Raw genomic sequence first — 68,254 nt, 5'->3', positions numbered from 1 at the left:
GAGAGAGTTTCAATTACAGTAAAGAAGACTTCAGGGTACCCAAGAAAGTCAAGCAAGCACCAGGACCGTCTCCTAAAGAGGATGCAGCTATGGGACCGGGTCACCACCAGTGCAGAGCTTTCTCAGGAATGGCAGAAGGCAGGTGTGAATGTACCTGCACGCACAGTGAGGCAAAGTCTGTCCTTGAAGTTTCTCTTGGAGAGAAGTGGATTCTTTGCTGCCCTTCTTGACACCAAGCCATCCTCCAAAAGCCATTGCCTCTCTGTGCATGCAGAAAATATGGACAATGCTTTTTCCAGCATGATGGAGCACCATGTCACAAGGCAATAGCAATAACCAAGTGGCTCAGTGAACAAAACATTGAAACTTTTGGTCCATGGCCAGGAATCTCACAAGATCTCAATCCCATTGAGAACTTGTGGTAAGTTATCAAAAAGAGGGTGGACAAACAAAAACACAGAAACTGCGATCAACTCCAAGCACTGATTAGGCAAGAATGGGTTGCCATCAGTCAAGATTTTGCCCAGAAGCTGATATCCAGCACGCCAAGGTAAATTGCAGAAGTCTTAAAAAATATGGGTCAACACTGTAAAACACTGTCTTTGCATAAACTAGATGCATTTGTGAGTAAAAAGTAAAAAAAAAAAAACCTTATGAAATGCTTATAATTGTACTATACCATATATTCATCTGACAAAAGGACTTTAAAAAACTGAGGCAGTAAACTTTGTGAAAACCAAAATTTGTGTCAGTCTCAAAACATTTGGCCACAACTGTATGATGCTTTGTGTTCATAATTAATCTGTAATATGAAGATTCACGTTCTGTGTGTGTATGTTTGTCTTTTAAAGGGAGTACATGCCGGTATGCTTGGCCTGACCTTCATCGCACTGGAACAGAAACAATGCAAGGACTGCTAGCCCCTGAAGAAATAGCAACCCACCTGTTTGAGACCAGGCAGAAATGTAATTGAAATATTGCATGTCTTTTTCTTTTTTTTTTGTGAGTTGGGCAAGTCTTCTTTGTCTCTGATGACCTATGAAGGGTGGCAACACCCATGTTAGGATCTTTTGTCTGAAGTGCCTTCTTTGGAGATTGTTTATGCTGAATTAATGCATGTGAGCGCTAAAACCTTCTAAGACTTTGTGTTTCTTGATCAAGGCTAAAGAACACTTGTATCTACCACAGAGGTCCTTCAGAAGCATCTGCAGCCCAATCTATGGATGAAGCAGTGGAGTACATGGGGGTGGATGCACATGCACAAGATGTAATCAACTTCAGAGATAATAAAAAAAATAAACCATTTATTAATACTGTGTGTATTTACGTAGACCCTTCAAGTTATTCTATAACATGTTTGAGCATTAGCTAGAATGTTTTAATTTGGATGTAAATAAATTCACTGTGGTTTGTTTCTGTTAGATTATGCTCCTTTTATGGCCTCTGTAAACACACCAAACACAACCACATCTCACATGGCTGCCTTTTTAACCTAACACATTTAAGAAGCAACATCTGCTGATATGCTCTGCACTCACCTACAGAGATCAGATTTGCAACAACATGTGATTTTAGCCATTAGGAATTGCTCCTTCAGCTTGTGTGTTCAAATTTCTCTGAAAATGTGCTGTTAGTAAAACTAGTCCAGTTTAGGTCTGATCTGAGCCCAGTATTCTTCAGAGTCTATTCTCTGAATATGACAGTCAGTAGTTGTCCATACTACAACTACTAATTACAACTACTTCCATTTGCATTTGTACTTGTGTGTAGTATGCATGATTCTTTATAAATGGATAATTTTGCTCCAGACAAAAGTCTGCATGTCTGGTAGCTTCACTTACTGTCATAAAATACCCTACATATTTTGCAAGGTATTTTATCTCAAGTACAGCTGGCGGACAGCACTTGCACTGCACTGCACCATCTGGGCTAAATTATCTCTTGGATTAACCACCAATCTTGTTTCCCTCCAGACTCTAATGTCAACTTTTATGATTTGATAAATACCTTTCTAGATACCTTTTCGTTCCCCCTACACCATAATAAAGCAGTTGAGTTTTTGCTGGATGTGTACCCCATGATTTTTGATGTCAGACTAGCTTGAGCTATCTTGCATTTTAGCACTTCTTCAAAGTGACTGGCAGTGATTTTACCCTGCCTTTGGTCAAGCCACAATTAACAGTTTGATTGGCCAATTGTATGTTATTTGAAGTTCATGATATTAAATGAAGAAGGAATGCCTTGCATTAATTTAAAGTTCAGTTTTTGAGAGGATGCTGTGTTTTCATCAGACAGGTGAGTAAAGGGCTTGGGGATCTTTGTGAGTTTGTGTTGTGGCATCTACAGCTAACTTACTGTGCTTTTCTGTAGTGGTATCAGACCATACTGTGTAAGGCCATCAAAATGTTCAGCTTCAGCCACCAGAATACTGCTCTGCCTGTCAGTGTGATTGTGACAGTATCACTGTTGCACCTCATTGTTGTAGAGTGCACACTCTGGGATGTCATCCTGTTGTGAAAAGGTGAACAAAATGAGATTTTGACAATACTACTATATTTATAACAACTCAGTGTAAGCTTAGCTCACCTTCAGATGCTTAAAAAGCTTATTTGGTGATACTACTGTCAGAGAAGGAATGCTGAGAAAGTTTGTTGCTCAGAGCTGCTTTGTGTTTGGTTTACAGAAGTCAGTATTGGACATTGGATTTGGATCAGTCTACAAGAATGATGCAGGTTTGCCAGTTTTATATTTTATTTAATAAAATGGGTAAGAGCACAGCAGTTTAATTCACAATGAGTACATTCAGAAAACAAAACTTTATTAGGTGGCATTGTATTTACCAACCTTTTGGAACTTTTTCAGCCGTTTTCCACAGCCACAAGAACTGTTGCAATATGTCTGCAAACTTCACTTAATCTGAGATTCATCAACTTAACTTGTTCCAACTTCACCATACACATTACTGATGCCCTCTGCACTGTAGAAACACACAGTCCCAACTTTTCCACTAAAAAAGTAAATGTATACGTCCAAACTGCGGTACGCTTTCACTCCCTCTATGGTGTAAAATTCTTCTCAAACGTATCTGGTAAAGATAATTGATCGTGTATGACTACGTTCTGTGTATATCCTATTTTCTCTGCGTTCGGGAGACTCGGAAAGTATGCGCTCGTCATTTTCATAGCCGGATATTTAAAAATGGCTGTACCGGAAACGCGAAAGAAACGGACATGCTTTGTTCTTGTTTCTTTCATTGAAACGGTCTGTAGTCAATGTATTGCTCGTACGAACAATTTCACATACATTTTTCTTTTAGCCTGTTGTCTTTATTCATTCTAAACACTTGCATTTTACACAGGTTGGTCCTTGGTATCTCTGAAAAATAACAAGGGGGTTTGTCATGCACATTATCTATTGTTTACATGTATTGATGTGGAAACCTAGACATGTTTACAACTTTAGTGCATTAATTAACCTGCCAAATAATACTGCCCTGCCTGATCTTTATGCATTTTTACTGTATATTTGAGGCCTACTTATGGTATTCAGTTCCTGTGGGGAGCCTGTCAGATGGGCCATCAAAGTTAATTTTCCACTTGGTACACTACAGAGCACAGGCCAGCTAGTTATCCGCAGAAGAGTTTAGCAAGAGCCTATTTTTATGTTCTATTCTGGCTTTCTGGTACAGGTTAGGTGCAGGTCAAGCATGGGTTGTTTGAGGTTTGCAAAATTGACAAAAAATAGACAAAGCCAGACAAACAGACTCCTGTGTGCCCTTCTAGATCAACTATCCGACCTAGGTGGACCAGTCAGCAGTCAGGAAGGACCGGTCAGCCACCAGAGGGCCAAAACCAGGAGCAACCAGCAAAAAATTCAGGGGACACATCCCCTTGAAAACCCTGGCTACCAGGACAGGGACAGCAGGAGGCTTGGTTCCAGAGCACGCCCCTTGCATCATTGGCAATGTTGTTGGCTGGGGGAGTCACAATCTTCCTCTCTGCTGCCTTATTGGGACAGGGGCCAGCACAACCATGGGGGTGGCCCCTAGCACACCACATGTAGAGGGGCATTGGGCAGGCGTGAGAGATCAGCGGGGGACACCTCCCACAGTCAGGTGTCATGGGGGAGTAGTAGTCTGGTTCCTCATCATCAGAGAAGTGAGGAGGTGATCCATCGGGGCTTTCAAATCTGCCTGGACTGGCATCAGGCAAGGACCAGTATAGAAAAACAGAAAAGGAACTTTATTGATAACAACAACTTATACAACAAAAAAGCCACCTCAAGAAAAAAAGAAAAATAAACTTTTTTCATCTGAAAACCTTAGGTTTGTGGTGTCCTTTTATTCGCATTCTTATCTCCTTATTGTAGTATGTATGAGTGTAATGGAGGTTTCTTGTTTATGTTACAGTCTTGTAACTAGTACTATGCAGAGCACACAGAAAGTTTACATGTGGAGTTATAGTCGGAGTAGAGTTAAGCAAGCCAGAACAGATGTGCTGAGATTGTCCTCTATTTGTTTCGATTAGATTAAACACAATAGCTGCACACTGACCTAGACATTGTATGAAAATGGAATGTATTACAGATGCAATATAAATAATTTCTATCATGCAGCTATTTGCTATTCGATTTTTTGTCAAAAATAAATTTGTCACGCTTGACACAATTTGTTTTCACTAACATACCTAATCTGGATCAGATTTTTAAAATGTATTTTGGCTGAAAAGTTCATTTGGCCGAAGCAGTATAGAGCTGTGTTATTTCTATCAGTTTTAACAGACTTTTTAACCATTTTTACATCTAGCACACATATGAGGCACATTGTAACGTTTGCACTCACTACTTTTGGCTAAATTGTTCAGAACTGGTAGTTGGAAACAAAGTTTACATGTACATTTGTAGCAAAGATGTAAAGCAAAGAAGATATAGGCTACGCTGTTCACTCCGAGCTCCCCTACATGTTATTTTTAAAATCTATTTTATGCATAAAATCTATCGTATGTATACATAAGTGCTTGCACAGCAGGTGAATGACCTCTGTCATAAATGATTACATGTCAATTAGGAATATATTTATATCAATTAAACTGGGAAATATATAAATTAGGAATGCAAATAGGACAGGAATAAACATTCAAAATAGCGATTATGGCAGCAATAAATATTAATCATAATTCTATTATTGCGCTTTTGGGGAAACTGAAAGTTGTGGGTTTATAAAAAGCCATTATTTTTCAAGTGATTTTACGCTTGTGTACGCTAACTAAAAATAAATTTCAAACCTTTTAGAACAATCAAATTTTTAGTAGGGTTAAATGACATTTCTCTCTTTACTACGCTCAACTTCTGTTTTAATGTTCCTCCTTTTTTAGATAAATACATGAAAAATACACCATCGAAATTTTCTGTATAGGAAACGTTTTACAAGTTTCCTTAATAACTCTTTTCAGGAAAGCGTCAGAGTTTCTGAGCCTCTTCTCTCGAACGAAAATTAGCGGAAGAATGGTTTAAAGTATGTTTTCCGTTTTCCGTTTGATCATTTTGTTGCATTTATTTTAATGTGAACTTGACGATTTAACATCCAGCGATACTGAATGTCAAGCGAATAAACTTTACCACAATAGTAATGACCGTTTTCCGCTGATAGTGTTTGTATAGTATGAGTGAGTATAATGCTTTGAATACTTAGTTGTATGGTAAGTCGTTTAGGGCGAAATGAGTGAAACAGATATGCGCGCACGCACATTGCTTGGGCATACATATGAAACATTCGCACATACATACAAAACACATCCTCATATGCACATACTGCTTATATATAGGTTAACTTAAACTTACACATATACACTACTTGCATTTGCGTACGATAACTTGCATATTCATACACTTAGACTATTTTTTGTACGTATGTAGACGCGCGTGTGTAAAAAAAAATGAGTGCGCAAGAAAGTCATTTCATTGTAACAGGAAGGCAGATATTTAACATGTATACTGCACGCTGAGACTAAAGTGTGGAGCGATCTAGCGTTTGTTTAATTGTGAGTTATGGAAATTTGAAAATTAATTTAAGATTGCGGGTTATTGATCGGATTTAGCTACAATTAGAAATGACAAGATTATCTGATATGTTATCTTAGTAAATCATTACAACGAATGTCATTGATATTGGAAGTGTATTCTAATAAGTGATGACGACATATAAGCTCTGAATATTTATTCACATACTGTAGGCCGATTGGAGGATATTGAGAAGCTAACATGTAGCCTAATGGTATGACATAGCCACGTCATTGCCAGCAGGTCTACAGGCTACACATCATATAATCTTATAATTTCTAATTCAAATAACGATGAAACGTTTGAACGTAAAATATCTGAACATAGTTCTCGCTAGCACTGGAAGTGTATTCCAAAATTTGTTTAAAATTCTCATTAGATAATAAAGTTTTTTCTAGTGGTGGGACATCAGTATGTTGTCTGTGTCAAACAATCCATAGATTATTTCCAAAAAGTGAAGTGATTCCGATATGATTAATATGATCCCCTGCCAAAGTGTACTATGGGCTAGTATGGGAGCACTAGTATGAGTTGAACAAAATGTTGGTGGAACTACAAGAATATTCCTTCCTTAGTGTCTTTGATCTTCAATCTATCAGAATTAGATGCGGACATAAAAATGTTTTTCTTTTTTTAGAGGCCTCTCTTCACATTACATTGACGATCATGCTGTATAGATGTTAAATATCTGACTTCCTGTTAAAATGAAATTACTTCTGGGCACACTAAAAATTGTTTTACACACACGTGACCACATACATACACACAAACATAGTTAAACTCTATGTTTATGCACCAGTGAATGAATGTGCAAGTGCGTGTATACATAAGTGTAAGTTATCCTACAAAAAAATGTAGTGAAAATGCTTCAAATGTATGTGCAAATATTTCCTATGAATGCACAAGTGTTTCATATATATGTGCAAGTAGTGTGCATGTGCGCAACTGTTTCACAGTTTTCACCCTAAACGGCCTTCCATATATATGACACTGTGGGATACACCTTCTAGAAAGACGTTGCTCTGACATTATGGTGTTTATCGCTGACTTACAGTTTCAGAAAAAGCAAGTCTATCAATTCCAAAAAAATAAAAAAATAAATATGAATGGCGTTAGTTAGACATGAGCATTTTTCCTAAAAGCTGAACTATTTTTAAACTGCAACTTCTGCAGCATGATTAGACAACAATGTCTAACTTACTGCAGCTGAATGTCTGTATATGAGTGTGGGTTTGCTTCACACGTCTCCTTCATTATTGTTCGGACACTCAGGTGAAATTTACCTTATGTGAACTCTTATTAGCAATGAACTAATATGTGTATCTTTCTCAAGAGGAGTTGTGCTTGACACTGAACGTTATTTATCAGTGCTTAGATCAGCACTGTGCAGGTGGCATTAAAGCTGTATATTCACAAGCGCTTCCTCTCTCCATTTTGGTGGTGTCTTTCTCACCACATTCTCATCAGTCAGAGACCTATAGAGACAGGAGGTGGAGTTCTATTCATCAGTGCTGACGTTCTTTTGATATATATGGAAATTTTTTAAAGAACCTTCTTTGATTTGTCATTGAAGCTGTTTGATGATTTCCCCTTCCATTTCCAATAAGGTAATAGTAAGTGTGATTGGCGACTATGAGGAGCTCTCGCTCTCTATAGGGGGTTGAGGGGACCCAGTTCCTTCAGTCTTTCTGGGGGAGTGGATGTGAAGTTTGTTTTGCCTGCTGAGTTGAACAGAATGTGTGCAGGGCAGAGGGAGATGGAAAGCTATCTGGCTCTCATTCTGCTGTCATCCACAGTCACATTCATCACAGCTGGTAAGTCCTTGGTATCAGAAAACACATTTGAGTATATATTATTATTATTATTATTATTATTATCATTTTTTGTCTAGATATTTTTGCTTTTAACAGAATATCATAATAAATTACAATGATCATGATACATTTATTAAAAATAGAAGAGAGGGAATAAACAGCTGTCTGCAGCATTACATAGCTATTCTGAACTCCTGTGCAGTTAACATGGTCTTTCTCTATTTGTTTCTCACTCTCTGTTTCTCTCTCTCTCTCTCTCTCTCTCTCTCTGTGTGTGTCTCTGGTATACAGATACTGTCAGGCTGATGAATGGTAGCAGTCACTGTGCAGGGAGGGTAGAGACTCTTTATGGAGGAAAGTGGGGAACGGCGTGTGAGGGTGACTGGGATATGAAAAATGCTGCAGTGGTGTGTAGAGAGCTGGGCTGTGGGGAGGCTGTAGATGTACTGGGTAATGCTCACTTTGGACAGGGATCAGGACTAATCTGGGCAAATCATAGGATCTGTACTGGATCAGAGTCCACATGGGAAAAATGTGGAGCTGCTACTACTTGGAAATTGCTTCAGGAATGTAGTCATGAGAACGATGCTGGAATAATCTGCTCAGGTAAACTGTTAATTCTTATTCTCAAATTGAGTTTTTGTGCATGGTCCATGCTAAGATTTTTACTTTTTACATTTCAACACTAGCTTGACTGGAGTCTCTCTTTGAGGCTGTATACTGTACAATAACTATATACTATATGCTATAGTAACAATAAATCTCTCATCTCTCACTCTCTCTCTCTCTCTCTCTCTCTCTCTCTCTCTTTTATATATATATATATATATGCACAAATACATACAATATAGAGTTAGATACAGAGAGAGGGAGTGGGAGAAAATAAATTTTAATTTTTCAGCTGAGTTCACTGAGTATGTACTTTGCATGCACGGGTGTACTATGTCTTGCATATGCATATTTTATGTCACATCACAACTTTTTCAGGCTGGAAAAGGGTAAAAAACCGGACTTAATCCCATTTTGTTTGCCTTCAGATCTGCTATAATTCTTCATGGTGTAGATTCAACAAGATCCTAGAAACATTCCTTAGAGATTTTGGTCCACATTGCCATGATAGCATCATGCAATTGCTGCAGACTTGTTGACTGCACATCTGTGTTGCAAATCTTCCATTCCACATCCAAAAGGTAGTCTATTGGATTGAGATCTGATGACTATGCAGGCTATTTGAGTACAGGCACCTCACTGTCATGTTAAAGAAACCAGAATTAGAAGAATTAGACAAACACACTGTTACACTGTGTTCTGAAGAGCACAGCATGTGAAAAAAATTTTAGTCATGCAGAAGTGAAAATGTAGGTGCACGTTCTTGATTACAAGAAAAGAAGTTTGTACAATATATTTGATATGTTCTCTCTATGTGGGGTTTGGTGCTTCCAATGGACTGTGTTATTACCAAGACAACAGGCACTAAATGCTTCACAGAAGGGGGATGGGCCAGTAGGTGGGTGTTTACCTGGCCAAAAAGTAAAGAAAACTTAAATGTCTGTTGGATTTTTTATTTTTACCTTGAAAATATATGTTTCTTATTTCTTTATTTTAATTAAAAGTCTTACAGGGAGAAAGACAGTTAAGGTAACTGTCCATTTACTGGAAAACTAGTTAAAATGAAAGCAAAAACATGCTGGGAGGTGAGACAGGATGCAGAAACGAGCCGTGTTCACACATGGTCATGTACCCCCCCGACACACACACACACACACACACACACACACACAATGACAAACACCAACAAGACATCACACAGACATGGTGAGGGGCCATGCTGTTACAAAACTCCCCCTTCCCCGATGGCGCGACTCCTGGCGCACCAGCCTATCGAGCCACGGCCCCCAGACCAACAGTAAATGATGAGGTCGGAGGAACAAGTGGACCGACATAGGCTAGCATGGACAGGACAGAGGGGAGGACAACAGAGACTAAGTCAATGACACATGGATGGGCACACTTACAGGAAGGGGGGCAGGAACAGGCAGGAACAGGCACATGTGAAACAGAACCATATAAAGGAGTGGGAAGAGTCTGGTGAGGCCGGGAGGAAAACCAGCCAGTCCTCCAGTCGCAGGTTAAGGCACGGTCCAGTGAGTCTAGGAGGAAGCGCTCACCTCTGGCTTGGGTGGTGATGGCATCTCTGTCTTCTTGCCAGATGACATAGCAAACCTACCATTGGGGTCCAGTGCTAGTGGTGCTTCCATCTCTCCCACTTTGGGGTCGTGTGCACTAGGTGAGAAAGTGTCTCTTAGCGACTTGGGCACTCGCGATGTAGCCTTTTTGGAGGGAACATATGGGCTCTTGAGTGGTGTGCTCTGGATGGAGCCTTGGGTGCTGGGGGCTTGTCATTATCATAGGCCCCTGACCTAATTTCTGATCCAAAAGTATGATCCTCAAGTATAGAAGTATGGAGGGCCTCCTTAACTTCCATGCAAAGGTCCTTAGAGTGATCAGACTTTGCTTTAGACTTGAAGCTTTCGAGGTCATCATAGTCCTCACATTTACATTTACGGCATTTAGCATATGCTCTTATCCAGAGCCACTTACAAAATTCAACCTTGCTATAGCCATCCCGATAGTCTAGGAGGGGCAGGGAAGATCCTTCAGAGTAATCATTCTAGTAGCCTGGGGGGCAGGTAGAATCCTGCAGAGTCTGACCCTGGACCACCAGGCCCACCAAGATGAAAGGTTCCTCCATGCAGGCTGGGGAAGCCTCATGAGGCTCCAATTCCTCAGGTTACCAATGGCTAGGTTAGAATCAGATGAGATATGAGCAACCTTTGTGCGAAACCTTAACTAGCACAAAAAGCATGTCCTTCATGGAAAAAGTACTCACCTTGTCCCTTTTTCTCACGCTCGGCATCAGCCAGCTGCCCAATTTTGAGTGCTAAATAAGTCACAAAAAGTCACAGTCATAAGTGAGGTGTAAACATGTTTATTCCAATATAATTGTTTTGCTTGGTAAATATGCCCACCATTTCACTCATATGATTATGGTAAAAATAGCATAATTTCATGGCCTCATAGATGAGTCAGGTCTCAGAGGGCAGGTGGAGTTTAGAGTAGATTTGCAGCCAGTGACCATCTCTGTTGAAATGTAAAAAGAGACATAGGTGAAATAATAAAGGTCTTTTTGCACATTAAAAAATTCTGTGAAGCAGGAGATTTAAACAAAAGCCTGAAATTTCTTTCAATCATAATTTTCTCATTATCTTTTCATATATGCTTGTTCAAGCACATAAAAGAATAATTAATCACCATCAAAGATCCATAATGAATTTGTGTGGTCTGGCCTTGTTTGTCATTGACTGGGTGAAGAAAGTTATTACACCATCAGAGTGATATAAAAGCACCATAGTTTACATTGTAATTTTAATGCAAGCAAAATGGCATTTTTTTATGCCATGATTGTCTCATCATGAATTAAATTTACAGTATTTAATGATTTTGCTACACCTTTTAAGCTTACAAATACCATGGCACAATTTACAAATAGATTTGGTTTGTGGACATTTATGACGCCATTGGTATACCAGTCTGTTGCATGTGGAATAGAAGTTTTATCATGCATGCTCTGCAGTGAGACCCCATGAAAAGGTTGACACTTACGGAAAGAAACAGCAAAGATCCAGTAAAAGAGGCACAGAGGAACACAGCAAAATAGAAAAAGAAAAAGCCATGAAGAATAATGAATTTAAACTAATAAAAACTTAAATTTAAACCAATAAAAACTAATAAAACTAAAAAGCTCCCATGGTTTTTCGTTTTGTCAGGAGTCAGACTGATTGGTGGATCCCATTGCTCTGGGAGAGTAGAGGTGCTTCATGGGAAGAACTGGACCACAGTGTGTGATGCTGACTTCGACCAGCAGGATGCAGAGGTTGTGTGTAGGGAGCTGGGCTGTGGGGCTCCTGTGAAGGTGCTGGGAGCAGCTGCTTTGGGCAGAGGGGAGGGCCAGGTGTGGACAAAGGAACTTCAGTGTAGAGGCAACGAATCTGATATTTACTCATGTCCAACATCATCTTCACTCAAAGACAGTTGCTCCCATGACAACGATGTGGGTCTGTTGTGTGCTGGTAAGAAATAAATTTATTTTAAATACATTTATATTTCTTTATCCCCATATGAATAAGTGAACCTCAACACTTTGTTTTGCATTTAGAAATGTATAAAAAATGCATTTTATGTATTTATTTATTTGGTTGTTTATTTCTATTTTATATATTAAGATAATAGATTTAAATTCGAAAAAAGGAAGGTCAGATGACAGTTAATATATAGTTTTTAAAATGTCTGCAACATTCGAATAAGCATTCTATTTGTCTCATTTGTATTTGATGTAAAATTGACAGAATTTCTGTTTCATTCTGTATCTCTGTTGTGCAGATAGTGTGAGGCTGGTGGGTGGTATCAGTCGCTGTGCTGGGAGAGTGGAGGTTCTTCATAGAGGACAGTGGGGAACAGTGTGTGATGATGACTGGGATATGAGAGATGCTGCAGTGGTGTGTAGTGAGCTGGGCTGTGGGGAGGCTGTAGATGTACTGGGTAATGCTCAGTTTGGACCAGGATCAGGACCAATCTGGATGGATGATGTGGACTGTAATGGATCTGAGTCTACACTGAAGAACTGTAGATCACCAGGTTGGGGTAAACATAACTGTAATCAAACTAGAAATGCTGGAGTCATCTGCTCAGGTAAGTCACACTACATCTGCATATGACATCTGTAATGAATTCACATTTGTTATATTAGTCACTGTAAGTACTTTAATCAGACTTTGGTCATTTTGATGTTTTTGATATGTACTGTCTTGTGACAATTCTTTAACTGTCCTAGAATATTAGTTTTAGTCATGTCTTGTATGGTTGCAGTATATATTTTAGTATATAAGGGTTTTCCTTTGTGCTGTCATGAATTACAAATGAAAGAAAAATGCTTTAACTAGTGCATTACTTTAACTTTAATTGGTGTAAGCATTTTCTTTTTATTTACAAAAGTTACATGTATCTCTATCCCCTGTGCAAATATTTAAGGAGTCAGACTGGTTGGTGGTCCTCGCTGCTCTGGGAGAGTGGAGGTGCTTCATGGGAAGAACTGGGGCACAGTGTGTGATGCTGACTTTGACCAGCAGGATGCAGAGGTTGTGTGTAGAGAGCTGGACTGTGGACCTCCTGTGGAGATGCTGGGAGCAGCTGCTTTTGGAAGAGGGGAGGGCCAGGCTTGGACAGAGGAGCTTCAGTGCAGAGGCAACGAATCTCAGATTCACCTCTGTCCAAAATCATCTACACTGAATCACAAGTGCTTTAATGACAGTGGTATTGGACTAGTGTGTGGTGGTAAGAACTGCATCTTGTATTCGACAGACTGTAATTTTTTATTTCTTGTAGGATTTTAACCTTCTCTCTGTATCTCCTCCACCATGGTCTCTTTTTCTACTTATTTGTGTCCATACCTCTCTGCCTGATACTTTCTTCCTAATTTTCATTCTGCACAGACAGTGTGAGGCTGGTGGATGGTGGCAGTCGCTGTGCTGGGAGAGTGGAGGTTCTTCATAGAGGACAGTGGGGAACAGTGTGTGATGATGACTGGGATATGAGAGATGCTGCAGTGGTGTGTAGTGAGCTGGGCTGTGGGGAGGCTGTAGATGTACTGGGTAATGCTCACTTTGGACCAGGATCCGGACCAATCTGGATGGATGATGTAGACTGTAGTGGATCAGAGTCTACACTTAAGAACTGTAGATCAGCAGGGTGGGGTAAACATAACTGTAATCAAACTAAAAATGCTGGAGTCATCTGCTCAGGTAAGATGCTCAAAAAGTTTACATAAAACCTAAAGAATACAGTTTACTGCACAAAATTCATTTCCTTTCCTTTGCCATTTATGAACGCAAGAACATCATTATTTGGAAATGCACATTATTACAGTTTTTCCCCACATGATTTTACAGGACATTTAAAGGTTGAAATTCACAAAGAAAATACATTTATTTCAACAATTGAATATTATTCATTAGTAAATACTAACATTTTTTTTTTCTCTTAAGTTAATATATTAGGAGTCAGACTGATTGGTGGTCTTCGCTGCTCTGGGAGAGTAGAACTGTTTCATGGGAAGACCTGGGCCACAGTGTGTGATGCTGACTTTGACCAGCAGGATGCAGAGGTTGTGTGTAGAGAGCTGGGCTGTGGGGCTCCTGTGGAAGTGCTGGGAGCAGCTGCTTTTGGAAGAGGGGGGGGCCAGGTGTGGACAAAGGAGCTTCTGTGTAGAGGCAATGAATCAGATATTCACTCCTGTGAAACATCATCTAAACTAAAACATGACTGCTCCCATGACAATGATGTAGGAGTAGTGTGTGCTGGTAAGAAAAGCATCATTCACATTTTATCTTGCATTTCCCTGACTCTATTTGTGTAAGTTGTTTAGTATTTATACAGTCTCTCTCAGTTATGAGTATATTATCTAAGACTGAATTATGTACACTTTTACAATATTAAAAAATGTTATATTATTATTATTATTATTATTATTATTATTATTATTATTATTATTATTATTAATAATTATTATAAACTATATGATTATAATCCTAATAGCTAAAGAACAAACAGCAAAAATCATAGTAGACTTAATCAGCATAGAGGCAGAAAACCAGGGAATTTGTCCAGATCAGGTAGCGTGACAAAAAGAGCAAGCTACATGAGAAACAGAGTAAACTACAGATGAATTGCTCAGAAATGCAGACAGAGAAAACTAGCAAGACTTCATAACAATGTTGACAATTAAGACTGTTTAAATAATACAGTTAAGGAGTACCAAACAGTTGACATGTCTACTGAATTAAGAACCATGGCAACCAGCCAGTATTCCAGAGCAGGTGAGCTTTGTTGGTGAATGCAAGAGGTGGCTGAACTCTCCATCTGGTGGCCTGTGTGTAACAAGAAGGGCACACATGAAAATTACACTTATGTATTTCCCACATCTCTCTTTCCATCTCTCTCTCTCTCTTTCTCTCTCTCTTTCTCTCTCTCTCTCTCTCGCTCTCTCTCACTCTCTCTCTCTCTCTCTCTCTCTCTCTCTCTCTCTCTCTCTCTCTCTCTCTCTGATGAGCAGACATTGTGAGACTGGTGGGTGGTAGCAGTCGCTGTGCTGGGAGAGTGGAGGTTCTTCATAGAGGACAATGGGGAACAGTGTGTGGTGATCATTGGGATATGAGAGATGCTGCAGTGGTGTGTAGAGAGCTGGGCTGCGGGGAGGCTGTAGATGCAGTGGGTAATGCTCACTTTGGACCAGGATCAGGACCAATCTGGTTGGATGATGTGACCTGTAGTGGATCAGAGTCTACACTGAAGAACTGTGGTTCAAGAGGACTGGGGGTTAATGACTGTGGTCATGGCAAAGATGCAGGAGTTATCTGCTCAGGTAAATTAAACTAATCTTTAGAATTAATTTAGGTACCTCTCATTAATTTTTTGTCTCATCATTTTTCAAGCTTCCAGACTGTTTTACCAGTTATGACTTTCTTACACATTTTATGCATCTCAATTGTTTTATTATTTTAATAATAGCAAAAATAGTATTGTCTTTAGAAGCCTCCATGAACATGGACATATGAACTTGACATGTTTTGACAGATCAGTTTTTAATCATTCTTGTTCTCTTGCTTTATTCAGATAGAACAGCACTGATGTCTTTCTTTAGCAATAAATGTAATTAAATTAAACTTTGCCAATTATTAGACCACCCATAGAAATGGGTTTGAGGATGAGAAAAATTACAAATTTTTAAAAGCATAATGAACTTTATTACATAGAATCAATCTGAGCGATAAAGGTTGGTTTTGAAAGCAAACACTGATTAGCTAATGGTGGTGCATAATTTTAAATACCCCACTGGATTCTTTAAGGGCAGGGAATTATAGTCTCTGATTGGCTTGCTTAAATTTTCACTTCTCCCTGTCTTTTCTGGTTGGCATGTTCGCTCTAACTTTAATTCTCTTTATTTGCCACTAGATGTCCCCCTATCCCTCTGTGCAAATACATTGCCGTGGCAGGACTTCAATAATATTGTTCACTGTCTAATGCAAAAAGAATGCAGCTACAGAAGATAGAACATGTGTATCGGGTTAGACTAACCTCAGAGATGTATCTCCTTCCTTGCCAGCATTGATTCATATGGCTCTTAGATAGCACTAAGTTTGGTACAGTTTGATACAAGTTAAACATATTAGACAATTTTACTGGCCTTTTCTTGGGCCTTGAATTGGCTTTACCAAATTTCTTCCTAATAGTAATGGGTACTGCTCAGCCCCAGGTCCTGGTACCCAAGGACACTTGAACTCACGCACCCACACATGGCTCGGTTTAGCGTTTCCCCTACAGTCGCATTTTACAACATAGAAATTGATAGTGTGCAGTATAAGTACATAATATTAAAGTAATATTATTGAAATTTTAAAGTGAAATGTCTATTTTCTAAAGAAATTAGAAAACAAATCAAGAACCATGTATTATCTAGTGTAATATTCTAAAATCAATCTGTGTTAGTATTCTTTCAGCTACTAGAAAATGTTGTCTGTATAAGCATCTAATCAGTAAAAAGTGTTCCATGCTCTATATTTCTTGTGTTAATATTTTAGGGGTCAGACTAGTTAGTGGGTCTCACTGCTCTGGAAGAGTGGAGGTGCTTCATGGAAAGAACTGGGCCACTGTGTGTGATGCTGACTTTGACCAGCAGGATGCAGAGGTTGTATGTAGAGAGCTGGGCTGTGGGCCTCCTGTGAAGGTGCTGTCAGCAGCTGCTTTTGGCAGAGGGGAGGGCCAGGTGTGGACAGAGGAGCTTCAGTGCAGAGGCAACGAATCTGATATTTACTCATGTCCAACATCATCTTCACTCAAAGACAGTTGCTCCCATGACAACGATGTGGGTCTGTTGTGTGCTGGTGAGAAATGCGTCATTAACAGTTTATCTTGCATTTCCCTGACTTTATTTGTGTGTTGTTTGAGATTATCTATCTCTGTCTGTCTCTCTTTGTTACTCTATCATTTTCTTCTTCTTGGTCATACACAGGCAGTGTGAGGCTGGCGGACGGTGGAAGTCGCTGTGCTGGGAGAGGGGAGGTTTTTCATAGAGGACAGTGGGGAACAGTGTGTGCTGAGGGTGGAAATCCATTAGCTGCAGTAGTGGTGTGTAGAGAGCTGGGCTGTGGAGAGTTAATGAGTATTACAGCAGGTAACATACCAGGATCAGGACCAATTTGGATGAGTCATGTGGACTGCACTGGATCTGAGTCTACAGTGAAACACTGTGGATCATTGGGTTGGGGTGAACATAAATGTAAACATAATGATGACGCCGAAGCAATCTGCTCAGGTATGTTTCATTCATGCTTAACACCAATAATCAGGTGGTTAATAACACTGAACATCAATATTTCTCATTTCTCTGTTTATAGAATTAACTTTATAGAAGTCTGTGATTTATTAACTTATATATTAATCTAAAAGTATGAATTTAATTATTTAGTTTAATTCTAGATAGATACACATCAGATACTCCTGAATTTAATTATCTTAGTCTGTTTTAAGTAACTGAATGTTTGTAGTCCATCCATTATTTTATGTGTAGTCCATGGTATTAATGATGTTACTTCACACATAGGCCACAAAATTCCCAGACTTATCGAAGGTCCTCACTTGTGCTCTGGGAGAGTAGAGGTGTTTCATAGGAAGACCTGGGCCACAGTGTGTGATACTGACTTTGACCAACAAGATGCAGAGGTTGTTTGTAGAGAGCTGGGATGTGGGCATCCTATGAAGGTGCTGGGAGCAGCTGCTTTTGGCAAAGGGGAGGGTCTGGTGTGGACAGATGAACTTCAGTGTAGAGGCAATGAATCTGAGGTTTCTCTCTGTCCAACATCTTCAGTCAAACAGAACTGCTCCCATTACAGTGATGTGGGACTAATATGTTCAGGTTAAGTCTTTGCCATTTTTTTGCCATAAATATATTGTAACTATGAAATACTAAGATAAGCTTTGTTCTTTTCATTTTACATATCTGTAATCAGTTCTATGTTTTACAGGTCACACAGCAGCACAACTGGTGAATGGCTGGGACTCCTGTTCTGGTCGAGTGGAGCTCCAGTACCTCAATGAATGGGGCTCAGTTTGTAGGGCTAGCTGGGATATGAAAGCTGCCAGTGTCCTCTGTGGACAGCTGAAGTGTGGGAGTGCTGTGGCATTGTTGGCAGCGGACTGGTTTGGGGAGGGGAGTGGCGACATCTGGGCTGATGTGTTTGATTGTCATGGCAACGAGACGCACCTATCAGAATGCCCCATCTCATCATGGAGTCGAGCAGAATGCTCTCATAAACAGGTTGCTGGAGTCATCTGCAATGGTGAGCTCTTCCATTCATGTTCACCACATTAGTGAAATTAGTGATGTTTTGCATGCTAAAATAAGCTTATTAATTTACATGTTTAATTATATTCCCATTCAGGTTCCTCTCAGGCCTTTCATGAGGGGCAAGTGCGGTTGTCTGGAGGGAGTGAGTGTGAAGGGCAGGTGGAGGTTTACTTCAGCCCGGGCTGGAGGAGAGTTCTCCTGGACTCCTGGAGTGTATCTGAAGCCTCTGTGGTGTGCAGACAGCTGGGCTGTGGCTCTGTGCTGAACTTCTCCAGCTCCTCTCCATCCAGTCCTGATCAACACAGCCACATGTGTGTGAGGGGTTTCAATTGTTCTGGGAGTGAAGCTCATCTGGGGAACTGCAGCAGTGCAAACCTCCTCAACCTCTCCTGCAGCTCCATGGAACAGCTGTCAATCACCTGCTCTGGTAAGTGTTACATTAACCTAAAAACTGGTAATTGTTAACAAAATTAATAACATGCTTGCCTATTCTACTCTAAAATCTACACCAGTTGTGTGAGGATTCATGACCTTTATGTCACATTAACAAAAATAATAACCTCATGTGCTTATTTTGGTGGAACAATTCTATGTAAATCAAAACCAGAGTTTAAACTGTCTGAAATGTTTTGGACAATTAAGGTGTGTGTGTGTGTGTGTGTGTGTGTGTGTGTGTGTGTGTTTCAGCCCATTCCTCCATCAGGCTGGTTGGCTCTGGGGTAGACTGTGCAGGAAGGCTGGAGGTTTTCCTCAGTGGATCGTGGGGGACAGTGTGTGATGACTCATGGGATATTGAGGATGCCCAGGTGGTGTGCAGGCAGCTGCAGTGTGGAGTGGCCCTCAGTGCCTACGTACCAGCCTGGTTTGGTCCAGGAACCGGGCCCATATGGCTGAATGAGGTGCAGTGTGAGGGAAACGAGACGTCCCTGTGGAACTGCAGGTATCAATCTGGGGGAAAGCATGACTGCAGACACAAGGAGGATATAGGGGTCGTGTGCTCAGGTGAAGTATGCTGACTGCAGCTGTTCTTGAATTTGATTTACTTGTATTTTGTTGTTTAAAGTGTATAGTGATAACATAAAATCTAACACATTTGCACAGTTCAAAGGCAAGTGTCAAATGTAAAACTCTATGACATTGAGCATACAATAATTATATCTAATAATTCTGATAGAAGAGAATCCCAAACTGCACCAAAGCAGTATCATATTTAATAATGCTCATTGTAATTTGCTTTTAGCTATTTAAGTTTTGTTTTGTTAAGAAGGCTAAGTTTCATATGGGTTTAAAGAAACATAAATAACGGTAATTAACAGACACTGATGGCAACTGTGCATTTATACTGTGGGTAGAGTGAGCTCTCATGTAGAAACATTTAAGAATCATAGAAAGATTGACAAAATAGTTGCCTGCATATTTTCTCTCACCAGAGTTTAAAGAGATTAGACTCACTGAGGGGTGTAAAGGGAATCTGGAAGTGTTCTACAATGGAACCTGGGGGAATGTGTGTGTGAATGGGATGAATGAGGAAACAGCAAGTTTGATCTGTCAAGAGCTGAACTGTGGGAAAACAGGCAGGGAGTCTGGGGCCAGAGCAAGAGTGCAATCATCTCCTAACTGGCTGGATCAGGTGAAATGTAGGAAACATGACTCCACTCTATGGCACTGCCCATCTGACCCCTGGGGGCACAATAAGTGTGATAATGACAAGGAGGTGGCTCACATTACCTGTTCAGGTAGGCAGATTCTCCCTGCATGTAAATATTCTTGCAGATATCAAGTAGCTGAGAAGTTAAGAATTAAATGCTCATGAATGTTAAATCTGCAATCATAATTTATATTCCCATACTCACAGGAGTGCAGAAACAATTACAAAAACATGTGAAATGCTCTTCATTTCCCCATCAAAGACAGTGCTCAGGTAAGGATGCATTAATTAATGAGAGCATGAATCAAAATTCTTCCAATATCTTACTCTAGTCATTATAAATTTTAATGGATTACTCAACATCAATACTTCACACAATCAAAGCTGACAAGAAATGTGGTATCTGTTGAACCCAGACAGTTATGTTACTACCCTAACTGTCCTGTGCAGTATTTTCTCCTCATGTCATATGTCTGTGGTATAGTTCCGCTGCCTCTCAGGCTGAGTGGACCAGAGGGAAGCTGCTCTGGGAGGCTGGAGGTTTACCATAACGCTGCGTGGGGCTCCATCTGTGATGATCAGTGGGACATCAGGGATGCTGAGGTGGTCTGCAGGCAGCTGGGCTGTGGGAAGGCACTGAGTGCTAATGGGAGTGCTGCCTTTGGTGCTGGTGAAGGGGTGATCTGGTTGAACAGAGTGGAGTGCAGAGGGGAAGAGATTCACCTGTGGGACTGCAGTTATTCACTGAAGAACCACACTGATTGCTCCCACAAAGAGGATGCTGGCGTCACTTGTGCAGGTCAGAGGATACCTCAGACAGGGTTTTGGATTCAATAAATAACTACTTTGACAAATTCAGTAGCTGAAAAATAGAAATTGTGCTTGCAATGTTTTGATGTTTTTTTAGTTTGTAGTCTAATTACACCTTGTTATGCATCTCTGGGTGTTGAACCTGGTGATGAGGGATAAACCTGTGCAGCACATCATCAGTTAGTCATGTTGCTTTAAACTTGTGCTTCAGTAAGCAAGGACTCTGGGTGGAAGTTTTGTCACTGATCCCTCTGTCCTCACATCTTATCCTTGCATCATTTTGTCATGTCCCCAGAGGGAGGAGCTAAGTCATGAGGAAGAGGTGAAAAGAAGTGAGATAACAGTTAAAGAAATGAGAAGAAACTAGTAATTAAGTTTTTCCCTCCTAACAAATGTATAGCCCTGAAAATACACGTCCTTATACACTGAGGTAGCATTAGTATACAGTCAAATCTGATCAAAAAATGAACAAATATAAATGTCATCCGCAGCTTCATTATTCATGAATTGCTTTTTGGCTTACCAGAACTGGCAACCTCAAAATTAAATATTGACATTCATGTACATCAGTGACAATGATAAATTTTTTTAATAACCTGAGAAATGCTGGATTTTTCAGGTAAATCGTTATCATCATTATGAGTGTCAACATCAATAACAACAACAATAATAATAATATCAAAAATGTCTAGAAAGAAATGTAAATTAAATTATATAACAGACATATACTTGCTAGGGTCAGTTAGAGAATAAAACTAATTATGGCTTTGATTTTGTATGTTTGTGTGAGTTCTGTGTCCACCTAACTGATTTGGTTCTCTATTTCTAGACATCTCCCTGACCCCTGTGATTACAAGCAAAGTAACCACCAACTCCATCTCAGGTCCTCTTTTTATTCCTCTGCCTCATTTTTTTTAAAATGTTCAAATAAAAAATACTGTTTATACATGTTCTATTTTGCAATTTCCTTTCCAGTTGGTAAATCTGAGATGATAACAACCAGTCGACCTCTACCTCAACCAGTTACCTCTTCAGTGGTCCTGCTGGTACTGGGAGTGCTGCTCTTCCTGGCCTTAGTGTTTCTCTCTGGGCTGGTTTACCAGAACAGAGTGCTCAGGAAAGGTCGGGCACATTCACATATAATCTACAGTTTTACACATCTTATATCATAGACATCTTTTAATCCTTCAGTCTGTCATTAATTTGCTGAAGCCATGTTTGCACATGTCTTCACACCCAGTGCTCTCTAAGAGGAGGTGTAAGACTTTGCCTGAAGTAATCTATGAGGAGATTGACCACAGAATCACCAATGAAAGAACTCCCATCTCAGCTCAAAAGGGTGAGTAATATGGAAGGGTAATATTGCAGGCAATCCTAGTGTGTATGACACAAAGATTTAAAAAAAAATAACCATTACAAAGTGAGAGAAAAATGAGAGAGCTTGTGTGTTATATTTGTTATTTTGAAGCTGTGTGACTGTATCGCACTCTTTTCATACCTTATGACATTTCACATCTTGCTGCTCACTACATTAAGAGATCTGAACAGTATCATGATAAATGTCTGCCTTATCACTATAAGGCAAGGCAAGTTTTAATATGTAGTACCTTTCATGCACAATAGGAATTCAAAGTACTTTGCTCAAATTTATAGAAACATTGAGTGGGAAAAAAAGTTTTAAATAATAAAGACTGAGATCTGTCACCTCAGAAAGGGCTTTTCAAAAAAATAGAAGTAGAGTTAAAATAAAGTCAAATTAGAAGATAAAAGATAAAGGCACAAGAAAACAAGAACATTGTCAATTTAGACTTAAAAACAGTGACATTTGGGGTATATCTAACATTAAGAAGGTTGTGATTGCTTTTAGCATCATACTGTCTAAAAGTTGCCTCACCATATTTGGTTCTGATTCTAGGCAGCACTAGCCTGACTGGTCTATTGGGTTTGTACTCTTCCAGTAGATCAGAGATGTATTTTGGTTCTAGGCCATTCAGTGATTTATATACAATTGTTTGTATATAATTATATATAGAAGTACCAAAAATGAAGAACTTTGAAATGAATTGGTAGTGGAAAGAATGTGAAAACTGGAATCAATGTGCTCAACTCTATTTGTTTTGGTAAGATTTCTGGCAGCTGCCTTTTGAATAATCTGTAATGGTTTCATTATAAACTTGGCCCGTATTAAGACTAGTGCAGTAATCTTGTCTGTAGGACAAGACATACTTCATTGGTATGTTAGACTCTATCCTACTGTACTGTACTAGGATATTCTATGACAAAGCACTTTTGTAAGTCGCTCTGGATAAGAGCGTCTGCTAAATGCCATAAATGTAAATGTATGAGAAAAAGGCATGTATTAGTTTCTCTATGCCCTGCTTAGACATGAAATCTTTACCCTTTGATATATTCTTTAGATAGTTAACAGTTGTTCTTTGTTAATGATTTGATGTAACTGCTGAAGTTCTGATAAGAATCAACATTCTGATTTCTGACTTTGTCTTTAGTCTTCAAGGCTCTGGTGTAAAGATGAGAACTGACCTCAAGTCAGTCATTGCTGTTAATGGGCAAATGTAATCCCCTCTGTCTTTTCTTTGTTTACTTGGGTGCCTTTCTAGTTGTTTATCTCTAGGCCCTTTTTTTTACATCCTGAATATGTAAATGTGATGTAAAGTAATATATTTAAAGAACTATATAGTTGAGAGGGCAAGTGGTAATTGTGGGAATACTGCTGAGAAGTGTCTGGTTAGGCAAAGTTGGAGTGTGTAATTCTTTTAAGTTTTGGAGAAATTTATGCTTACACCTTTTGCTTTTTGTCTCAAGTGTATGCTTGAGTGTGTTACTATGTGTGAGGGAGAGAGACAGAGAGTGAAATAAATAACAAGAAGGGGAAAGAGAGATAAGGTGAGTGTGTGCATGATTGTTTGAGTTGGCTTGAGTGTGTGAGAGAAGCAGAGATACATAGAAAGAGCAATAGGAAGAGGTAAGGGGTTAAGAACTTACATTTCATGTTAATACTATTTTCACATGTTCTCAGCAGTTAATCTTATGAAATGTTTCCTTTGAGAGATAAAACTACATGTGAATTGTGATTTTGTTTTTGCATCACCAGTTCATGCTAACTAAATAGCACAAATGTGCAAAATGAATAGTTTACTGGTTATATTTCTCATTTTATAAGTTTGTGTTATCTAGTTAGCAGTGCCCCCTTGTTAACTTAACCAGTGCCTTCATTTTAATGGTTCAATATGTGTTTTTTGGTAAGTGAAATGGTTATATGTGAGTAGATTTTAAATGATCATTACCTTGTCTTCTGGTCTTGCATCACTATTATTATTAGCTGCTCAAGCGTTTGGAAAGATACTGGGTCATTATGGGACATGTAGTCCCTGTAGTGAATTTATATGGTATAGTTCTACTCAACAAGGTTAAAATGTAAAGCATTATGGATTTTGTACTGACTTTTAGCTCAGTGGCTTTTACCAGTGATTATAGTGGGGCATGGAAACATTTCAGTGGGGCACATGCTCCATTAATTTTGGTCTAATGTCACCCCTGGATTATTGTATTTGTATTGTATGGAAGCATGGCAGTCAACTGGACAAATATTCTGTTTTTCTCACAACTCATTATTATCCCTGAAGGAAGATACTCATAAGTTCCTGTTTCAAGCATGTTTCATGATTGCTCTGTTCTCTTCTGACAGAATATATCAACTCAGAAGCTCAGCATTCTGGTTATGAAGATGTTGGTAAAGAGCTTCTCTCAGGTAAGGGTGGGATTACATCTCACAGAGAAATATTAGAAATGAAAGAAATCATAGTGTTCTTTAATAATCTTATACTTCCAATCAATGCTGTTTTGTCGTAAACATACAACTTTTTAAAAACTCCTTAGTTAGTGTGTTGTGGGTGCCAGATGTGGTACCTTGTGGATGTGTTACCTTGTAGAGTTTTGGTGATTGTTCTCATAGACAATTCTCTTTGGATGCAACATATATCTTAATATACTTTACAACAAATTCACTTTTCTTTCGGTTACAGCAAAATATGTCAATGAAGAAAAGACTGAGTATTATGATGATGCTGTTACCAGTAGTGGTCTGACAAGTAAGTTGGTTTAATCATTCATCTTTTCACTAAAATTATAGAGATGATGACTGAAATTACAATCTCAGCTCATTTTATTTGATTTAGGTGACACAGAGACAAAAAAGACACGGGAGAATTATGATGACGTCAGACCTGCGCAGACTCCTGATAGTGCAGCAAGTATGTTTGAATATAACCACCTCTCTTCTGGAAAATATAGCTCTGCTCATAACTTCAGTGACACTCCTGTCCAAATAGGTAACTGCAATATGCAGTCAACTTTTGTTTGACTTCACCTGTGACCCTGTGAGAATTTTGCATCAACTATTTTTGTTAAACTTTACTTGATTTTAATATTATTTTGCACTCAGTTTTAAACACATTAATGACACTCAATGTCACTGATGTGTGATGGCATTTATTGCTACATTTTGATAGAGGGTATGGTAGAGATTTATGATGATGCTCTAAGTCTTCAACCAAACTCTCATGTTACAACAGGTTGGTTTCTCTTAAAGTGATAAAGACATTCTCAGAATCAACACATGAATAATGTCAGACTTGTTGCTCTTTAGCATTAAAAGTTGTTTACGTGTGCTGATGTAGCTCTTATTCCAGAGGACTATGATGATGTCATCTCCCCTGGACAGGACTCAGGAGGTGGTACAGGTGAGAATACATTGGCAGTTTAGGTAGAGCCCATTATAACAGGTTTATATTTTCTCTTTACTTGCACATTCCAGCTGCACTGCTTATTATTAATTATGTATTGTAGTGTAATGATAATGTTGATGTAAATGAATACCAAACATTCATTGCAAAGCACTAAACTCCAATGTCTGTGGAGATTAAATAGGAAGAGGAATAAGCAAGGAATAGGTACAGGATGTGATATAATATACAGGTGATTGAGAGTAGGGGTTGAAGTCGAGTGTGATTGACATTTGAGTGATTGGTGCTATGTGATTGGTGGCTGGATATTGGCCAGGGCATGACAGTACCGCCCAACCCCTGAAGGGCCCATCAAAACCCAGGTGCAGGCACAGCAAGGGCAACAAGTGGGATGTGCATGATGGAAAACGTTGACTAGTACGGTGTCGAAAATCTAGCTAGTATCCAACTGCTTTCTTTAGGCACATGCCCTACCAGTCCACCATGTACTGAATCTGTCTGCAGTGACATTGTCGCTGATCAGCATTTCTCTTGAATGCCACTATGATGAAGGCAGTAATATGTCTCCTCCCTTACCCTCTGGCTCTCCTGTAGCCTGTGCAGCACTACCGAAAACTGTAATGTCAACAAGTTCCAGGGGTACAGAAGTGGCTGAAACCCCAGGATGCACTCAAATGGAGTGAGCCCTGTGGAGTAGTGATGTATCGATTTCTGGGAATGTTCAGCCTAGGGCAGGAAAGCACTCCATGTCTCAGGATGTTCTTGGTAGTATAGTCACAAGAACTTCCCTAAATCCTGGTTTAACTGCCCCACCAGTAGCCTGCAGGTGGTATTCAGAGGTCAGTCTCACTGTGACACTGAGTTTGTCCAAAAGCTCCTGCCAGACTCGCAATATAAATTGTACCCCTCAGTCTGACACTATGTCCTCCTGCAGTCTGAACTGATGAAAGACATGTTGGAAGAGGAGGTTGGCCATCTGTAGAGCTGTACAGAGAACTGGAAGAGGGATGAAATGGACCATTTTAGAAAAGAGATTGGCACTGGAAATAATGGTGGTGTTACCATCTGAAACTTAGAGATTGGTGACAAAGTCAAATAATATGTAAGACCATGGCCTATCAGGTACAGGCAGAGGCAGCAGCTTGCTTGCAGGGGGTGTGTAAGGGGTCTTGCTTCTAGCACCAATTGTACAGGAGGCTGCATGGCTGATGATATCTTGCTGCATTGAAAGCCATGATTATCTGGCGGCAAGCAACTTTTCTGTTCGTGTTGAGCCTGGATGGCCCGTTCCTAGTGAGTTAAGGGCCCATATGATGAGAATATAGTGGCACTTAGGTGGTACATACAACTGGTGATCCGGACAGCTTGGTGAGGGTTTGCCAGCAGAATAACTCTGTCCAGGTCCCATCTGATGCCCCCCCCCCCCAGGAAACAGGAAGGAAATAGGATGTGTTTCTGGCTAGTGGGTGTGGCTGCCTTGACAAGGCATCTGCTTTGGTATCCTTCAATGCAGCTTGATAAGTGATGGTAATATTGAACCTGAAGGAAAAACAGACCACCTGGCTTGGTTGGAGTTAAGTTGTCTGGCTGTTTGAAGGTATTGGAGGTTCTTGTGGTCAGTTATTACCACAATTTATTACTGGCCTCCCCATAAAGACAGCCAACTAATGACTGTTCCACATCCTTAAACTAGATGGCAGTTTAATAATTCTTTGTAACAGAATTATTAATTAATAATGTTGTACTTTCACAGTCAATGCTGTATTGTTGTAAACATATAACTTTTAAAATTATTTTTCAGCAAAATATGTCAATGAAGAAAAGACTGAGTATTATGATGATGCTGTTACCAGTAGTGGCCTGACAAGTAAGTTTGTTAAATTTGTCACTTCATTAAAATTAAAGAGATGATTACAGAAATTACTGTGTCAGATCATTGTATTTGATTTACGTGGCCTAGGGACAGAAAAAACATCAGATGATTATGATATCACACCTTCACAGGCTCCTGATGGTGTAGAAAGTATGTTTGAATATCTCGAATTTGCTTCTGGAAAATACAGTACTGCTAATAACTTAATTTATCCACACTACTGCCCAAATAGGCAACTTCTATCTGCAGCCAACTTTTGTATGATTTTAACTTTGTGCAGCTTTGTCCTGACAGTGTAGCATATGCAAAGCTAATCCTGTCAGAATCTTGCATCAACAATTATTGTTAAACTGTTCTTTCTTTTGATTTTAACATTATATTGCACCATCAGTCTTTAACACATGAATGACACTCAATGACACTGATGTCTGATGGCATTTATCTTACATTTTGATAGAGGATGTGGTAGAGATTTATGATGATGCCGTTACTCTTGCACCAAACTCAGATGTTACAACAGGTTGGTTTCTCTTAAAATAATAAAGGAATTCTAAGCACAAGAATCAACACATTTATAATGTCAGACTTGTTGCTCATTGCCATTAAAACTTGTTTACATGTGCTGGTGTGGCTCTCACTCCAGAGGACTATGATGATGTCATCTCCCCTGGACAGGACTCAGGAGGTGGTACAGGTGAGAATACAGATGCAGTTTAGGTGGAGCCCATTATAACAGGTTTGTTTTCTCTTTACTTGCACATTCCAACTTCACTGCGTATTGTTAATTAAAGATGGACTGGCCTCTATGTAGCGTCTGACACTTAATGATAATGTGTAATTATAATGCTGATGTAAATTTAGAAGATTGTTCTGGGTGTTTAGGGGGATCACCACTTACTGAACAACAGAAAATGCAATATCAGTGTGGGTCCTTCAAAGTGATCTTTGGAATATGGTGCATTTGAATATAGCTGCACAACATTATTGTAATGGTTTGGTATTGTCACAATATTGGCCTTTCCAGTGCTGACATCCCAGAAGGCATCAATACGCCAATAGGCCCGCTAATAAATCACAGGATTTTTCTTAATGTGTGCTAAGAGAATGCAGACCAATCTAAAACATTATAGACATGTGCTCTGTGTGTGTTTTGAAGACTCTTGACATTCACCAGATCTAATAATAATCAATAATGTATGTTAAAAAATATATAACCATATTATACCTTCTCTTTAACTATGTGTTTTGTTGCATTGCTAGTCATCCAGTAATAGGAATATACAGTAATAGGAACATACCGGAATGTTATCCAATACAATATTTTGTGACATCACCTTGCAAATCTACATTGGTGTACTCTTTTACTTACAGAGTATGATAAACTGTACGACACAAAGGAAAGGCTTCAGACAGCGAAGACCTCATGAATGAGGTTGCTTATGCTCAGGAAATTACATTTCATGTCTTGAAACTCAAACAGTGATTAGTGATAGTATATAATGGTTCAATGGTCCTGCAGTACCCCTAAAATCATTTCTAAGCATGGAAGCATCCTAGAAATACTTATATTAACCCTTTTATATGCATATATTACATACATAATGTTGAATTTGGTAGCATGTGTAAGTGAATTCATTCTATGGTTTATTTACAGCCCATTTCTAGCTTCTGTGCTTGCTTAATTGTTTAGCACTTTGTATTTTATAGTAGACACTCTAATCAAGAGGAATTTATACATTTATCAGTATTACAGAATGTGTGCTCCCTGAGAATCAAACCCATGAGCTTGGTGTTATTAGCACCATGCTCCTAACATTATTGCATCGCTTTCTTATACATAATTAACCAGGATTTAGATTATTCTGTTTTATCCTGGTCTTGTATTGTATAAAGATGTACACATTATTCTGTAGAGGCCTACAACAGAATCACTAGTGTTAAATGTTTGATTCACTACTGAATCCTGTAAATGTGAGCAATAGATGCTTTGATTTGTCTTGATGATAGCCTTGTGAGTAAAAACTTTGTAATGAATAAAAGATTATTGCACAATTATGAATGATTAAAATAACTAGTTTGTGATTAAAGCAACTAGTGTTACAATTCATGTCTGGTTTATTAAATGCCTTCCCATAAACAGAACCCTCTAATTACTGTTTCACATCCTTAAACTAGATGTTATTTCATTACAGAATTGTAATGATGTGCTTCTATATTGTGGGCCCAAGGCCAAACTACCTGGCCCTTTTCCATCCTCACATGATTCCACATTCCTAAACATGTTTGAAACTTGGTCTCAGGTTAGTAGTATAGTACCTTATTAGCTGAGATGATACTGACCTGAATTCCACAGGCATTGTAATATGAGCAACTATTTTGTTGTTCAACCCATCCACTAACATACAATTTATCCATTAGCATACACACTGAAAATAACTAACATCTCATTCTGGTTAATATGTAATTTATCACCAATATATGTAAGGTAAGGGGTTTGCGTTTCTGTGCTCCTAAAATATAGTAAATTGTTGTGGCTATATTAATAATTCAGTCTCTCTTTCAATAATACATATTTAGCTACACATTACAACTTAATAAAGACAATTTTATTTACCTTGCTTCATGATGGGCAGTCCCCATTCAATCATTAGGTGCACAAATCCATTTTATTGCCAAATACCCAGTCACCATTTTCAAACCTGTATAATCACGGGACAAACAATTTAGACCTCAGAGACTTATGTTGCTAGGCTACTTATCTCTTGAACAGCATGGGCAAATGTCACTTCTAGCTGATTTTCAGATAGAATCCCGCTTTTACCTAAAACAAAATGTTCTTATTGATTCAGATGCACCATGTTGTCCTCCATCTGAAGTAACAGCTTTGTAAATGTCTAAATATGTAGCTATATAATCCATAATTTTTAACATTTTTCTTTCTTTCATTTCAATCTTTTTAGAGGGAATTTGCACTAAAAACAAATATAAATGCACACTGACATATTTGGAATTAATAAAAGCATATTTCACACAGTCTGTGTGGATTTCATTGTCCAATGTATCAGATCAGTGAATAGTTGAATGAGACAGGGCCCATACAGCTCTACTGTAAACAGTTACTCTGCATATGCATGTACATGTAAATACTTTTTATGTTGCTGTTGTTATTTTAGTCGCTAACTTACTGATCGTCAAACATCTAAATATTTAACTTGGACTGATAAATTGTATTAAAGTGGCCTTTTTAGTATCAGCACATTGTAATTACATATAGCGATAACAATGTAATAACATTTTATTAACACCATGTAATAACAACGATAAAGTTAATGAGAGGACACAATATATATATATATATATATTGTGTCCTCTCATTAACTTTATGATGGACAACTGCCACAGTCTGCTGAGATTCTATGCTGTATGAAGAGAAGTAAAAAAATAGCAAATACATTTATTACAAAACTACATTTTGTACATTTTGCCACAAGCTGTCAAGTGTGGGATGGTTAGTGAATTCCAAAAAGATGCTCACTGAGTACCTCTGCTTTGCTTCAGTTGACCTACATAATGAACAGCGAACATTTTCTGGCGTGGGACTCAAATTACTACATTTATGAAAAGTAGCTTGCAATATATACTTTTCTGTGAGATTCATAGATCACACGAACTGTGAAATCAGTTTGCTCTCCTAATATGTGCATTATTAATTATTGATAAAAAAGTAAAATGTGGTTAGATATAAATTATATTCTAAGAAATATTTTTCTACTACAATCAGTAGAAAAATAAATGCAGCAGCTGAACTGAACTCATGGCGTGCAGGAAGGCATGCCCTATATTATGGCATATTTTCAAGATTCTAAAGGTTTTGAGGTTATAAAAATTAAGGTTTATTATTAATTTTACATATTGATATTTCTTTTGACCACATACAGGTGCAGTTTTTAGCTGGGCAATGAAGCATAGCTACATAGCCAGCCAGTCTGACTAATTGGTTACCTTATTGCAATGTAAATATGAAAAGTATAAATATGAAAAGTAAAATGTCTAGAAAGTGACATTTGGCAAGAGCTAGCAATATTCCCAGAAACTGTACTAATCACAAAGTGATTACCAATTTCAGTGTGATGCTTGTGTGTTATGTCATATACACAATGTTTAGCCGATATGAAAAACCTTATGTAGGTTAAACATAACACATGAACTAAGTAGGACAAAGACCCAGAGCAAAGAAAAACCTGTTTGTAAGAATTTCTGTATGCTGAATCCAAATATGTTTTTAGAATTTCTCTATTAAGCTTTTTTGTTGTTGTCGTTCCATTATATTTGCATCTACATGTATGGCATTTAGCAGAAATCTACCAAAGTGCTTTTAGGGTGGAATGTGGCATAGACTCTACATCGCCCTCTGGTGGTGTAAACACCTTAGCTGTTATATATAGATAGATATTGTTTTAATCCTTTTGCCATTGCCTAGTCTGTGACCACAGGACCACTGCGGACAATGAGACTGCAATAATCATGCTATGGTAGTGAGTGCTGTGCTGCTATGAGCTTATAAGGTAACAGCAATGATGGTCGAGTTTTTACACTTTGGTTGTATGATGGGCCTCTAAAAAACTACTACAATTGAAATATTACATAAAGGTACAACAGCATGTATACAGTAATACAGTGGAAGAGCAGGAGGCTCAAACTAAAATATAACTCCGCAGGGATTCTCCCTCGGTGATGGACACCGCGGCGGCGGATTCCGAGAATGAAGGACCTCCGGCGCCCAAGGTACCACCCAAGGCTCCGTCCAGCAGGCACCGCTCCGGAAGAAGTAGGCTGCTCAGTGGGGCTTGCAGGGAGGCGTCATCATCCAATGAGGACACTCCCTCCGCGAAGGCTCACAGTCCCAGAGCTCAAGCGCCTACCCCTAAGCCTCATAAAGGCAAGAGGGCAGCGTCACCAGTGCCTGCACCTGAGATGGACAAATCAGCTGGTGCATCTCTGTATATGCGTGTGCCGAAGCCGGAGCCGCCGCCACCACACAAGCTGGTGAAGGAGGGTCCCGTCCAGCCAGGGTGGACTCCGACGCAACCAATGATAGGAGGACTGGCTGGGTCTCCTGCTACCTTCCCCAGACTGTTTAATAGTTCTTTATATAGTCTTGTTCATATACCTGTCCCAATCACTGTACCTATCCCTGTCTTGATTACTGTGCCAGTTGCTTTGTCCCCCTTTGCGTCTGTACCTGTGCCCATCAGTGTGTACGTCCCTGTGTCTGTTGTTGTCCTGGTCCCTGTCTTCCTCCCCTCTGTCCTGCTCAAGCTAGCACATGTCAGGTCGCTTGGTCCTCCAGCCATGCCATTTGGCATTGGTTTTGGGGCTGTAGCCTGATAGGCTGGCGCGCCAGGATTCATGCAGTTGGGTAGGGGCTCTGTCACGGTACTGCTCCTCCTCCCAAATGTCTCCCTGTGTGTGTGTGTGTGTGTGTGTGTGTGTGTGCTCGTTCGTCCATATGGCCACGCCCTCCCTGTGTTTCACACCTGCTTCTTGTTGCGTTTCGTTAGTGTGTGTGTATATAAGTCTCGTGTTTAAGTGTGAATGTTGTTGATGTTTGAACCATGATGCCACGTATTCGTTATTGTGTTTTAATAAACATGTGTTCTGTGTTCCGCAACTCGTTCCCGCATCCTGCTCTGCGTAACAGAAACATAAAAGATTAAACATATGTCTGCAGGCAAACATAGCTATTTCTAACTCCTGAGCAGTTAATGTGCTCTTTCTATATTTCTTTCTCATTTTTTCTCATTGTGCATCTGAATCGACCATAAGAACATCCTCCTGTCAAAATGTAGATATAAATGCCATCAGACATCAGTGTCATTGAATGTCATTCATGTGTTAAAGACTGACAGTGCAATATAATGTAAAAATCAAAAGAAAGAGCAGTTTAACAAAATTGTTGATGCAAGATTCTGACAGGATCAGCTTTGCATATGTAACACTGTCAGGAAAAAGCTGCACAAAGTTAATCATACAAAAGTTGGTTGCAGATAGAAGTATATTTGGGCAGTAGTGTGGGTAAATAAAGTTATTAGCAGTACTGAATTTTCCAGAAACAAGGTGGTTATATTCAAACATACTTTCTACACTATCAGGAGCCTGTGAAGGTGTGATATAATCATCTGATGTGTTTTCTGTCCCTAGGCCACGTAAATCAAATACAGTGATCTGATAAAGTAATTTCTGTAATCATCTCTTTAATTTTAATGAAGTGATGAATTAAACAAACTTACTTGTCAGGCCACTACTGGTAACAGCATCATCATAATACTCAGTCTTTTCTTCATTGACATATTTTGCTGAAAAATAATTTTAAAAGTTGTATGTTTACGACAATACAGCACTGACTGTGAAAGTATTAATTTCTAATTCTGTTACAAAGTGACATCTAGTTTAAGGATGTGAAACAATCATTAGTTGGCTGTCTTTATGGGGAGGCCAGTAATAAAACAGACATTAAATGGAACATTAGTTGTTTTAATCGTAAACATTCTACTTTTATATTGTAAAGTATGTGAGTTCTTTATGAGCACAGGACAAAATGCACAGAAATGAAACACATTTAATTAATAACCCTTTATTAATTCCAAAGTTTTTACTCACAAAGCTGTCAACAATGCAAGTCAAGGCATCTATTGCTCACACTTATAGGATTCAGTAGTGAGTCAAACCTTTAACACTAGTGATTTTGTTGGAGGCCTATACAAAGTAATGTGTAAGACAGAATGTTTATCTTGACGACATTCTGATCTATTCCCCTTCACTGCCCTGAAAAAGAATTTTAAAAGTTGTATGTTTATGACAATACAGCATAGTCTGTAAAAGTACAACATTATTCATTAATAATTCTGTTACAAAGTGACATCTAGTCTAAGGATGTGAAACAGTCATTTGTTGGCTGTCTGTAATGATCCCACCAGGAACAGGCAAGAGGCAGAATGCATATGCATGAGGTGGTTTAGTAAATGAGGAAAACACAAACAAGAAGAGCAAAATAAACAGAGGCAAGAGGAAAACACTGAGGCAGGTAATACACGAACTCAGCAAACAGTAAAGCATAATCAAAACACAATACAACCAACCTAACTTACCAAAATAACCAACAAACTAGAAGACACTACACAGGGCTTAAATAACCAAGACAATCAGGCACTAAACAGACTCAGGTAAACATGGGACAGGGAGAACCAAAACACGGACTGGAATGAAGGAACAGACGAGGGGCGGAGAAAACGAAACCAAGGAGCGGAACAAGGAGCAGGAAGTAAAGGAAAACAAAGACATGAGAGGGAAATCATAAAACAGAGACGCTAGGAGGGTGACCAATCATCACACTGTCTTCATGGGGAGGCCAGTAATAAAAAATACATTAAATGGAACATTAGTTATTTTAATCATAAACATTCTACTTTTAGCTTGTACAATATGAGTTCTTTATGAGCACAGGACAAAATGCACAGAAATGAAAGCCATTCGTAATTGTGTAATAATATTTTATTCATTGCAACGTTTTTACTCACAAGGCTGTTGTCAAGACAAATAAAGCATCTATTGCTCACATTTATAGGATTCAGTAGTGAATCAAACCTTTAACACCAGTGACTTTGTTGTAGGCCTATACAGAGTAAGGTGTGCATCTTTATACAGGACAAAACAGAATCTAAATGCTAGCTAACTGTTTATAAAACCATAATAATCTTATGAACATGGTGTTAATATCACCATGGTCATGGATTTGATTCCCAGGGAGCACATGCACTGAATACTGATAAATGAGCCCTTGGAACAAATAACATATCAACCATTTCAAGCTACCAAATTCAACATTATGCATGTAATATATGTATATAAAAGGGTTAATATTGTATTTCTATGATGCTTCTATGTTTAAAATGATTTTCAAAAATGTGTTCTGGCAAAAGGGTAAAGCAAGACATTGAACCATTTGTGATCTAAACACTGTTTGAGTTTCAAGAGGTCAAATGTCATTTCCTGAGCAAAAGCACTCTCATGAGGTTTTCTCCGACTGAAGCCTTTCCTCTGTGTCTTACAGGTTATCATAGTCTGCAAGTAAAAGAACAAGAGTAAATATACCAATTTAGTTTTGCAAATTCATATTTCTGTATGTTTCAAATACAGGATGCTTTGCAATGTAACAAAACAAAGTGTTGATATAATAAAAACATAATATAATACAGTCAAATCTTTTTTTAAACATACATTATTGATGCTTTTTAGATTTGGTGATTCTTCAAAGCACACAGATCACATGTCTATAATGTTTTAGATTGGTCAGTATTCTTACAGCACACATTATCTTTACACTACAATACACTCAGAACATTCTTTAAAACATCAGCATTATCATTACATATTATCATTAAGTGTCAGATTCTACATAGAGGCCAGTCCATCTTTAATTAACAATACGCAGTGAAGCTGGAATGTGCAAGTAAAGAGAAAAACCTGTTATAATGGGCTCCACCTAAACTGCATCTGTATTCTCACCTGTATCACCTCCTGAGTCCTGTCCAGGGGAGATGACATCATCATAGTACTCTGGAGTGAGAGCCACACCAGCACATGTAAACAAGTTTTAATGCCACTGAGCAACAAGTCTGACATTATAAATGTGTTGATTCTTGTGCTTAGAATTCCATTATCATTTTAAGAGAAACCAACCTGTTGTAAGATGTGAGTTTGGTCCAACAGTAACAGCATCATCATAGATCTCTATGACATCCTCTATCAAAATGTAAGATAAATACCATCAGACATCAGTGTCATTGAGTGTTATTAATGTGTTTAAAACTGACAGCGCAAACTGATGTAAAAATGAACAAAAATATCTTAAGAAAAATAATTGATAGTATATGTATCACTGTCAATGTTACAAGACAAAGCTGCACAAGGTTGAAGTTGTATTAATGTTGCAAATTGACAGCAAATTACAGTTACCTATTTGGGCAGTAGTGTGAGTAATGAAATGATTAGTAGAGCCTACATTTTCCAAAAGCAAGGGGGTTTTATTCAAGCATACTTGCTACAGTATCAGGTGTCTGTCCATGTGTGATGTCATTGTAATTATCCTGTGTATTTTCTGTCCCTAGATCACCTAAATCAAATAAAATGAGCTGATGGAGTAATTTCAGTCATCATCTCTTTCATTTCAATGAAGTGAGGAATTAAACAAATTTAATTGACAGACCACTACTGGTGACAGCATCATCATAATACTCAGTCTTTTCTTCACTGACAGATTTTGCTGTAACGGAAAGAAAAGTGAATTTGTTGTAAATTATATTAAGATATATGTTGCATCCAAAGAGAATTGTCTATGACAACAGTCACCAAAACTCTACAAGGTACCACAACTGGCACCCACAGCACACTGACTAAGGAGTTTTTAAAAAGTTGTATGTTTACGACAAAACAGCATTGATTGGAAGTATAAGATTATTAAAGAACACTATGATTTCTATCAATTCTAATATTTCTCTGTGAGATGTAATCCGACCCTTACCTGAGAGAAGCTCTTTACCAACATCTTCATAACCAGAATGCTGAGCCTCTGAGTCGATATATTCTGTCAGAAGAGAACAGAGCAATCATGAAACATGCTTGAAACAGGAACTCATGAGCATCTTCCTTCAGGGATAATGAGCTGTGAGAAAAACAGAATATTTGTCCAGTTGACTGCCATGTTTCCATACAATACAAATACAATAATCCAGGGGTGTCACTAGACCCAAATTAATGGAGCATATGCCCCACTGAAATGTTTCCATGCCCCACTATAATCACTGGTAAAAGTCACTGAGCTAAAATTCAGTACAAAATCCATAATGCTTTACATTTTAACCTTGTTGAGTAGAACTATACCATATAAATTCACTACAGGGATTACATGTCCCATAATGACCCAATATCTTTCCAAACGCTTGAGCAGCTAATAATAATAGTGATGCCAGTATTTAAAAGCAAGTCAGAAGACAAGGTAATGATCATTTAAAATGTACTCACATATAACCGTTTCACTTACCAAAAAACACATATTGAACCATTAAAATGAAGGCATTGGTTAAGTTAACAAGGGGGCACTTCTAACTAGATAACCTAAACTTATAAAATGAGAAATATAACCAGTAAACTATTCATTTTGCACATTTGTGTTATTTAGTTAGCATGAACTGGTGATGCAAAAACAAAATCACAATTCACATGTAGTTTTATCTCTCAAAGGAAACATTTCATAAGATTATTTGATGAGAACATGTGAAAATAGTATTAAAATGAAATGCAAGTTCTTTAATGTAACATGTATTAAATGTAAATTACTTTTCACATGACAGAAGTGAGAGAGCAGGGAACAAGAGTGAGAAGAGAAGAAGAAGAGAGAGAAAGCATGAAAGCATATGCAGAACAGGTAGAAGTAGTAAGAGAAAGAGAGTGTAAGGGCTGGCGCCAGGCCGAGGCCCCTTCCGGCTACCAGAGGGAGGCCTCGAGTCAACCACACCACTAATCAGGCTTAACACCCAACAGTTGGGCTAGACCTTATATAAGCCCAGTGAACCAGTCATTCAGTGCTGGGTCTTTGCCAAAGTTCTGAGCTAAGATCCTAGCCGGTAACTTAAGGTATTGAGTTCTTTGAGCTCTCGTGCTACACCTCACTTCTGTGCTGCGAGGGTGTCCGTGTTCACACGTCCCCTCCTCTCTCCAGTTTTCCCTCTCGAGTCTGTCTTTCTCCGGAGGCTTCCCTTAGCCATTCAAGTTCCTCCCTGTTTTGTGGTTTTGTTTGGGAAGTTTTAGTTTGAGTTTTCCCCAGTGCATCGGGGTTGCCATTTCTTCCTCTGGCGTCCTTTGTTCTCGCTTTTTTTCCACGCTCAGCGTGGTGTTTAGTTTTTTCTTTTGTTTTACCTGACCCGAGCTCTAACTGTTCGGCACACGGGCCCACCATTGTTAGAGCATGGTTGCTCACCCAATAGGCTGTTGGTGGCTGTTGACCTGGGTTTGAGACCACCTTACAGAGAGCAGGGAAAGGAGCAACAGAAAAGCATAGGCACAGTTCTGCCCCTCCTACTGACTGGCAAACAAAGGGGCTGAGCTATACCCTCCTTCATTCTGTGTGTGTCTCAGTTTAGACAAGAGTCTTGAAGTACCCCTGCACCACACATGCAAATAAAAACACACAAATATGTGCACACACTCTGTGTAACCTTTATCCTCTTAGTCTTTCTGTCTGTCGGAGCTACACAGAGTCACACAAAGATTTAACCCCTTACCTCTTCCTATTGCTCTTTCTATGTATCTCTGCTTCTCTCACACACTCAAGCCAACTCAAACAATCATGCACACACTCACCTTATCTCTCTTTCCCCTTCTTGTTATTTATTTCACTCTCTGTCTCTCTCCCTCACACATAGTATCACATTCAAGCATACACTTGAGACAAAAAGCAAAAGGTGTAAGCATATATTTCTTCAAAACCTAAAAGAATTACACACTCCAACTTTGCCTAACCAGATACTTCTCAACAGTATTCCCACAATTACCACTTGCCCTGTCAACTATATAATTCATTAAATATATTACTTTACATCACATTTACATATTCAGGATTTAAAAAAAAGTGCCTAGAGATAAACAACTGGAAAGGCACCAAATTGAACAAAGAAAAGACAACATTTGGCCATTAACAGCAATGACTGACTTGAGGTCAGTTCTCGTACATCAGAGCCTTGAAGACTAAAGACAAAGTCAGAAATCAGAATGTTGTTTCAGATCAGAATGACTTTTAACTAAAGAATATATCAAAGGGTAAAAATCTCATGTCTAAACAGGACATAGAAATTTACATTTATGACATTTAGCAGACACTCTTATCCAGAGCGAGTGACAAAAGTGCTTTGTCATTTACTCATAGAATATCCTAGTACAGTACAGTAGGATAGAGTCCAACAATGAAGTATGTCTTGTCCTACAGACAAGATTACTGCACTAGTCTTTATACTGGCCTAAACAAGTTCACAATTAAACTGTTACATCTTATTCAAAAGGCAGCTGCCAGAAATCTTACCAAAACAAATAGAGTTGAGCACACTGATTCCAGTTTTCACATTCTTACATCCACTACCAATTCATTTCAAAGTTCCTAATTTTTGGTATTTCTAAATATAATGATATACAAACAATTGTATATAAATCACTGAATCGCCTAGAACCAAAATACATCTCTACTTGAAGAGTACAAACCCAACAGGCCAGTCAGGCTAGTCAGCTAATGCGGCCTAGAATCAGAACCAAATATGGTGAGGCAGCTTTTAGACAGTATGATGCTAAATGCAATCACAACCTTCCTGATGTTAGATATACCCCAAATGTTATTGTTTAGATTGACAATGTTCTTGTTTTCTTGTGCCTTTATCTTTTAACTTGTAATTTTACTTTACTTTAAATCTACTCCTATTTTTTAAAGCCCTTTCTGAGGTGACAGATCTCAGCCTTTATTATTTAAAACCTTTTTCCACTCAATGTTTCTATAAATTTGAGTAAAGTACTTTGAATTCCTATTGTGCATGAAAGGTACTACATATTAAAACTTGCCTTGCCTTACAGTGATAAGGCAAATATTTATCATGATCCTGCTCATATCTCTTAATGTAGTGAGCAGCAAGATGTGAAATGTCATAAGGTATGAAAAGAGTGCGATACAGTCACACAGCTTCAAAATAACAAATATAACACACAAGCTCTCTCATTTTTCTCTCACTCTGTCTTTTTCTTTTATCTCTGTGTCATACACACTAGGAATGCCTGCAATATTACCCTTCCATATTACTCACCCTTTTGAGCTGAGATGGGAGTTCTTTCATTGGTGATTCTGTGGTCAATCTCTTCATAGATTACTTCAGGCAAAGTCTTATGCCTCCTCTTAGAGAGCACTGGGTGCGAAGACAGGATGAAACGTGGCTCCAGCAAATGAATGAAAGACTGAAGGATTAAAAGATGTCTATGATATAAGATGTGTAAAACTGTAGATTATATGTGAATGTGCCCCACCTTTCCTGAGCACTCTGTTCTGGTAAACCAGCCCAGAGAGAAGCACTAAGGCCAGGAAGAGCAGCACTCCCAGTACCAGCAGGACCACTGAAGAGGTAACTGGTTGAGGTAGAGGTCGACTGGTTATCATCTCAGATTTACCAACTGGACAAGAAATTGCAAAAGAGAACGTGTATAAACAGTATTTTCCATTTGAACATTTTAGAAAAATGAGGGAGAGGAATCAAAAAAGGACCTGAGATGGAGTTGGTGGTTACTTTGCTTGTAATAACAGGGGTCAGGGAGATGTCTAGAAATAGATAACCAAATCAGTTAGGTGGACACAGAACTCACACACACATACAAAATCAAAGCCATAATTTGTCCCCTCTGGGGACATGACAAAATGATGCAAGGATGAGATAAGGGATGAGGACAGAGGGCTCAGTGACAAAACTTCCACCAAGAGTCCTTGCTTACTGAAGCACAAGTTTAAAGCAACATGACTAACTGATGATGTGCTGCACAGGTTTATCCCTCATCACCAGGTTCAACACCCAGAGATGCATAACAAGGTGTAATTAGCCTACAAACTAAAAAAACATCAAAACATTGCAAGCACAATTTCTATTTTTTCAGCTACTGAATTTGTCAAAGTATTTAGTTATTTATTGAATCCAAAACCCTGTCTGAGGTATCCTCTGACCTGCACAAGTGACACCAGCATCTTCTTTGTGAGAGCAGTCAGTGTGGTTCTTCAGTGAATAACTGCAGTCCCACAGGTGAATCTCATCCCCTCTACACTCCACTCTGTTCAACCAGATCACCCCTTCACCAGCACCAAAGGCAGCACTCCCATTAGCACTCAGTGCCTTCCCACAGCCCAGCTGCCTGCAGACCACCTCAGCATCCCTGATGTCCCACTGATCATCACAGATGGAGCCCCATGCAGCATTATGATAAACCTCCAGCCTCCCAGAGCAGCTTCCCTCTGGTCCACTCAGCCTGAGAGGCAGCAGAACTATACCACAGACATATGACATGAGGAGAAAATACTGCACAGGACAGTTAGGGTAGTAACATAACTGTCTGGGTTCAGCAGATACCACATTTCTTGTCAGCTTTGATTGTGTGAAGTATTGATGTTGAGTAATCCATTAAAATTTACAATGACTAGAGTAAGATATTGGAAGAATTTTGATTAATGCTCTCATTAATTAATGCATGCTTACCTGAACACTGTCTTTGATGGGGAAATGAAGAGCATTTCACATGTTTTTGTAATTGTTTCTGCACTCCTGTGAGTATGATAATATAAATTATGATTGCAAATTTAATATTCATGAGCATTTAATTCTTAACTTCTCAGCTACTTGATATCTGCAAGAATCTTTACATGCAGGGATAATCTGCCTACCTGAACAAGTAATCTGAGCCACCTCCGTGTCATTATCACACTTATTGTGCCCCCAGGGGTCAGATGGGCAGTGCCATAGAGTGGAGTCATGTTTCCTACATTTCACCTGATCCAGCCAGTTAGGAGATGATTCCACTCTTGCTCTGGGCCCAGACTCCCTGCCTGTTTTCCCACAGTTCAGCTCTTGACAGATCAAACTTGCTGTTTCTTCATTCATCCCATTCACACACACATTCCCCCAGGTTCCATTGTAGAACACTTCCAGATTCCCTTTACACCCCTCAGTGAGTCTGATCTCTTTAAACTCTGGTGAGAGAAAATATGCAAGCAACTATTTTGTCAATCTTTCTATGATTCTTAAATGTTTCTACATGAGAGCTCACTCTACCCACAGAATAAATGCACAGTTGCCATCAATGTCTGTTAATTACCGTTATTTATGTTTCTTTAAACCCATATGAAACAAAACTTAAATAGCTAAACTCAAATACCAATGAGCATTATTAAATATGACACTGCTTTGGTCCAGTTTGGGATTCTCTTCTATCAGAATTATTAGATATCATTCTTGTATGCTTAATGTCATAGAGTTTTACATTTGACACTTGCCTTTGAACTGTGCAAACGTGTTACATTTTAGGTTAGCACTATACACTTTAAAGAACAAAAGACAAGTAAATCAAATTCAAGAACAGCTGCAGTCAGCATACTTCACCTGAGCACACGACCCCTACATCCTCCTTGTGTCTGCAGTCATGCTTTCCCCCAGACTGATACCTGCAGTTCCACAGGGATGTCTCATTCCCCTCACACTGCACCTCATTCAGCCATATGGGTCCGCTTCCTGGACCAAACCAGGCTGGTACGTAGGCACTGAGGGCCACTCCACACTGCAGCTGCCTGCACACCACCTGGGCATCCTCAATATCCCATGAATCATCACACACTGTCCCCCACGATCCACTGAGGAAAACCTCCAGCCTTCCTGCACAGTCTCCCCCAGAGCCAACCAGCCTGATGGAGGAGTGGGCTGAAACACACACACACACACAGTCACACCTTAATTGTCCAAAACATTTCAGACAGTTTAAACTCTGGTTTTGATTTACATAGAATTGTTCCACCAAAATAAGAACACCAGGTTATTATTTTTGTTAATGTGACAAACATCATAAACGTCATCCTGACACAACTGGTGTACATTTTAGAGTAGATTAGGCAAGCATGTTATTAATTTTGTTAACAATTACCAGTTTTTAGGTTAATGTAACAATTACCAGAGCAGGTGATTGACAGCTGTTCCATGGAGCTGCAGGAGAGGTTGAGGAGGTTTGCACTGCTGCAGTTCCCCAGATGAGCTTCACTCCCAGAACAATTGAAACCCGTCACACACATGTGCCTGTGTTGATCAGGACTGGATGGAGAGGAGCTGTAGAAGTTTAGCGCAGAGCCACAGCCCAGCTGTCTGCAGACCACTGAGGCCTCAGGCACACTCCAGGAGTCCAGGAGAACTCTCCTCCAGTCCTGGCTGAAGTAAACCTCAACCTGCCCCTCACACTCCCTCCCTCCAGACAACCGCACTTGCCCCTCATGAAAGGCCTGAGAGGAACCTGAATGGGAATATAATTAAACATGTAAATTAATAAGCTTATTTTAGTATGCAAAATATCACTAATTTCACTAATGTGCTGAACATGAGTGGAAGAGCTCACCATTGCAGATGACTCCAGCATCCTGTTTATGAGAGCATACTGCTCGACTCCATGATGAGATGGGACATTCTGACAGGTGTGTCTCATTCCCATGACAATTAAAAACATCAGCCCAGGTGCGGCCGCTCCCCTCCCCAAACCAGTCCGCCGCCAACAAAGCCACAGCACTCCCACACTTCAGCTGTCCACAGAGGACACTGGCAGCTCTCATATCCCAGCTAGCACCACAAACTGAGCCCCATTCACTGAGATACTGGAGCTCCACTCGACCAGAACAGGAGTCCCAGCCGTTCACCAGATGTGCTGCTGTGTGACCTGTAAAACAACACAGAACTGATTACAGATCTGTAAAAAAGACAAGAACAACACTTATCTTAGTATCTCATAGTTGCATAATATTTCTGACAAAAAATGGCAAAGACTTAACCTGAACATATTAGTCCCACATCCCTGTAATGGGAGCAGTTCTGTTTGACTGAAGATGTTGGACAAAGAGAAATCTCAGATTCATTGCCCCTACACTGAAGTTCCTCTGTCCACACCAGGCCCTCCCCTCTGCCAAAAGCAGCTGCTCCCAGCACTTCGATAGGATGCCCACATCCCAGCTCTCTACAAACAACCTCTGCATCCTGTTGGTCAAAATTAGCATCACACACTGTGACCCAGGTCTTCCCATGAAGCATCTCTACTCTCCCAGAACACAGGTGAGGACCATCTTTAAGTCTGGGAATTTTGTGACATGTGTGTAAAGTAACATCATTAACACAATCGACAACACATATAAGAATGAATTGTCTACAATCATGCAGTTACTTAAAACATACTATGAAATTTAAAGTCAGATTCATCTCATCTATGTTCTGTGGGTGATGGGTCTAGAATTAATCACAAATATGATATTTCTGATGTTTATACAAATCATTCTAAAAGAGATTAATAGAAAATAGACTGATTGAATAAACATACTGATTTAAACATACCTGAGCAGATTAATTCAGCATCATAATAATGAAGACAGCTATGTTTACCCCAGCCCAAGGATCCACAGTGTTTCACTGTAGACTCAGTTCCACTGCAGTCCACATGACTCATCCAAATTTGTCCTGATCCTGGTGTGTAACCTGCAGTACCACTCAATATCTCTCCACAGCCCAGCTCTCTACACACTACTACTGCAGCTATTGTACTTATACCAACAACACACACTGTTCCCCACTGTCCTCTATGAAGAACCTCCACTCTCCCAGCACAGTGACTTCCACCATCCACCAGCCTCACACTGCCTGTGTATGACCAAGAAGAAGAACATGATAGAGTAACAAAGAGAGACAGACAGATCATCATGTACAATGGGTTTTTAACACAGAAAATGTGTTTTATGTAAAATGTGAAATCAGTTTTAAAAAACACAGTTCTTACCAGCACACACCAGTCCCACATCACTGTCATGAGAACAGTCAAGTTTGACTGCAGATGATCTTGGACAGGAATAAATATCCGATTCGTTGCCTCTACACTGAAGCTCTTCTGTCCACACCTGGCCCTTCCCTCTGCCAAAAGCAGCTGCTCCTAGCACCTCCACAAGAGGCCCACAGCCCAGCTCTCTACACACAACCTCTGCATCCTGCTGGTCAAAGTCAGCATCACACACTGTGGTCCAGGTCTTCCCATGAAGTACCTCCACTCTTCCAGAGCAGCGAGGACCACCAACCAGCCTTACTCCTAAAATATTAGTATGGGGAATAGAGACAATATAACACATTCTAGTGATAGAAAAATTACTTACATTATTGATTTTTTATAATATTGCACAAGTTCAGACTATATCAGACCATAACCTGGTTCTGTTGTCACCCTCATACCGGTCTGTTGTTTTAAAACAACCTGTGACAAAGAAGTTAATAAGGTTTCACCAGGCAGAAGAGGCTCTACAGGTTTGCTTTGAGACTACAGACTGGGAGGTGCTCTATGAATCAGCTGGCAAGGACATTAACAGTATCACAGACTGCATCACCGACTATATCAACTTTTGACTTCATTGTTCCTGTCAGGTGAACATATTGTTTCCTTAACAACAAGCCATGGGTCACCAAAAACCTGAAGGAACTTCTTAATAGGAAAAAACAGCCTTTCAGACTTAATGACAAAGAACTATTGAAGGGGGTGCAGAAAGAGCTTAAGGTGAGAGTCCAGGAGAACAAGGAAGCCCATAGAAGGAAGCTGGAGATGAAGCTTCAGCAGAATACAAAGGAGGTGTGGACAGGCATGAAGCAGGTCACTGGCTTCAAAATAAGGCAACAGACTGTTGAGGGCAGTCAAGACAAGGCCAATGAGTTTAATGTGTTTTTTAACAGGTTCAGCACAACACCCTCCGCCCACACCTGCAGGGGCATCTCCCCCACTTCCTCAACATCAACACCTCTTAAACATGAGCACCCACCCCCTCTTGCCCTACAGTCATTATCTGTTGATTCGCAACTTTCACAACTCCCCCACCAAGAAGTAACAACCAGCCAGGTGAAAAGACAGCTGTAAAAGCATAGAGTCGGCAAAGCTGCAGGGCCGGATGGAATCAGCCCAAGGGTACTGAAGGTTTGTGCAACCCAGTTGTGTGGGATCCTTCAGCAGCTCTATAACCTGAGCCTTAAGCAGGAGACTGCCAAGGCGGTGGAAAACTTCCTGCCTAGTTCCTGTTCAAAAGAAGTCTACATCTTCCTTAAATGACTACAGACCAGTAGCGCTCACAATCTCACGTCATGAAGTTCCTAGAAAGACTAGTGCTGTCATATCTTAGACCTATAGTCAGCCCTTTCCTGGACCCTCTGCAGTTTGCTTACCAGCAGCAGGTAGGCATGGATGATGCTGTTATCTACCTACTGCAGAAGGCACACACACATCTGGATCAGATCAACACCACTGTAAGAATCACCTTTTTTGATTTCTCAAACATATTCAACACCATCCAACCTGTCAGACTGGGGGAGAAGATAGAGAGACTGCAGGTGGATGTGTCCATGATTGCCTGGTTCAAGGACTACCTGTCTGACAGACCCCAGTATGTGCAGCTGGGAGCAAGCCGATCTGAAGTCTTGGTCAGTAACATTGGCGCACCACAGGGAACTGTACTCTCACCTTTCCTATTCACCCTGTACACGACTGACTTCCAGTACGTGTCTGACCTATGCTATCTTCAGAAGTTTTCTGATGATTCTGCGGTGGTTGGATGTATCAAGGATGGTCAGGAGGGAGAACACAGAAATGTGGTTAACAGTTTTGTAGAGTGGTGTGAGAGGAACCATCTGCTCCTCAGTGTGGACAAGACCAAGGAAATGGTGGTGGATCTATCTATCTATCTATCTAGTTCATGCATGGTTCTTCATTAATGGCAGCAAATAAGAAATATATTATTAGAAAATAGATTTTGTGGGTGGTCTATTAAGTGACAAAGGATAATTTAATTTCCTTTACAAAAGCTGAAGAAAGAAAGCACAGCTATTCTCTCTGAAAAAGGAACTCCACAAGAATTGTTAAAAACTGATCTATCATAGCATGTCACATTCATAGGTTCATGTCCATAGAAGCTTCTAATGATAATGATTCCATGCTTTCCTTTTATTAAACAAATATAAAACTGAGATGCACAAAATTTGTAATGTCATAACTGGTATAATAAAGTCTGAAAGCTAGCAAATATGCAGAAATGCCAGTCGAGGTAAATATATCCATTCTAAAGATTAATATAATTTACCTGAGCAGATAACTCCTGCAAGATGACAGTCACTAACCCTTCTACTTGAACCACAGTTCTTCAGTGTAGACTCTGATCCACTACAGGCCACTTTATTCATCCAAATTGGTCCTGATCCTGGTCCAAAGTGAGCTTTACCCAGTACATCTACAGCCTCCCCACAGCCCAGCTCTCTACACACCACTGCAGCATCTCTCATATCCCAGTCATCATCACAAACTGTTCCCCACTGTCCTTGATGAAGAATCTCCACTCTCCCAGTACAAGGCCTGCTGCTATTTGCCAGCCTCACCATGTCTGTTTGTCAGGGAGAGAGAAAGTGAGAGCAAGAGTGAGAGAGAGAGAGAGAGAGAGAGAGAGAGAGAGAGAGAGAGAGAGAGAGAGAGAGAGAGAGAGTGATTAAGTTGGGGGAGGGGGTATGCGTAATTGTCATGTAAGTCACTGTTGTTACACACAGGCCATCAGATGGAGGACTCAGACACTTCCCACATCCACCACCAGAGCTCACCTGCTCCAGAATACTGACTGGTTGCCATGGTTCTTAACTCTGCACACTAAGAAATGTTTGGAACTCTTTAACTGTATTATTTAAACTCGCTTGTTTTATTCTGAAGTCTTGCCACTTTTCTCTGTCTGCATTTCTGAACTATTTATCTGATGCATTTGGCTCTTTTTGTTTCTGACCCTCCTTTTTTAATGGTTTGTGATCTTAGCCATTTGTGTTTTGGCACTGCTGCCTGATATCAAATAATTCCCTGGTTTTCTGCCTCTATACTTGTTAAGACTACACTTATTGTTGCTCTGTCTTCTTTAACTATTTCCACAGCAAGAAATCTGTAAATTAATCCTAATACTTCTTGAGCTTCAGCATCACCATTACAAAGAGAAAATGCTAAAATTATATATAATTCATATATAGATAAAATTCTATAACAGAATGGGTTTAAATTGTGAATAACTTACATGATTAGTCTCAGAAAATACAAGATTAACTGTGAATGATGCATTTCTTACCAGCACACAACAGTCCCACATCATTGTCATGAGAGCAGTCATGTTTGAGAGTAGATGATTTTGGACAGAGGTTAATCTGGGATTCGTTGCCTCTACAATGAAGCTTCTCTGTCCACACCTGGCCCTCCCCTCTGCCAAACGCAGCTGCTCCCAGCACCTCCACAGGAAGCCCACAGCCCAGCTCTCTACACACAACCTCTGCATCTTGCTGGTCAAAGTCTTTAACACATACTGTGGCCCAGGTGTTCTCATGAAGCACCTCTACTCTCCCAGAGCAGCGAGGACCACCAACCAATCTGACCCCTAAAATATTATCATAAAAGAACAAAGAAAATTCAGTGCTTTCTAATGATTATTATTCACATGTTGAAATATGAATGTATTTGTTGGGCCATTAAAGTCTCAACCCTTAAAAGTCATGGAAAATCTTGAGTTGGAGGTGGGAAAAATACAATAATATGCATTATATTTTTAGATTCATAAATGACAAAGGCAAGGAAATTAATAAATGTTCAGTAGTAAACTGTATTATTTGAGTTTTATATTGAGATTTAGAGCATCTTACCTGAACAGATGACTCCAGCATTTTTGGTTTGATTACAGTCATGTTTACCCCACCCTGCTGATGTACAGTTCTTCAGTGTAGACTCTGATCCACTACAGTCCACATCATCCATCCAGACTGGTCCTGATCCTGGTCCAAAGTGAGAATTACCCAGTACATCTACAGCCTCCCCACAGCCCAGCTCTCTACACAACACTGCAGCATCTCTCATATCCCAGTCATCATCACACACTGTTCCCCACTGTCCTCTATGAAGAACCTCCACTCTCCCAGAACAGTGACCACCACCATCCATCAGCCATACACTGTCTGTGCAAAATGAAAATTAGGAAGAAAGAAAGAGGTAGAGAGGTATGGAAACAAATCGGTAGAAAAAGACAGTTGTGGAAGAGATACAAAAAAAATGTTAAAATCTTACATAACGTATGATTATAGTTTGATAAATACATGTTTATATATGAATTACCCCAAATCTTACCCCCACACACTAGTGCCACACCATGCTCATGAAAGCAGTTGTGTTTAAGTGTAGATGATGAGGGACAGAGGTGAATCTGAGATTCGTTGCCTGTACAATGAAGCTCTTCTGACCACACCTGGCCCTCCCCTCTGCCAAAAGCAGCTGCTCCCAGCACCTTCACAGGAGCCCCACAGCCCAGCTCTCTACACACAACTTCTGCATCCTGCTGGTCAAAGTCAGCATCACACACTGTGTCCCAGGTCTTCCCATGAAGTACCTCCACTCTCCCAGTGCAGCGAGGACCACCAACCAGCCTCACTCCTAAAATATTAGTATGGGGAATAGAGACACATGTAACTTATTGTGAAGACCAAGAAATGCTTAAATAGATTAATATTAAGGTAATGCTCTAATTAATGCTTGGTTCATGTGGTTTTCTTTAATGTCATAAAATATCAGTAAAAACCTTTATGTACAAAATACTGCCAACATACATGACAAACACAAATAGTCAGAAAAGTTTAAGAAATGTAATATATATAAAAACACCAAAATTTGCCAAAGACATGTGAAAGTAGAGCCATAGTGACTAATACTATATTAGGTTGTGAATTACAATCAGTATAGATGCCATATGCATATGTATTGTAGTTTACCTGAGCAGATGACTCCAGCATTTTTAGTATGATTACAGTTATGTTTACCCCAACCTGCTGATCTACAGTTCTTCAGTGTAGACTCTGATCCACTACAGTCCACATCATCCATCCAGATTGGTCCTGATCCTGGTCCAAAGTGAGAATTACCCAGTACATCTACAGCCTCCCCACAGCCCAGCTCTCTACACACTACTGCAGCATCTCTCATATCCCAGCCATCATCACACACTGATCCCCACTGTCCTCTGTGAAGAACCTCTACTCTCCCAGCACAGTGACTACTACCATCCACCAGTCTCACACTGTCTGTGGAAGACAGAATGTATAGAGTGAAGACAATCTCTTCTAAATGTGAAAGTGTTTTACATAAACAAATGAAGATGTGGAAATATGTCATTACTTAAAATAAATGTATTTCTTACCAGCACACAACAGACCCACATCGTTGTCATGAGAGCAACCTTGTTTGAATGAAGATGTCGGACAAGAGTAAATATCAGATTCGTTGCCTCTACACTGAAGCTCCTCTGTCCACACCTGGCCCTCCCCTCTGCCAAAAGCAGCTGCTCCCACCATCTCCACAGGAGCCCCACAGCCCAGATCTCTACACGCAACCTCTGCATCCTGCTGGTCAAAGTCAGCATCACACACTGTGGTCCAGGTCTTCCCATGAAGCACCTCTACCCTCCCAGAGCAGCGAGGACCACCGACCAGCCTCACTCCTAAAATATTAGTATAAGGAATAGAGACAAATGTAACTTAATGTAATGACTAAGAAATGCTAAAACAGATTTCACAAAACCATGTTAACTTTTGATTCATTTTAACCTTGTTTTTATTCCTTTTCTTCCTGACTTTCTTTTTCATGTATTCTCTTTTTTTTTGGTTGTTTTTTTTTGTTTCTCTCTCTCCCTCGGCTGGTTTCAACCATTTGAGAGGGGTCTCACTGCAGAGCATGCATGATATTAATCCTATTCCACAGACAACAGACTGGTATACCAGTGGGTTTATAAACCTCCACAAACCGAATGCATTTGTGATTTGTAATATTGTAACAGGTTGCAAAGTGAATTTGTGCGTTTATTGACAAAACTAAACGGTCACAAAAAGAAAAACAAAAAATAAGCTTTTTATCTTTCGGTGCTTCTTTGCTCTCATAATATTGCTCTCATAATATTGTAACAGCTTAAAACAGCTGAGAAATTGTAGCAAAAATCATTAAATGCTGTAAACTGACGAACTTTATACTACGTCAATGACAATGTGCAAAGTTTGCAATGACAGTTTGTGACCTCAGTTCTCTAAGCGAGCCCTGTCTGACTCCACTCCCTCCTGTTGCAAGTATTGTTCAAGATTTGTTTAATAATGACAAGAAGTTGTCACCAACACAAGTCAGTCAACAAAAATGAAGAGTAGTTATCCTTCTGGCAGTGAAAAGAGAAAGAAGAAAAAAGAGGATAAGGAGAAAACACATTACTAGTGAGCGGGGCAGATAATACCAATTAAATATAATGATTAATAACTAATTCCTGCAAGTCTAGCCTTAAATTTGTGGGAGATACACTTGAATAACATAACATCCACTAGAATTACATTATTTCATTTGTTTACCTTGACATTTAATATTAGTTAGCCTAGCTTGCAAAGCATCCTAGTGTGTCCAGCTCAGTTTTCCATGACATGAGTCAGAGTCAGTATACAGGCAGTTGACTCAGTAGTGTAGCTAGCCTATCAGGCTGTCAGAACGTAGACGCTAGTAGTTACAGTATTAACACTTCATAACCAGTCAACTTGTTCTTGTTCTAGAGTAGGTAATGTTTTACCTGTAGTTTTATAGAACACAGGTAATGGAGTGATTTGGAGGGGGGAATTAGATTATTTAAACATTAGTTTTTCTCTAGCTAACTGATGAAAGCTGTGTCTAACTGAGCTAAATGTCAAGCTAATTTATGCTAATTTATGAACTTTAGATGGAAAGAAGCTTGTAAGAGTGTATTCTGAATTACTGAGGTTTATTGTTATACATTATTGTGCTATATGTGCAGTGTGGTTTGTGTATTTTATTGTATTTCCCATATCTGTCGTCGTTTTGATATAATGAAGACTATACATTTTCATTAAAATGTTATTTATATTTATATTCTGAAAATAATAGCACTGTTAACTTTTGAAATAAAAAGTTAACATTTTGCAGTTTCTTGTTGGTGTTAGGTTATTTATAAGATAATGGCGATGAACACTGCTTGGAGGGGCCTCTTAGAATTTTTGGCTAGGGCCCCAACAGACGTTAGAATCGACACGGCATACAAATCTGCATACATAGATCGGGGATAAAAGCTGGCGTTAAACGGCAAACGTTGTGACAAGCTGTGACATGTCTTTCTCGCCTCGCCGCACAACTTCTGGTGTGAAATGTTTAATATTTCAACGTGATTCAAAAGCAAGACAAGAATAATCGAACACACTGCTTTCTCTACCATGTTGGTTTACCGTAGTGAAGAAAGAAATCCATAAATCGATAAATACATTGCTTTTATGTTGCCCATTTATTCACTTATTTATGTAGGGTTTTGTTTATTGATTGATTTAGATTTTTTTAAATTTAATCCTCCATAAGAACTGTTGAAAATAATATTTAATGAAACCTAGCTAAATAGTTTATAGCTATACAGAGCATGCTTGACTGTAAAAAGGGAACACATCTGCCAACATTGCGTGTTGTGATTTCTAAAAGGATGGATACGTTCTCCTGCTAAAAATACGCATAGGCCACGGTAATAAACAACGTGTTAACTCAGTTACAAGACTAGGTTTCTCCTTTGACAAAATAAAACTGAGCATGCGCTGATCTCTCCTCAGCCGTCTTCTACGAGTGCAGCGGGGCATGTGAGGTTTTCTTTCTCCGACATAGTATATATATTTGAACAGTACCGTAGTCAATGGCATTAGACAGACTTCGATTCAAGACCGAGACGACACCACGACCAGTTCGATATTTTTGCATAATATAAAAATAAAACGTTTTACATTAGTTATACTTCAAATATACTAAATATCAAATGTGTGTATATTATATATTGTATGTTGTGTAACATTAAATAATTTATAAATAGTAAAATATAGTCAAATATTATATTTTCTGTCCAACTGTATTGAAATTTATGGAGGCAAATGATACAATTAAGACATTTCTGTCCCTACTGTACTTTTATAAATGTTATTCACGTATATTCAATTTAGGTCAGCTAAGTTTAAACCAAACAAAGAGGTTCATATACTCAAGTGTATTATTAAATGAAAACAGGAGTAATATGAATGAATGAACATAAAAAAAAAAACAGAAAAAAAATCAAATTGTTATGGAAAGGATCAATTACATGCATTCTGTTACGTACAATTCCACATGTCTTGATAAAGTGGAAGATTGAGCAATATCACCATAGATATAATAATAATGATAATACATAAAACCTACAAATATATAAAATATATAATAAAATTATGCAGCTATATTACTACTACCAACACCACCAACACCACGACTACTAACTACCACTAGTACTACTACTGCTACTACTACTACTACTACTACTATTAATAACAATAATAATAATAATAATAATAATAATAATAATAATAATAATAATAATAATAATAATAATAATAATTTTACAAAGCTGCCATCTATGTTTGTTGAGGACACATAACCACGCACCAGCAAGCAAATACGAACACTATCACTTAAGTTTCATGAAATGAAACTTTTTAACTTTTAGCCTGTATCCTTTGAGAAGGCATATTGTCTTAGTCTCTTAAAACTATAAATTTGGAAGCAATTGTCTTTGGAAATGCTACATCTTTCAAAACACTATACCACAATGACAGTTATGAACATCATTTACTTGCTCTGGTCATATTTGCTGATGATCATGTGAAAATGTGAAGCTTACAAATTTCAGTCCTCCTACCCTAAAACCAAGACAATTAATTTATGGTTCCATATACTACAACACTACATATGGAAACAAACCCCTTTACTAGTTATATTGAATCTTCAAGTCATTCCAAAGTTTTGGACTGTTATGTACTTTGCACAAATAAACTACTTTTTTATATTATTAATTATACACCTTTGTGGGGTTTTTTTAATAGACTCTGAATTTATATACTCTAACCTAGCATAATTACTATATAGTGTATTATACACATACTACAGAAATGGACAAATACATCAGATTGCAAATATTATAACATCAACATAGTCTTTTAATAAGTTGTGTTGTTCCCTAGTGTGACCAAAATAGAATACTATAGCAATAACACAATATACGTATTATATAAATATAATGTTGTATGATACATTCTTGTTTATTTAATTGAATGATATTGTTCACTATCAGATAATAGTAAACCTTGAAAGAGATTAACACAAGACAAGATTAGATATTTCCCTGGTCTAATATGTTTCCCAAACAAAGTTTGACTCCATTTGCCTCAGTAATTTTGTATCTCCATTTCATCTAATATTGTTTCTTCTAAAGACTTTATTCATCATTTAGCATTTGTTTTTTAATAAATAAATAAATAAGATAGTTGTCAAAAAGATTTTAGGAAGTGTGATGTTTAAAATGTGAAATGTATGTTACAATTAAACAAAGTTTTACAGTGGACCACTGAAAAAATTAATTACATTTGAGAATGAGAATTAGCACAGTTTACCTGAGCAGATCATTCCAGCTTCTTTATCATGATTACATTCAAGTTGTCTCAAAATTTTAGAGGTTCCACATATTTCCCACGTAGGCTCTGATCCAGTACACATCCTTTGATTTATCCAGATTGGTCCTGATCCTGGTCCAAAGTAGGCATTACCCAGTACATCTACAGCCTCCCCACAGCCCAGCTCTCTACACACCACTGCAGCAATTTTCATATCCCAGTAATCATCACACACTGTTCTCCACTGTCCTCTATGAAGAACCTCCACTCTCCCAGCACAGTGACTACCACCATCCACCAGCCTCACACTGCCTGCATACCAAATAGAAGATACCAGATGGAGATAGAAAGAGAGAGACAGAGAGACAGATAGAGAAAAAAGAGAGATAAAAAGTCCATATTAACTGCACAGGAGTTATGTATGACTATGTATGCCTGCCTGTCTATTCTGTCCTTCTTTTATGTGTAGCTACAGATGTAAAAATGTCAAGGAATAATTAACTTACAATAGTGTTAAGATATAAGCAAACACATTAATAATAATAATAATAATAATAATAATAATAATAATAATAATAATAATATGACTATCTGCTCAAATGTGTTTTTGACATGAGGACTTACCCGCAGTAGTGAGTGTGACTGTGGACATCAGAAGAATTAAAGTCCGATAGCTGTCCATCTCCCTCTGCCTTGCACACACTCGTTAAACTCAGCAGGCAATAAACTCAGCAGGCAAAACAATCTTTAACTCCACTACCTCGGAGAGACAGAAGAAACTAGCCCCCTAGACAAAGAGAGAGAGAGAGAGAGAGAGAGAGAGAGAGAGAGAGAGAGAGAGAGAGAGAGAGAGAGTTTCTAACAGCCACCAATCACAATCACTATTACCTTATTAGACAGAGAAGTATAATCATCAAGCATCTTCAGTGACAAATCAAAAAGGTATTTTTTTATTTCTCCATATATATCAGAAGAACGTCAGCGCTGATGAACAGAACTCCACCTCCCGTCTTTAGAGGCGTCTGACTGAGGAGAGTGTGGTGAGAAAGTCACCAGCATGCAGGAGACTGATTTCAGAGAGAGGAAGCACTCCGTGTAGATACAGCTTTCATGCCACCTGCACAGAGCTGATCTAAGCACTGATAAATAACTTTCGGTGTCAAACGCGACTCCTCTCGATAAAGCTACACATGCGTAGAAAAGAGTTTTTTTTAATTTACATTTTTACATTTTTTTAATTTTTCATTTTTAACCTGACTCAGGGATCAAAGGAAACATGTGAAACATCCGTCATATTCACATATTAAGGTATTAGCCCCAACCAAAAGAGTCAGTTTTCTTTCTGGTACAGAAAGTTAGACAATGGTGTGATCATGCAGTAGAGACTGGGATTTAAAAATAGTTCAACTTTTAGAAAAAAAAGCTTCATGGCAAACGCCACTCAGAATTTTGCAGGCAGCCATTAAATTATTTAAAGCGGATTTTACTTTATAAACGTTTTTCTCTGAACCTGTGAGTAAGCGATAAAGTGAATAATGTAAGCGTATCGTCTTTCACTTGTAGGCTTGTCCCACAGTGTCAAATGAATATTGAAAGCACTCAGCCCACCCTACACGTGGAAAGCGGTCATTACTGTTGCTGTACTATTGCGAATTTGTTATTCGCTTGATTCAGTGTAGCATGATGTTCTTTCGTCGAATTCTCAGTAAAATAAACGTAATTATCAGCCCTATAAAATACAAAGTAGAGGCTACTTCCCATCGTTCTCCCGCGAAATTGTGTTCAAGAGAAAAAGTTCTGAAACGCTGATAACTGACGCTTTCCAGAAGAGAATCATTAAGGAGCTTCACAAAAGCGGAAGCTTTCGTAAGATGTTTTTACATATAATATAAAATGGTTAAAACACAAAAACTGAGCGTAGTAAAGCGAGAAACACCGTTTATACCACAGTTCTATTTTTCTAAGACCTCATTGTTGAATTTTTAGTTTAATCTGTACCATGCCTGTTACACATACAAGTATAAAATCATTTGTAAAAATAATGTTTGTTTTTTGTCCAAGCCCACTACAATTTTCAGTTTCCACAAATACACAACAGTAGAATTCCGATTAATATTTATTCCTGTTTTAATCACCACTACTTCACAGTAGTAATGAGACCTTTGGTACAGGTATTTCGACTCTTGTGTCGAGTTTCTGAAGCGCAGCGTTTCGAAACATTGCTCTGAAGGATGTTTTAAAAAGCTAATTTTCTGTTGCGTTTCACCTGATTCGATAGGTGGCATGTAGTACCGGCGGCTTCTACGTATTATTAACTATTTATTAACTATTGTGGAGAAAGCACGCATATTGTTAAATAAAGACTTGAATTGGAGGAAAATCTTTTCTTATTGCCTGCAAAGATTCCTAATCAGATACATTGACTACTGATGGAGCAGTAATAGGAACGTGAGTCAGTGCAGGATATAAGAAATAAAAACTTCATGGTGAGATTAATAGTCTTATAGTCACATATTTTTTAAAAGTGAAAAAATGAAATCATCAAAGTTATATAGAGATCTTGATTCTTTATATATATTCTCTCTTGTTCAGAGGCGGGTTCGGGAGAGCAGATGCGGCATTCAGCGCATCTGGAGGTCCGGGGGCGTGCCTGCGGCGTTCAGAAGAAGGTCTGGGAGGTGCAAAAGCGTAGCCACAGGAACTGACTGGATGGCGTCCTGGGTGGCATCCTTCACACCAATCTTAGCCTCTGTATGTATGTCTGTATTCCAGCCTCGTGTTTTCTTGTTTGTTATCGCTAGTGTTCTTTCTACAGTTTGGGTATTCACTAGCGATTCAAGTAAGTAACCTGTCAAAGTTTTACGTGTGTGCGTCGCCTTTTGTCTCCGCAGACGTGTGTGCGTGTGCACGACGCTTGTGTCTTTTCCTCTCTTGTTTCATTTTGGACAGAACGGATTACAAGCCCGCATTCAGGCGAGAGACCTCCCGCGAGCTCACCCTCCAGCCTTCGCCCGAGACCGTGGAGCTTTCCAACGCGTACAAGCGTTGGTCGGCCCCGTCTTGGGTTTGGAGCGCCGAGAGGATGACGGAGGAGGTCAAGGACCGCGTGGTGGCGACCGTGGGCGATCGCGGGAACGACCGGCCAGTGCTGAGCGAGAGCACGATCCAGTACCGGGGTGAAACATTTAAATGGCTGCTGATATGCTGTCATGGTGTTGGCAGCCCATCAACCAGGGATGGGTCCTCCTCTCCTGGGTGGGAGGACCAACGTCTCGTTGGCTTCGGGGAACACCAGAGCGTCTCGTATAGGGATCTATATGAGGGTGGGGACAGTTAGAAGAGGAGGTAGGTATTGAATTCACACATGACGAACAGAGCAGCATTGGAACCTGGAAGGTTTTGCAGTTACATGCGGCAATTTGTTAGTCCAGTTACATCCAGTGGATCTGGCGGCAGAAAGTGAGGCCTGGGAGCAAGATGGAGGCGCTGCAAAAGTACATCCAGCTCAGAGACACAAAGGAGAGCAGTCATCCGCAGACTCACTCTGCAACCGCGGCGACCGCCACCCAACGGTGCCTGCTCTGGCACTGGTGCCCCATCTTACAGGTGCGTGCGTGCGTGTGCGGATGACCGATTCATTGAGTGCCATTGAATGTAACCCCTTTCTGGTGTCTGAAGTTGCTCCTTGTGTCTGTACGCAGGCGTCTTCAGCCATCGGACTTCCACAGCCATGGAACTAGATGCTGAAGGTGAGTTGTGCTGCTGAATGGACTGAGTGAACTACACAAGTATAAAATTGAAGGTCTGTCTTGTTGTTTGTCATGACTGTAACTTGTTTTGTTGTGATACATTGTAATGCAGCTATAATGGGAAGGACTTGGAAGCAGTCAGGTAGGTGATGTGAGATGGTGGTGTTAGAATGACCTGCAAGGTCATTAATTCATTCTGTGGTGCTCTTCATGTTTGCTGGCTAAAACATGGCACTGGTAGTTCAGTGGTTAATGCATTTGGACTTGTAGTTGGGATGTTGCTGGTTCAAGCCCCATTACTGCCCCTGTTAGCCCCCTCAGCAAGGCCCTTAACCCTCAGTTGTACTCAATTGTAATTTGCCTTGGATAAAAGTGTGTCATCTCCTTGTTTAATTAACATAGCTGCACCTAATTACATAGATTTGCTTGAAGCTTCTGTCGTCATGGATTGGGAGCACAATTGGGCTCACTCTTCAATAACACTAGATACTTTCAGCTTCTTGGCTGTGTTAGTCGTCCCTGCAGGCTGATGTGCACCCATCCTGTGATGTCAAGTGACATCTTTTGCGCTTTTCTAAGCTCATTAATGCATGTTGTTCCAGCTCTCTTGTCCTATGCTCCGGAGGTCCCTGCACCACCCCAGCGCTCCCTGCAGACGGCTGAACCGGAAAAGCAGACTTCGCAATTGCAGCCAGTGCCTACTGCTGAGTTGAGCAGCACCACCCTGTCTCTCGTATTTTTGCGGTAGGTTGAGGAAAATGCCAAGCACATATATACGATGCATCTGTTTGTTCATTTAAGGTGCTTCTGCCTGAGGGCTGGAAGCAGATGCTGCCCAGAGAGCAGCATCAGTGGGTCAGCTGGGTGCTCTTCAACAGAGAGCAGTCTGGGAGGCCAGTGCTGACCAAGAATCTGCATCTGTGGTGGTTGCCTCCCGGACCCTGGCTGGTTTACACGCAACCTCCATCTTCACCCAATGCCTTCTTTCACAGCAGACTGTTCCTGTGGATGCCGTACCGCATGTGGGCATTCAAGCTGCTGTACGCACAGCCCAAGTGCCATCAGCTGGGCCATAAGCTGACGGCCTGTGGGCTGTACAAGACTGTTTGGAGGGTCTTGGACTTCAGTGGCTGGTACTTCATGGCCACTGTGAACCTGTAGTGCTGCCGCTGCAAGAAGAAGCTGGCGGGCTGGTCGCAGGACGTGTTGGATCAGCTGAACCCTGCCCATTGGGAGAAGTTCCCAGCGGTCCTGACATACAAGTGTGTGTGTACAGGAGGGTGGGGCAAGTGACCAGGGGAGGGGTCATCCTGCCCATGTATCGCTGTGCATGCGGTTCCACTTCCTTGGAGTCGTTCCACCTGCACCTGAAGTCCCTCTCTCTCACTCTCACTCTCTGTATGCATCTCAGCACTGTTTACTAAAAGCCTCCTTTCCTTGACTGTTGCAGGTACAAGTGTGAGTGCCCTGCACTTTCAGTCATACCTGCTTGAACAGTTGGTGAGGTGGAATGTGGACCGCATAGCAGCAGCAGTGGAGGGAAGTGATCCTACTCAGGTCTGCTACAGCAGCCAGCTGCAGCATTACGCCAACCAGCTGAGCAAGCATTTCCTTAGGCTCCAGATGGACTACACTAGGCCTAGAGAGTATACATGTACTATCCTCTCAATCTCTCTCGATCTCTCTCTCTCTCTCTCTCTCTCTCTCTCTCTCTCTCTCTCTCTCTCTCTCTCTCTCTCTCTCTCTCTCTCATATTCACATACACACACACACACACACACATAGCCCTCTTGAATAGGTGAACTCATCGGGGTGGAGTACCTGTACTCTCAGACCGGTGTAGTGCTGCATTAGGACGTTGGCAGGGATACAGACGCTCCCAATGGGCTTAGCGATGAGGACCTTCCAGAACTGGAGGACAAGGGATTCGAGGATGTGGATGTGGGGTTCAATGAGTTTCAAATCACTGCTGCCTCTCCATCGCACAGCAATGGGACCTCGTTCTCTGGCTGCCTCGTCGCGGACCCAGTCGTACCGAACCAAGTCCTCTGCGTCCGGGCCAACCAAGGAGACTGTCCCTGATGGCCCGGTTGCTACCCAGATTCAGGCTTTGTCTGGGGATGAGGAGGATGTAAGTACATTGTAGTTCTTTCTATTCACTTTGTGTTTACATGTACAGTACAACACAAGTCCTAACCAATTTAATCTCCCAGTGTGGGAGAGGTCTAACACACAAACAAAAACCCTTCAGACTGATTTCTCAGGCTGTCATGTTATGCATCTACAATGTGTAAAACAAGTTCCAATGATCTGAGCCTATTCTGCTGAAAATCCCAAGTTTCAGGACTGGTAAAGTATCAGGACTGGTAAACTAAGAAGCCAAATCCTCTGCTTGTATTACCCAATGATAAAATAGTATGCACAAAGAAAAGGGAAGCATGTAGGAACAATTAATAAAAATCCCACAGTATTAATGTTCATTGAATTTCTCTCATTGCTAAGCTTTTATTTAGCAGTGTGAAGAGAAAAGCCACTGCAGATAAGCAGATGGTTAAGCAGGTTGTTACGTGGGGGAGGTGGAGAGCGAACACACTTGCGAAGTGACAATACCACTAACTAGGGAAGCCATAATGAAGTAGACAGATTGGAGAGAATAAATGTTTAATAACAGAAACAGACTAACAATACAAATTAGAATACAGGCTAATGGGGTGAGGCTGAGAACTAGGCAACAAAGGAAATAAACACTAAGGAAAGACTAACGGAGAACAATGATGAGGTATAAAACTGGTATAAGCGGGGAATACACAGAACCGGGCTACGTAAAATAGACAAGCAACCAAGACAAAAAAACACCGGTAATCAGTCTGGGCGCATGACACAGGTGCTTCTATTCAAACACATGCAGAAGAGCTTCTCTTATAGAGCAAATTAATGACAACTACAGAGTGAGGTCTCTAAATGCTAATCAGAAAGAAGACATTCACAGAATGTGAGACAATCCACCAAATGAGTCGTCTTCAAATATCTGTCCAGTTCTAGACAGAGGGGGAGGGGTCTCTAGACAGGTGAAGGTTTTATGAAGGTGTCATGTGGCCATCTAAACTTTACCCTTCAGTAAAGTGTTACTGAAAATTTTGATTGTCAGCATCTTATAAACATACATGTCTTATACCTCTCATGTCTAATATTGGGCTACATCACAAATTGTCCAAGGTGATATTTCCAAATTCGCAGATCCATGGTGCCGAATGCCAAATAGTATCAGCATTTCAGCAATAACTGAATAGGCCCAATTAAATGTTTAAAGTGAAATGCCATTTTTTCACCTCACTAGGCTTAGGCCCATGCTCTCCAAACAAGATGCTGAGACCCTGGTTCACGCCTTTGTCAAATATGGAACACTTTACCTCAATCTCTCCGTCTCTGCTCTTCACTTTACTCTTTCAGCTCACAGCTTAAAACATGAGAGAAGTTGAGACAAGAGATATAATATCTCTTCCTCGTCATATTTGTTAATTTGACGATTGTGACAATGTCTTTTTATTCTCTCCATCTTTGTTATTGTAAAGCAACCTTGAGTCTGTGAAAATCACTGTATAAATTAAACTTTTTTTTTTTTTTACTTGAAATTGCCAATTGTACCTAACATAATCATTATGAAGCCTCTGAAACACCAACAAAATGCAACATGTTCTTTCACAGACACACACAAAAAAAACCCAAAATTTTAAATCCCCAACACCATTCAGAACAGGAATTCTAATTTTTGCTAAAAGTGAGGTTATCCAAAGTCTCAGAACTGTCCATGCTGCAGAATAAAACTTATTTTGATATCTTACATAAATGCATAATATTTAGGACAGTTGCATCCACTTCTGAAAAAAACATTTTAAACAGGCATAACTGATACATGGTACAGAAATGGACCACCTGTTAATACAGTTGTGGAATTTGCTGTCTAGTGACTTGAGGGCTATTTGACAATCAAGGCACCTTTAGGGGTCAAGACTAGTCTGTTTAGACATATCTGTTTAGAGCTAACTGAGAATATCAGGGTGAAACAAGAATAATAAAATGATAATACAGTGGGGAAATAAAAAAATACAATTACAAATTAAAACATGGTAAAAGTTACAGTAAGAGACTTGCAATACAAAACATAACTATGATAAAATAAAGCAGTGAGGCAATAAGAAAATAAGATGTACAAATTAGGAAAAGCAATTGAAAAGACATATGTTTTTAAAAGCTTTGTGAAGGTGGATAGTGATGGCGTTGGGGTTCCATATCTTTGGGCATGCAACGCTAAATGCTCTTTCACCATTAGAGCATAATTTGGCAGGAGTAACAGAGAGCATATGAGCATCAGCAGTTGCTGTATGCGATAATGGACCAGGAGCCAGTGTAGGTTTTTTAACTTGGGGGTTATGTGTTTCCATCATCTAGTGCACATGAGAATTTTTACTGCTGAATTCTACACATATTGGAGCTTCTTGAAAAGACTAACAGAGAGCCCAACCAGAACTAAGTTGCAGTAATCCAGTCTGGATGTAATAAAATAATGAATTAGAGTTTCACACACAGAATCAGGGAGTAAGGTATGCAGTCTGGCAATATTTTTAAGATGAAAAAAGGCAATTATAATTATTATTATAAATTATAATTATATTTATTATTATTATTATTATAGTTATTAATGTTGGCCTCAAGAGATTGTAGAGTCCATGATAACACTGAGGTAGTGAATCTGAGTCACAGAGAATGTCATAAAACCTGGGTTACATAGGTTGGGTTGACAACATTTCCTCAGTGTGGAAGGTAGATGCTATTAGAGTAGCTTCAGATTTAGTACTATTAAGTTTGAAGAAGTTCATAGCCATCCAGTTTTTAATGTCAACCAGGCAACTGATCAGTGAGTCAGGGGGCAGTGTATCAGAGGGCTTGGTGCAGATGTAAACTTGAGCATCATCAGCATAACAGTGAACCTTAATATCACCACGTGGAAGCAAGTCGATTATGAAAAGAAGGGGGTCAAGAACTGAACCCTGGGGACACCATGAGTGAGAGCTGAAGTATCTGACCTGAGGCTGCCAAGAGTGATGAATTGTTGCCTTTCAGTGAGATAAGGCCTAAACCAAGCAATGTGTCAGTGCTGTGTCAGTGACACCAGTCCAGGTCTCTAGCCCATGCAATAAAATATTATGACAGACTGTATCAACTGCCACAGCAAGATCTAGGAGGACAAGGATTTTCACTAGACCAGCATCACCTGCCAATAACAGATCCTTAAGATCAATTGACTTCACTTTATTTTCTATGTATTTTATTTTTAATATTACTTTATGTTTTAGCTTGTTTGTAAAAGTTCATTATAAATAAAGGTTATTATTAATATACTGTGTGGCGCACTCATACATGATAAGCATAACTAAGAAATGTACAAAATAACTTGCTCTCTGTTAGCAATCAAGTACTGGTCAACTCTACACTGGCTATTCATCTTATCTAAGTACCGCATCAGCAGTGCAGTCAAATACCCATTTAGCTTATTGTCCCTTCATTCACTCTCTATAGTTTAATACAGGCTCTGGTAGCAAGAGGGTCTTGTCAAGAATGGATTCGACTTTGTTTCCTAATTACCAAATGATGAATATAAACTCAGATTATTCAGTCTATCATTGGGAGAATCCTGAATGTTATGCTTTTATTTTCAAGTGTTGATTATAAACAGGACTTGTGTTGACTGTGATGTGCAGAGCAAGTTGAAGTCCAAAAGTTCGCACTGAGCATGCACATACTCCAAAAGCAATGTTACTGCCAGTTCAGCTCTATGGACAGTGGTCACCCCACCTCTGGCAATCATTAGAGTATTAGGCCAGTGTCACTGTGTAGTTCTTCTACAGGCTTATCTGCTTAGGAATATTTGGCTGCATTTGTTCATAGACACACTGTGTATATGTGTTGTGTTTTGGTAGTTCACATCAATTATGTCTAGCACAATTTACAATGAAGGTAAAGATGCTAACATTGAAATTTCACTTTTATACAGTTTACACTGTTAATACAATTTGTAATTATTACAGAAGGGCAGAAGTTCAGAACCATGGACAGTTCCACGATTTTTGATGACATCACATTCGGATAAACTAGCCTACTGCCAAGATTCAAAGTTATTTAATCTCATCTTTATCATAAAAATTATGTGTATAATTCTTAGTGCACAAGAACTCATTAGAATGCTCAACTTTATATTTGAAATTAATCATAATAAAGTCTAATTTAAGAAATCGTATCTTGATTGAAAATTGATCTAATATTGCAGGGAAAGCTCTAAACTAGCTAAGAAATATTACCATAGTTCCCATGGTGATGTTCATCTCATGGTCTTTGTTTGTTTTTGGTTTCTTTCCTTGTTTCCCTTTTTGTTTATCTGCAGGTGTTTCTTGTTGTCTTTGTGTATTTAAACCCTGTTTTCTAGTTTATGTTCGTCATTGCCAGTGTTTTTGCTTCTGTGTTCTTAGTGCCTTGTTGGTCTGTTTCACTGTTAGCTGTACGATATCTGTACTATGCTTCGTTCTGTCAGCCTGTTTAATTTTCTGGTTAGCTTCTGTGTTTTTGATACGAACCCCAGGAACTACCCTTAGCCCCGCACAGCCACGCCCTCTCGCACACACCCCCGAATTCTAGCACACACCTGGTTCCTATTCCCCTCATTACCAGTCCCTTTATAAGCTTCTCCTCCCTGTATACTAATCGCAAATTATTGCTTAACTATGTGGTGTACCAAGGGTTTCCTGAACATGTGTGGTTTCCCGGTTATTGACTCTTGCCTGGCCCTCAGACACCTCCTGTACGCTACCCCGTGCTTCGACCCCGGACCGACCCGACCACGCTTACCTGTCTTACTGCACGTATTAGTTTAGTTGTTAAAATAAAACCTCTGCAACTGGATCCTCTTCTATGTATTTAAACCGTGTATTTAATCATTGTTCAATGTCGCAAGTGTTTTTGCTTTTGTGTTTTTACTGCCTTGTTTGCCTGTTTCACTGTTAGCTGTACTACATCTGTACTATGCTTCATTCCGTCAGCCTGTTTAGTTTTCTGTGTTTAGCTTTTATGTTTTGCTTCTTATGTTTGTTATGTACTCTGCCTTTTTTTCTGTATCTGACACTGCTGGCTTTTTGCCCTCATTCTATGTGACTACAACAATAATGGATTTGCCCTTAATTAATATCAGTCTACTTAGTCCTACCTCCGTCCGCCCACCATTAGTCTTAGACTGAAAAGAAAAAGAACCCTCAAACAAATAGCAATAGCAGCAAAAGACTTTTACATGGACATACATATGCTTTAAATGTAACTGTTTACAGTATAGCTGTACTGTGCATTACTTACATTTTCACTGATCTCATTCATTGACCTTAACAATGACATCCATACAGACAGTGTGTCAATGTTTTATTCATTACAAATAACTCAATATGCATTTTTGAAATTAGATTCCCTCTAATTAGATTTGAATAAGATAAAAGGTATTATTAAACACATGGATGGACTGTAGAGCTATGTATGTAGACATTTCCAAAGCTGTTATTTCAGCTGGAGAACATGGTGCACCTGAATCAAACATAAGAAAATGGCATCTCCTGGATTGAGTAAAAGGGAGATGGTATCTGACCATCACCTAGAAGTGGTAGTTGCCCATGATGTAAGACTGTAGTTGCCCATGATGTAAGACTGCCTGGTTGTTAGCCTAAAAACATGAGTCTCGAGTCTCTGAGGTCTCATTTGTCTATGATACAATGATCTAATTTGTTCCATGATTATACAGGTGTGATATATGGATTCAAAATGCTGACTGGTTATTTAGCAATAAATGGGATCTGAAAACTGAATGGTGGCTACCCATCACAAAGTTACATAGATAAAATTGTCCTTTTAAAAAAGTTATGGCATTTAGCAGACGCTCTTATCCAGAGCGACTTACAAAAGTGCTTTGTCATTTACTCATAGAATATATCCAAGTACAGTACAGTAGGTTAAAATTAAACATAACAATGAATTAGAATACTGTAGAATACAGGGATGAATGCTGAGACCTAGAAGTGCAAAATACATAAGGTCTATCTTATAAAATGATAAGTGCTATAAACAATAATTGCTAGAGTTTGTTAAAAAACATAAACAGTGCCCTACAATAAGTATTAAATTAGTCAGTCAATAAGGGAGCAGTGTCAGTTGTCCTTTAAATATTCAGCAAATGGGTGGGTCTTCAGTCTGCGTTTGAAGACTGCAAGGGACTCCACTGTCCAGACAGCAAGTGAGAGTTCATTCCACCATCTTGGAGCCAGGACAGATGCTTGTCGTCCATGAGAACTGAAACAAGGTATTTCAAGCCGAGCCATACATGAGGTTCAAAGTACTGAAGGTACGGATTGGACTTTGACCATTGACCTCATGTATGAAGGGGCTGGTCCATTTTTGGCTTTGTAGGCAAGCATCAAGGTTTTAAATCTGATGTGTGCAGCTACAGGGAGCCAATGAAGGGAGCGCAGCAGTGGAGTAACATGTGTGAACTTTGGAAGATTGAAGACCAGTCATGCTGCTGCATTCTGGACAAGTTGTAGAGGTTTGATGGTTCTTAGAGGAAGATCAACAAGTTGCGAGTTGCAGTAGTCTAGCTTTGAGATCACAAGAGACTACACAAGCACCTGGGTAGCTTCCTGCGAAAGAAAGGTTTGAATCCTTTGTATGTCACAAAGGAGGAATCTGCAAGACCGGGTTAGATTAGAAACATGAGTTGAGAACGACAACTGGTTGTCCAAAGTTACGCCCAGGCTACGGGCAGCTTCGGATGGTGATACCAGGGAGTTCTCAAAGGAAACAATGAGGTCATGGTAAGGGTTGGAATTATCTGGGATGAACAGAAGCTCGGTTTTACTGGGGTTGAGCTTCAAGTGGTGGGCTGTCATCCATAACGCAATGTCAGTCAAGCATGCTGAGATATGTCTGGAGACCTGCATGTCAGAGGGTGGAAAAGAAAGAAATAATTGAGTGTCATCAGCATAGCAGTGATAGGAGAAACCATGAGAAGATATTACATCACCAAGAGAACGAGTTTACAAAGAGAAGAGAAGGGGGCCCAATACTGAGCCTTGTGGAACACCAGTGGAGAGTATACACGGTTTGGATGTGGATCCTCTCCATATCATCTGATAAGACCATCCCTCCAGATGGAACTGAAACCATCTCCAAGCAGAGCCAGTCACACCAAGCCTGGAAAGAACAGAGAGATTAATGTTGTGGTTCACTGTGTCAAAGGCTGCTGAAAGGTCTAGAAGAATCAAAACAGATGACTGTTTTAGTGGCAGCTTTAGTGGCATGAAGTTTCTTAGTCACTGCTATGAGGGCTGTTTCTGTAGAATGTGCCAGTTTGTAGCCAGGCTGATTGGGATCATGCAGCTGGTTCTGGGTTAGAAAAAGAGACAATTGATTATAAATTGCTTGTTCAAGGGCTTTTGAGGGGAAAGAGAGAAGTGATACCAGTCTGTAGTTGGTAATGTTGGAGCTGTCAAGTGTGGCCTTCTTGAGGATTGGTACCACCCTGGCAGTTTTGAATGCAGTAGGCACATATCCAGAAGATAAGGAGTTGTTGATGATGACAGGGATGAAAGGAAGCAGATCTCTTG

The 68,254-nt window shown here is 39.6% G+C and overlaps 2 protein-coding genes across 2 annotated transcripts; one reads left to right on the top strand and one right to left on the bottom strand.

Moving 5' to 3' along the window:
* Positions 1–7,765: 7,765 nt before the first annotated feature.
* LOC118241649 (scavenger receptor cysteine-rich type 1 protein M130-like) lies at positions 7,766–29,471 on the top strand. Its single transcript, XM_081723244.1, has 28 exons — positions 7,766–7,871; positions 8,163–8,477; positions 11,699–12,001; positions 12,312–12,620; positions 12,960–13,262; positions 13,421–13,729; positions 13,973–14,287; positions 15,040–15,348; positions 16,565–16,867; positions 16,996–17,298; positions 17,587–17,898; positions 18,008–18,322; positions 18,425–18,757; positions 19,018–19,332; positions 19,761–20,066; positions 20,186–20,251; positions 20,463–20,777; positions 21,618–21,671; positions 21,764–21,910; positions 22,029–22,127; positions 24,495–24,557; positions 24,832–24,897; positions 24,985–25,059; positions 25,486–25,548; positions 27,353–27,418; positions 27,882–27,944; positions 28,068–28,160; positions 28,796–29,471. Exons 1-27 carry the CDS (start codon positions 7,793–7,795, stop codon positions 28,139–28,141), a joined length of 5,580 nt encoding a protein of 1,859 aa, XP_081579370.1. The 5' UTR covers positions 7,766–7,792; the 3' UTR covers positions 28,142–28,160; positions 28,796–29,471.
* Positions 29,472–35,002: 5,531 nt separating this feature from the next.
* Positions 35,003–55,559, bottom strand: LOC118241701 (scavenger receptor cysteine-rich type 1 protein M130-like). Its single transcript, XM_081723313.1, has 26 exons — positions 55,438–55,559; positions 54,814–55,125; positions 50,517–50,816; positions 50,092–50,400; positions 49,454–49,756; positions 48,976–49,284; positions 48,411–48,713; positions 47,397–47,693; positions 45,059–45,370; positions 44,629–44,931; positions 44,076–44,387; positions 43,649–43,963; positions 43,214–43,546; positions 42,652–42,966; positions 41,937–42,242; positions 41,752–41,817; positions 41,226–41,540; positions 40,776–40,829; positions 40,541–40,684; positions 40,324–40,422; positions 37,005–37,067; positions 36,690–36,746; positions 36,522–36,596; positions 36,164–36,226; positions 35,990–36,040; positions 35,003–35,545 (listed from the first exon to the last, which is right to left on the bottom strand). The coding sequence occupies exons 1-26, from the start codon at positions 55,493–55,495 to the stop codon at positions 35,529–35,531; spliced, it is 5,391 nt and encodes a 1,796-aa protein (XP_081579439.1). The 5' UTR covers positions 55,496–55,559; the 3' UTR covers positions 35,003–35,528.
* Between the last annotated feature and the right edge of the window lie 12,695 nt (positions 55,560–68,254).

Source organism: Electrophorus electricus, chromosome 11 (genome assembly GCF_041902795.1).
Source record: "Electrophorus electricus isolate QZ-2024a chromosome 11, ASM4190279v1, whole genome shotgun sequence".
NCBI classification, from domain to species: Eukaryota; Metazoa; Chordata; class Actinopteri; order Gymnotiformes; family Gymnotidae; genus Electrophorus; species Electrophorus electricus.
This window is presented reverse-complemented; position numbering and strand designations above follow the sequence as displayed.

What these genes read in the sequence shown, in the direction of transcription:
- LOC118241701 (XM_081723313.1), bottom strand. Translation starts at nt 55,495, where the DNA reads ATGGACAGCTATCGGACTTTAATTCTTCTGATGTCCACAGTCACACTC. An exon ending in TGTGGGACTGTTGTGTGCTG is followed by an intron (nt 47,694 to 48,410) that starts GTAAGAAATGCA and finishes CCTGACAAACAG; the next exon opens with ACATGGTGAGGCTGGCAAAT. An exon ending in TGCTGAATTAATCTGCTCAG is followed by an intron (nt 44,388 to 44,628) that starts GTATGTTTAAAT and finishes CTTTACACACAT; the next exon opens with GTCACAAAATTCCCAGACTT.
- LOC118241649 (XM_081723244.1), top strand. Translation starts at nt 7,793, where the DNA reads ATGTGTGCAGGGCAGAGGGAGATGGAAAGCTATCTGGCTCTCATTCTG. An exon ending in GAACAGAGTGCTCAGGAAAG is followed by an intron (nt 21,911 to 22,028) that starts GTCGGGCACATT and finishes CTTCACACCCAG; the next exon opens with TGCTCTCTAAGAGGAGGTGT. An exon ending in TACCAGTAGTGGTCTGACAA is followed by an intron (nt 24,898 to 24,984) that starts GTAAGTTGGTTT and finishes TATTTGATTTAG; the next exon opens with GTGACACAGAGACAAAAAAG.